This window comes from Brachionichthys hirsutus, chromosome 10 (genome assembly GCF_040956055.1).
Source record: "Brachionichthys hirsutus isolate HB-005 chromosome 10, CSIRO-AGI_Bhir_v1, whole genome shotgun sequence".
NCBI lineage: Eukaryota > Metazoa > Chordata > Actinopteri > Lophiiformes > Brachionichthyidae > Brachionichthys > Brachionichthys hirsutus.
Window position 1 is genome coordinate 11,148,379 of NC_090906.1, and position 69,187 is coordinate 11,217,565.

General features: G+C 43.4%; 9 protein-coding genes across 9 annotated transcripts in view; 1 reads left to right on the plus strand and 8 right to left on the minus strand.

Moving 5' to 3' along the window:
• The window catches only part of cnih2 (cornichon family AMPA receptor auxiliary protein 2), a 5,141-nt gene extending 2,037 nt beyond the window's left edge, over nt 1-3,104 (plus strand). Inside the window, exons 3-6 of the mRNA XM_068744715.1 lie at nt 1,835-1,882; nt 2,650-2,762; nt 2,842-2,985; nt 3,077-3,104. Of these exons, the coding sequence (XP_068600816.1) occupies nt 1,835-1,882; nt 2,650-2,762; nt 2,842-2,985; nt 3,077-3,104 (333 nt within the window). The remainder of the gene's footprint in view (nt 1-1,834; nt 1,883-2,649; nt 2,763-2,841; nt 2,986-3,076) is intronic.
• A 7,459-nt stretch (nt 3,105-10,563) lies between these two features.
• tm7sf2 (transmembrane 7 superfamily member 2) lies at nt 10,564-15,554 on the minus strand. The gene is made up of 10 exons (XM_068744870.1): nt 15,482-15,554; nt 15,192-15,388; nt 14,514-14,568; nt 13,992-14,186; nt 12,663-12,766; nt 11,636-11,755; nt 11,372-11,540; nt 11,212-11,292; nt 10,987-11,109; nt 10,564-10,791 (listed from the first exon to the last, which is right to left on the minus strand). The coding sequence occupies exons 1-10, from the start codon at nt 15,552-15,554 to the stop codon at nt 10,631-10,633; spliced, it is 1,278 nt and encodes a 425-aa protein (XP_068600971.1). The 3' UTR covers nt 10,564-10,630.
• A 911-nt stretch (nt 15,555-16,465) lies between these two features.
• vps51 (VPS51 subunit of GARP complex) lies at nt 16,466-21,240 on the minus strand. The gene is made up of 11 exons (XM_068744829.1): nt 21,049-21,240; nt 20,448-20,577; nt 20,202-20,348; nt 19,889-20,108; nt 18,774-19,629; nt 18,468-18,683; nt 18,271-18,354; nt 18,011-18,145; nt 17,780-17,901; nt 17,472-17,559; nt 16,466-17,402 (listed from the first exon to the last, which is right to left on the minus strand). Exons 1-11 carry the CDS (start codon nt 21,238-21,240, stop codon nt 17,142-17,144), a joined length of 2,451 nt encoding a protein of 816 aa, XP_068600930.1. The 3' UTR covers nt 16,466-17,141.
• Nucleotides 21,241-21,991: 751 nt separating this feature from the next.
• On the minus strand, nt 21,992-28,257 carry frmd8 (FERM domain containing 8). The gene is made up of 11 exons (XM_068744534.1): nt 28,173-28,257; nt 27,695-27,789; nt 27,249-27,416; nt 27,013-27,114; nt 26,151-26,209; nt 25,879-26,045; nt 24,900-25,103; nt 24,676-24,799; nt 24,404-24,553; nt 23,719-23,947; nt 21,992-23,574 (listed from the first exon to the last, which is right to left on the minus strand). The coding sequence occupies exons 2-11, from the start codon at nt 27,780-27,782 to the stop codon at nt 23,462-23,464; spliced, it is 1,404 nt and encodes a 467-aa protein (XP_068600635.1). The 5' UTR covers nt 27,783-27,789; nt 28,173-28,257; the 3' UTR covers nt 21,992-23,461.
• Nucleotides 28,258-29,699: 1,442 nt separating this feature from the next.
• Nucleotides 29,700-32,087, minus strand: rom1a (retinal outer segment membrane protein 1a). The gene is made up of 4 exons (XM_068744659.1): nt 31,938-32,087; nt 30,723-31,153; nt 30,237-30,483; nt 29,700-29,915 (listed from the first exon to the last, which is right to left on the minus strand). The coding sequence occupies exons 1-4, from the start codon at nt 32,085-32,087 to the stop codon at nt 29,700-29,702; spliced, it is 1,044 nt and encodes a 347-aa protein (XP_068600760.1).
• Nucleotides 32,088-33,859: 1,772 nt separating this feature from the next.
• On the minus strand, nt 33,860-36,290 carry si:dkey-273o13.3 (uncharacterized). The gene is made up of 5 exons (XM_068744383.1): nt 36,199-36,290; nt 35,326-35,490; nt 35,085-35,136; nt 34,855-34,959; nt 33,860-34,627 (listed from the first exon to the last, which is right to left on the minus strand). The coding sequence occupies exons 1-5, from the start codon at nt 36,288-36,290 to the stop codon at nt 33,860-33,862; spliced, it is 1,182 nt and encodes a 393-aa protein (XP_068600484.1).
• A 912-nt stretch (nt 36,291-37,202) lies between these two features.
• On the minus strand, nt 37,203-38,523 carry LOC137900320 (uncharacterized G-patch domain protein DDB_G0278987-like). Its single transcript, XM_068744384.1, has 3 exons — nt 38,505-38,523; nt 37,431-38,306; nt 37,203-37,336 (listed from the first exon to the last, which is right to left on the minus strand). Exons 1-3 carry the CDS (start codon nt 38,521-38,523, stop codon nt 37,203-37,205), a joined length of 1,029 nt encoding a protein of 342 aa, XP_068600485.1.
• Nucleotides 38,524-41,646: 3,123 nt separating this feature from the next.
• Nucleotides 41,647-44,499, minus strand: zfpl1 (zinc finger protein-like 1). The gene is made up of 8 exons (XM_068744817.1): nt 44,362-44,499; nt 43,778-43,895; nt 43,578-43,689; nt 43,291-43,484; nt 43,119-43,197; nt 42,861-43,037; nt 42,621-42,744; nt 41,647-42,513 (listed from the first exon to the last, which is right to left on the minus strand). Exons 2-8 carry the CDS (start codon nt 43,877-43,879, stop codon nt 42,327-42,329), a joined length of 975 nt encoding a protein of 324 aa, XP_068600918.1. The 5' UTR covers nt 43,880-43,895; nt 44,362-44,499; the 3' UTR covers nt 41,647-42,326.
• Nucleotides 44,500-55,161: 10,662 nt separating this feature from the next.
• flrt1a (fibronectin leucine rich transmembrane protein 1a) lies at nt 55,162-57,219 on the minus strand. Its single transcript, XM_068744720.1, has one exon. The coding sequence runs from the start codon at nt 57,217-57,219 to the stop codon at nt 55,162-55,164; it is 2,058 nt and encodes a 685-aa protein (XP_068600821.1).
• Nucleotides 57,220-69,187: the final 11,968 nt, after the last annotated feature.

Here is a 69,187-nt window from a genome sequence, read left to right on the forward strand (position 1 = left end):
TCAAGGACACAAAAACGACCCCATCTGATCATGTTCAGTCTCGCTGTCATCAGATAAGAGTTTCTATTACAGACGGCTTATGAATCTCATGACCCGTTTACCCGGGGGGGGGGGGGGGGGGGCTACCTGTCCCTGACCCAGTTCAAAGTCCTAGACCTTCAGAATCAGTCATCTTGAGGGTTTAGGTACAAATTACCCAAACTTGATCATCACTGTTTTAAATGTCCAAAATAATATTCAGTGTTTCACAAAGGGCTTTTCAAATATAAGGAACCCGCAGCACGTTGACGTTTAACATCAGTCCTGATGAAAAGCAAACATCCTTTCATCTCAATGACTCTTTCAAGCTACATTTTATGAATCGAATATTTGCTGTGCTTTGACAACAGCTCCTGCCAATCCAAGCTTCCAGGCGGTAACATTTTGTTCGAGGCCGCCTTGAACGCTCATCTGCATGCAGATTGAAGCAATCAAGCCTCCCGAAAGACGGCGGCTCGTCGGTCGAATTAGTTAAAGTGATGGATGCAAATGAAGCTGCTGTTTGAACGCGCTGTCGACACGATGAATTTGAAAGTTTGCTGCCAAGTAAAAAAAAAAAAATGCAATACTTTACCTTCCACCATGCAGTGTTGTTGGTGACTTAATATTTTGCAACGCTGAAAAGAAAAAGATTAATAAACACCGTTATTCATTTAGCGACTCAGCAGTGGCTGTGAATAGCCTTTTCACAACTGAGCTAATGTTCTAGCAATCAAGTGAACCTGCATCTGAACTGCAAAGTGATGCGGAGTGGGAAAGGAAACTGTGAAAGCCGACTGTGGGAGTGAGGAGCGCTTGCCAGCAAGAGAGAGGGGGGGGGGGGGGGGGCTGCAGAAAATATCTGCAACACCTGTAAAATGTAATGCAACCCAATTCAGCAGCTCTGCAGGAAACTCTGTCGCGTTCAGCCCAAAGAGGACGTGTTGTCTCGCCCTCTCGGTTACATAGAGACGCCGCTTCCAAATGTTTAGCATGACGGTTTATATCCGAGCTGATGTGCTGGATCTGCAGGTTTTTGTTTTTCTTCCCACAAATGCGTCACATTAACTGATTTCAAAGATGCATTCCGAGAGAAAATGATCAGCCAAGGGTGCGATTGCTCACCAAATCCACAAACTAACAAAAACCAAACAAAAACATGACAACAGCCTCGGAGAATAAATGGCCGTCTTTTCCGAGAGACGGCGTGTGATAGCTCATCTGATCCGTCTGCCAAGAAAGAGACGAGACGAGACGCCTCTCTGTCGGGGAGAGAAACTGCAAAAGGACATCACAGGGGACGTTTGTGTGCTCAGATATTAGTCACAATTACAGTCTGGAGCGGAGACACATTGGCGTCGCAGAAATCCTCGTCATCGTTAGCGGCTGTGGGAACGCTCCCAGATTACTGAGCCGCAGATTTGACAACCCCTCTTCGCTTTGCCCACTTTACGTGCTACGTCTCCTGCAATGCGTCTCCGCTGCCGCCGATGAATGTCTTTAGTCGGGTTCCCTTCAAAGGGAAAGCTTTGACCTCGGTGACCCCAGGCTGTAAAATCCAAGCAGATCAATTTATAGGTAAAATTTCAAATTCAATATATCAAATCAGGTTTGGATTGAATCAGGCTTGGATTGGTGGAGGCAGAGGTTGGTACAGGAATCTCATTGCGCATCATGGTGTATACTTTTTTTTTGGGGGGGGGGGGGGGGGGGGGGGTCAAACTACATTGCTCTTTCAGCAAAATAAAGGGCCATAAAAAACGTCACTAGGAATGTGCAGACTGATAATCAAACTGTCTTTATTTGCGTTCCACAGAGGGAACGGATTCTCAACATCGAAAGAATCTGCAACTTGCTCCGCAGAGTGAGTATTAACAGTTTCCCCGCCTGCTGCTAGTGGAGAAGCAGGTTCTTGTAGCCCCACCGCTGCTCTGCAGACACAAACGGAGGGTGCGGCTGATGTAGGTTCGGTCTGGGCCGTGACCTTATTTATCACATCTCAGGGAAAGAAAGCGACTCGAGTCTCATTGAAATGTTGTGGCTGGTTTGAACAAGTGAGTTCAAAGTAATTGGTAGAATTTCTTTTTTTTCTTTTTCAGCACAGGCCAAGTTTTAATGTCAGGAAACACACACAATACATCAGCAGCTTTAATACGCTGCAGGGAAGGTAGCAACCTGAATCGGTCTCCCAGAGGGAGAGCGCATCATCTGCTGTTTTTCTGAATTTGGCATTTTTTGTAATGCAAATGGTAATTTGTAATGTAAATGGTTCTTTCTGTGAAGACTTTCTGAACTAAAGCTAATTAGATGCTGGAAACCCATTGGATACGATTTTGCCCCCCCAATGATGAAACTATTGCCCAAAACCACCTCAGACTCAGTCAGAAATGTGTCTTGTTAGAATTATGGTAAAAAAAAAAATATGGCATGAAAAAAATATCTCTTCTAATCACATCCAGATGTGAACCAAATCAACGTGCAATTTTGTCTTCCTGTCATTATTCAATCTGCCATCAGACTCACATCACCGCAGACCAATCAATAATGTTTACTGTCAACAGAGAACCTGTAAGCATTTCTAGGAGCTGCATCCTGACCCCCCCCCCCCCCCCCCTGTTCCATGCGTTCTAGCTGGTGGTACCGGAGTACTCCATCCACGGGCTCTTCTGCCTGATGTTCATGTGTGCCGGAGAGTGGGTCACACTTGGCCTGAATATCCCGCTGCTCTTCTACCACCTGTGGAGGTACGGTCCCCGGAGCGCACGTCTTGATGAGCTGCCGTCCTTGCGTCGCGAGTTAAAAGTCAAACCTCTGCATCGTCAGGTTTCTCCACCGGCCGGCTGACGGGTCAGAGGCCATGTACGACCCGGTCAGCGTGATGAACGCCGACATTCTCAATTACTGCCAGAAGGAGTCCTGGTGTAAACTGGGCTTCTATCTGATCTCCTTCTTCTATTATCTCTACAGGTGAGTGTGGATTTAGGTCTTCTCGATACGCCGTCAGGTTGAAATAATGACATTTTGTTTTGTAAAATCTGCTTTCTCTTTCCTGCTGAAGTATGGTTTATGCCTTGGTGAGCTTTTAACGGATTTGGAGGAATAAAAAAGGAAGACGCCATAAGAACGACAGAACAAGTTGTCCTCTCTCCGTGTTATCCTTCCCATCACTGGCTTGGGTTTCCAGAAGTCTGACTTTGGACCGAACAAGAAGACCAGTCTATGTGATAATGTGAATGTAGGCGTCGCCTCCACTCGATTATTGCCGCTCTATCCCAAGATACTGCTGCCGGAAGAACGGACTTGCTTTTGAAGAGCTGAGAGGAAAGAGAAAGACGTCACCGCAAGTGTGTGCGCGCCTGTGTGTGTGTGTGTGTGTTGCCTTTGAAATAATATCCTTCTGAAGGGCTGGAGTTTTATGATCCACTTTCTCAACTCACTGTGAATCTAAAAACACTTAGGGCCTGGAAAACGAAATAATACGCGTGTAAAGTCAGGCTCTGAACAAGCTGGAATCATTCCATGTGATCGAAACCCCTGCTTTGATCGTGCTGCACAAATCTGTCAGAAACGGGTCCTGTTGTACATGAGAAAGGAAGACGGAGGCCTTATAGGGACAGAGCAGACTATGTGTGCACAGACATGGATGGAAAAACCTACAAACACATCCCCTCCATCCCAGCAGCCTCTGCCAAATGTCTCACTCTATCCGAGACGGCAAGGAATGAGCCGTAACCCCGACTCCACTCAGCGCTTGTAACGCTGATCAGTTTACCTGCAGCTGGAAGGACACGTCAGAAAAAGCTTCATGTTCAGGTGTCTGTTTAACACCCAAAGTGACGTCCAGCAAAGAGTCGGTTACAGGTAAAAAGTTAGAACGTCTCACATTTTGAGATGGAAATGAAAACACATTCCTGTATTCAGTGACGGTTCCACATCTGCGTCCGTCAGTTTTACCAGAGTCTGAGCTGAGGTAGAATATAGAAACCTTACGTAACAAAAAAGCCATTCAGGGCGGACGGGCGCATGGCGAGGATGGGGTTCCGCTCCGAGTGGCTGAGATGCCCGCCACGTCTCAGCGCCGCGTGTGGAACAAGGTGGCGGCGACGCATCTGGTATTCAGACGTGGCGCTCAAAAACATCAAAAGCAACTCAAATGTGCTCCTTAACATGAAATCACATGAACAATGCTTGTGATATTCTTTATTTTCATTATTACAATAAATACAGAACAGAATATTATAAGTATTATACTAGTGCTACATACATTATTGCTGTACATTTTGTATAGTTAGGCGAGGTACAATGGTCAATTGGACCCATATATATATATATATAGATATAAGCATTACACATGGATTACATAGCAATACCATAGGATAAGGCTGGTCTTGTTCTGTGTTGTCAGTGAATACCATGAAAAGACAAAAAAAAGCAACGATCTCCACTAAAGATTTACTCCACATGACTCCGATAATCCTCGAAGCAAGTCCCCAGCCTCTCTGACTTTATGGGACAAAATCAAAATTTAACACCCACCGTAGAATATTGTATATAAAAAGGTATACAAAGGTGAAATAACATAGTTAATAAAAATAAAAAAATCTGTGCCACAAGCTGGAGTGAATATCCAGATTCTTTGGCCGTGGATTAATAAACGCTGCCACGCTGGTGACTGTTTGCATTGGCAGGATGGCGAGTGTGGGAACGATCCGGGACAAACTGCAGCTCCCAAACTGATCATAGAATCCTAAAGGAGGAACTCGCCTCCTGCTGCAGCACGAAGCGTTTCTATTCGCTCTGCAGCTGCACGGACGCTTGTTTGCTTTGGTCATTTCATGGTATTTAGTGAAAATGGAAAAGCTGCTGAATTTCACAAATCTCATAAATAAGTTGCCATAAACAAATAATATGCTGTAAAAGATTAATTTCATTCCTGATCCAAAAGGGGGATTGACAGAAGTCATGTCTTACAGCTCAAAGTGCATTTCTGTCCTGTTGCTCTGCAATAAGACGAATACGTGGGAGAATATTCTGCGTGGCAACGGATACGAAAAGCCACCAATTAAGAAATCTCTGTGGTGCAGCATCCACACACACACACACACACACACACACACACAATCACATTTTGTGTAGGGATTCAGAAGGAGCAGCTCAAACCATTTGTGTATTTAAATTGAAAGCAAATGGTGAAGTTCTACTAGACTAAAGTGACTTTAACAGCCGACAGCACGTTGTTCCAAATGTTTCCTTTAATATATCCAGACCTCAAAACTCTGTGGACGACGTGTCGAGTTTGGACAATCACTTCTAAAGCACAGCAACACGAGGAGAGGAGGAGCGCAGGTCGGCTGAATGTCATAACCGAAGCTGTATTTAAGTACATCTATTTGTATCTGTCTTTTTTTTTTTTTTTTACATCTATCTTCAATGTATGCTACAGTGAAGGTGGTGGATAATTTATATTTATTAGGCTACACTATGATGTACAGTTAAACAGCAATTCTCATGCCATATTCTAATAAAACAGGAAAAAAAAAAGATCCTCTCCAGGTTTCTTGTTTCCGGCGAGACGCTCGGCCAACATCAGAGATGCTTAAGAGGTGGGAAATACGACTGAGGGTGGTGATGAGGAAGAGGACTTCATCGGCCAGGAAACGGAGTCGATGCCTCTCAGAAGCATCTCTCCTCCCTCCAATTTCAGAACTCTCATCTTTGAACTGGTTCCGGAACTCATTTGTCGGTTCTTTGAAAAGGGCTCGTCTAAATAATGATTCAGACAAAAAACAGATAAACGAGCTGGCATTTTCCCTCTGTTTGAAAAGAACCAATTGTTCCCCCGCTGTCACCATGGAAACTAAATTGTATTTGAGATTCCAGTCGACTCGCTCTGAGGCGCTCACTCAAAACAGAGCGATCCAAATATTCCAGTTTGTTGTCGCACCGCTGCTTTTCTTTCTGCACGTCACATTTTTAATGCACAGGCACAAAAAAAGGTTTTATAGTGCATTAGTGAGCGCCACCGCTCTTCAGTGCGTGACACTAGTGACATGTACATCTGTTTCATTGCGTCTCCCACGGTTCACTGTTCACACTCATCACCCCCCCCCCCTCGTCTCTGTGCTCTCAGTGAGGTGTTACCATGGAAACTGGCTACAACTGATGTGCTTGAAACGTTACGATTGGCAGACACACACTCACATTTTCCTCATTCATTATTATGCAAGGCACTCAGGGTATGTTGCATGCTAATGCAGCTGCAGGAACACGAATGCTTATGAAAGAGACGTGTTGCTGCTCTGCTCAGTGGATGAAGGGAACCAAGTATGAGGACATATTAAAGATATTTTAAGCTTTCACTTAATTGCATTTATTTCATTATTTCTTTTGCAGATCCAGATCTTTAGTCCAGCTAAATATTTGGATCTTATCTTATTCTTTTACCGTTTCTATTATATATTGCTATTATTTGGTTTGCCCGACATTTCCCAAACCTTTATTGCTCCATTTCTCACAGTGACAATTTCCATCATTTTCCCACATTAAAACACGCTTCGACGAGACACGTGGTTTCAATTCAATCAGGAGTCACGCGTGATCATTCTGGGATGCTCAGCATGGCTGACTTTACGTTTCTGTGGGGGCAGATTGGTTATTATCTCCGGTGAGGAGGTTGTTTGTGCCTGCGTTGGTTTGTTTGTCTTTTAGCAAGATAACGCAAATTGTTCTGGACGGATTTACATTTATACTGACAATCCACAAGAGATCCTGGATTCTGGATCAGTTTGAAAATGTTGGTAACATTGCAGTCAATGGAGCCTCAAAATGTGTTCCTCAATATCTCGGTTGATTATTGACCGATGTTTATGGAATTTGACACATTCATGTAGAGTGGGGGCTTCTATCTCACCGCCGAATTTCATTCGGATCAGATCCGGATTGCAGACATTGTCGCGAGCCGCATTTTCACATTTACTTATAAATGGGCTTTTTTCAAAAAATCATATCTTGTAAAATATGCATTAAATTCACTCACCAAGAACCAGAGTCATAAATGGGTCCGATATGCACTATCACGCAGAATGTCTTTGCTGCAGGCTGATTTCTGCCCCTGCACAGCTGCGGAGGCATCGTTGAACTGAACGAGACACACCTGTTACACGTCTCACCTGATCAGCTGCTGCCTCTCTGGACCCGCCTCTCTGGACCCGCCTCTCTGGACAGTTCTCTGCCAGATCATCCTCCCTGTTTCCTCAGTGTTTCTCAAGCCCTCCCGTATTGTCCCATATTCCCTAGTTGTATCTTTAATCCCTGAGGAAACAGATCCACTTGAAATTGGGATACATTTTCACACATTTTTGTTTTGTTTTTGGATATAATATCTCCACAAACACGGTTCTGTTTTTGCTTGCCTTTACCAAGACACTGTGGAATTAGTAGTGGGCAAACAGATTTGTTGCATCTTCAAAAGCTCTGGATCTAGACGAACCCGCCATTACAGAAAGTGTGCTTTTTGTGAATAACTTCTAAACTAATAATGATATCAATGTGAATCCAGTTGCTAAAGATTTGATTTCATGGATAGGAAATCTGACAATATAGATAAAATAAATTTTACCGGGAGCTGAAACGACTCTGGCGGCTCAGAATGCTCGGCTGACCTTTTTCTCTGCAGGCATATTGACATGTCATAGCAGGAGCCAGAACTCAGAATACCAGCAGCCTGGAAATAGCTCACCGGCATCGGATGCAGTCGTCAGCCCAGAACACGACCACCTGGGACGACTTGTTCAGGCCCGTTCTTAAAACAGACCCAACAAACCTGATAACACCGATCCTCTGCAGAGGTTTCAGTCTGAAAGGAATACATCCATGGCTTCAATGTAGGAAGATCCAGGATCCAGGATTAGATGAAAACCAGTTGGCTATTAGCTCGAATATGATATAAAATTACTTTATTTTTAAGTTATTTAAGATTATTTCCTTTTGAGAAAAGAACCTCCTCATTTAATCTAACTTTTTGTTCCCTTCTTTTATTTTAATGCAATCAGTTAAAACTGGATCTAATCAACTCTTCGTCGGTCCCGGACCGCCACCCCTCAAAGGAACTTCACGCCATTCTATTAATAATGTTGAAATATCCCGGGTGCTCAAACCCACCGGCAGAGGTAACTGTAGGTCTGATTAGAAATGATGGTTTATAAAGGAAATGGGCCAATCAGCCAATCAGCAGAAGGAGCACTTGTGCTGATTGGCCCATTTCATAATTATGACGCACCGTCTTCTAACAAAACTAGAATGACAAGAAGATTCCAAAGACCGAGAAGCGAATTTAACTCAAACATCAATTATTTCATCAAAAAGAAGAATTTAATGAATCTGAATCTGTTCATTTCTGATTCGCCATTGTAAAGCTGTTTGATCCCCCCCCCCCCACTTCGAGCTGCTGTGATGTCCTCACAGAGACGGTTTGTGTCCAACAACGTGTCAAAGCTGTTCACACTTGCATTTTAATTTGGACTGTGGATCCTGCCAGAGTTGAGCATGACTCACTCCATCGCCCCCCGTCTCCTTTACACAAATATCCGTCGCTCTCATCTGTAACTGCAGACTGAGATATCCTCGATTAACCGCCTTATTTATAGCCAGTTGTTCCATTTGGTTTGTCACTTATGTGCAAATCACTCTGAAAAACAAATTACATATGGCCTTCAAAACCCGATCAGTGATCTTGTTTAGGATTTTTTTTTTTGTTTGACAATGGCCGTTCTGGAGTTTCCCTTTAAAAAAAATAAAATACATTTGTAATATTCAGAACAGGCACGACGTGGAGATCCGATTCTTGAGGACTTTTTATAGCTAATTCAAGAAGATCTGCGATGGCCTTTTCACTCAGACAGGCAGATATAACCTTCGGATTAGATTTCAAGATCAAATCACGGAGTCTGTTTTATGAATGAGGCCCTGAGGCTTCTACAGCCGAGGAGGCAGACGCCATGCACGTGATCTGATGCCGATGACAGGCTGCTAAAATATTGATCAGAACGGAGGCTAAGCACCGGAAAGATTGTGGAATATCTTTCTATGAATAGGAAAGGCAATAAAAACGTTATCGTTAAACTGACTTTTGGGGAAAATCCGACTGTTTACGATGACTTTTGGTGGCGGTTCTGGGCTTTGATAGGTCGAGATCTGAGGACTTTCTTGGTTTTGAATGTTGCCCCAGTCTGTTTCCATGGTAATTATATTGTCTATGGCAAACAGTCTGTGATGCACAGCCATGGAATTTTTGCTCCAGTTTTTTCTCTAAAGAGGAGCAACTGGGCGTTTGCATCATGTACCGAAATCTTTTTTTAAAGCTACAGCAAAAGAATAAACAAAAAGTACAATTCAAAACTTGACTCAAATAAAAGTATATCAGAAGCTGGAAAATGTCATTATAAAAGCAGGCTTCAGTTTTCATGTCCACTGACTGATCAAATCAAATATCGCTCTGCATCCTTACATTATTGAACAAGAGGTTAATAGATTATTGATCCATTTTCTCTCAGAGCCAACTTCTGTACAGACTTATAAACACAGACTCACAGTAAATAGAAATACTGACGTCAGGTACAAGTACCTCAGAAGAACTAATGTTGGACCTCATTTAAACTTTGGTAGTTTAGCATTAAGATGGATGTAAGATCAGTAAAATGATGAAGCCATTCATCTTATGGAGCGGCAGCGTCCATCCAGCCACGCTGCAGACACCTCCAGTGTTACACAAGCACATTTCACAGCAGCACTTAGCATCTGAAACACAAAATATAGCTCTGTGTGGGTGTGCTGTACTGTAAATGGGTTTAAAAGGTGAAAAACGATGGCGCAGCGGCACAGCGCTCGCCTCACTGAGAGGAACAATATTTGCGGAGGGGGTTCTTCATAATTGAAAAGGGCGAAATTGATTATAGTTCGTTTCAGGTATACAGTACTTGACTGACATTCGGAAAATAATTTGTAAAAATGGCTTTGAGGAGGATTGCTGCTTTTACTTATTAATACGACTTTTGCTCCTTCAAAAGGAATTTGGAGCAGAGAAAACTCAAAGCTCACGGATGTCCAGGAAGCCCACAGACCCGCAGGCAAGAGGAGAGGGGGGAAATCCATTTAGATGAGGATAACAGGTTGGCTGAGGAAATAGCTCTCCATCACATGTCCAGAGTTTAGCTTCAAATCGTTTTACCTATATGACATGAGGGCCCCATCATTTTAACATTTTCCACATTGCCCTGAAAGATTCGAGTTAATTCCTGTCAAATAGAGCGAAAATGCTGCTTCATTCGTGGGTTTGTATTTATTTATTAACACTGAAAAAGTACAAATATTGTAAAAGCACTGATTTTTGTACTGAAGTTTGCATAAGTTGTCCTTTAAATGTTTTAATCTTATTTTTTTAGGAGAAAAGACTCCAATTATCAGTGTTTGATGCTGCTTCGCTTTAGAGCACGATGAATCCAGGCTGGGCTTCCTGGAGATTTCAAGTCTCGCCACCGTATCACGCAGAACATTTGGAATATCAAGGTGTAATGGGTGTGATCGATCCTCTTTGGCCAACCTGCCCGCCTTGCTTTCAGTAGATGTAAGGGAAGATCCTGTATGGGACGCGCCGGCAGTAGGCGTCCCACGCTAGTCCATATTTGGCTCTGCATTGCCTCTCATCGCGGTCCTCTCGGTGAATCAGCAAGACGGTGAAATATAGGACATAGAAGTAAGGCAGAAGATGCGAGAACCCTGAAGAAGAGAGGCATAAGTCAAGTCAAATGTGACTTATAAAGCACATCTGAAAGGGGTCTGGTCATTAAAGCCCCCCCAACAGCAACTTCCTGCTCATGATAAATGTGATTGGACACAGTGAATACCCCGTATCTATGATTTCATCCAGATTTTCTAGGTCTCTGTGTCCTGCATGGCTTCACGCATTCTTACCACATGGCAGAGACCAGGCCAGGGCCATCAGGAGGTCCCCCAGGTAATTGGGGTGACGAACAAAACCCCACCAGCCTGACACGAGCAGCCTCTTCCCTGTTGCTGTGGCAATGGTTTCCAGTTCTGCAAATGACGTCTCTGAGTATCTGCATCTTCCACTTCAAGGTAGCACGAAGTACATCGGTTTGATCTACAGAATGACCTGAAAGAAATGCAAATACTGACTTGCGACGCTCGGGTGCGAAGGATCTCTTCTGAACTGGTTCTTCTGCGAGTTGGATTTTCTGAAAACGTAATACCCCAAACCTGATGACAGAGAGAATAATAAAAATCACCATCTTTACCTTGGACTTGTAACTCGTGATGGAAACAGACTCTCGGTTACCATTCAGGGCGATTATAGCCGCTGCTCTGAGGGAGCTCAGGGTGTGTGGATGCGCCACCAGGAAGGCGGCCTGCAGGCTGTACGTGAAGGGAACCCAGGCCAGGTCCCCGAAGGCCAGCATGAAGCCAAAACCATCATGCACAATGTCCATAGTTGTCAGAACAGCCTCCTGTTGCAACAGTATGTGGGGGGGGTCACGTAATGCAGGTCTCTTCTTTGGATTCACATCACAGTCTTCATCTCTTTCCGACGTCGCCCTCTCACCTCGTTCCACAAGGCATCCGCCACATACAGCATCTGGAAGCTGTTCACCAGCATCATGGCGAGGGATGGCGAACCCCGAAGCTCCGCCTCTTTCATCAGCATGCCAAGGTTTATGACCACCTGAAAAGAAAGCCGGTCGAACATTAAATAAAATATTTCGAAAAGGAAAAGTATTATGCAACACATACCTTGTAATGCATCCGTGATTTATAGTTTGACACCACTGACAATAGCTAACAAATAACAACAATACTATCTGTTTACCCGACTTTATTATCCCTGAAAGCATTCAGAAGGAAGCAGAAAGTCTCCCACACACTGTCTGTAGCCAGCAGGTGGGAGATTTCTCTTTCTTCTCCTACGCACCTGGCTTTGAAACACTCAGACGCGCAAATATTTTACTGTTTATTCTGCAAATACAGAGGCAAAAATGAAATGCTGGACAAAGAGCATCAATGTTTTCAAGGATCACTCTATTGCTTTTCTGTTTGTATGACTTTTTTGTGTGTAAATAATGAATAGAAAAAGAAAGATTAATAATCTTATAAGAGTCTATTCAATTTATCATTGGACATTTTGTCTTATTGGACTCAGAGACTCAGAAACTGTCCCTCAAACAAATGTCTCTCTGGGTCAGGTCGTCAGGGACAAACGTTTCTGATTCCTGATTCTGACTGACTGTAAATTATTAAGAACAGTCACGGAGGGCAACATCGCCACCTGTCGGCTTACGTGTGTATTTACTGTGTTCTCCAATGAAGATCATCAGTGAGTAACTTATAAAACTGTCTGTTCATTATATTTATTCTTTAGACCTTAAGCTAAAGACCGCAAATATAATTCTTATTTTTATACATTTTACACTATACATGCCACAACAGATCAGAAAGGTCAGTTTATGTTTAAATTAACACGTAAATTATGTTGCATTGTTGTTCTCATGAGTTCTTTGCTTTTAGGGATGACATTAGTTCATACAGGACAGATTGATGGTGAACGGATTGTTCACGTCTGCAGATGAACTCACCCAGCCAATCAGACCCGGTCTGAGCTCGCAGAAATATTTAAGGTCAAAGCTCCCGACCCGTGGGTTCAGCTCCCGTCCGATGAAGAAGTCATACAGAGGATTCCCTGGACGGGACAGAGGGATGAAATCATTTAAAACAAGTCATCTGGAGGTGATAAATCTCCCAGGTGCATCGGTATGTGATAAGGTGAGCCCAGAGTAGTGACTCATCATCATATACAGTACCGGTATATATATATATATATATGTATATATAGCCTTGTAGCAACGACAAATTGAAGCGGTAGCCAACATGGGAAAATCAGGACACCTTCAAAGGTGGTCGAGAACAATCCAGACTTTCAGATCCAGACGGACAAACTGGTGAGCCTGACATGGTGGTGGTGGTGGATAAACATCAGAAGAAAGGGTTAGCGATGGATGTAGCAATCCCGAGCGATAGCAACATCAGGAAGAAAGAACAAGAAATGCCAAGAGCTGGAGAACATGTGGGGGGGGGGGGGGGGGGTGAAGAAGGCAACAGTGGTGCCAGTAGTGATCAGTCCTACATACATATACACACTATGGGCAGGATGAACAACCTTCAGAGTCACCTTCAATCATCATTCCAGTGGAACTAAAAAAAGATCAGATTTAAATAACTTGCTAGCAATTAAATTATTTAGCAATTCCCAAAAATCAATGTGTTTAAAAACAGCTTATATCTATTCACTTTTACATTCCGGTAATCAAATCCGCTCACTGAGATACAAAAGGGCTTCTTTACATGCTGACCTGTCACGGTAGCAATAGCACAGCCGTGAACGACATTAATTACTGGCTGCATCCCAGTGGGCTTCAAGGTCCAGGCCTAACTGGTTTTAACACGTCGCAGTACCGTTTACATGCTAAATAGTTCCACGTTTACTTTTCCTCTTTCTAATTTAGTGCTTCAGCTTCATTTAGCTAATCAAACATGCATGTGAAACGCTTTACTGTCATACTGTTTTCCCCTTTTAAAAAGCTGCATTGCGCTCATGGAGTCTTCTCCTCATTTCATCCCGGCATGAACAGCAGCATCAGCCAGCAGGAGCTGAATCATCCCACCGGCCGCGCTCTGGTTTCTTCCTTCGGAGGCAGCCGAGCAGAGCGAAGCTGCTGAAGCAGGGTCAGCTCACATGAAAAGCGTGTTCCCGACGCCTGCAGGCTCCTGGAGCGCTCGGCTGTTAGATAATTACCCAGAGGAATACCAAAGTCAGGCCCACAGATGCACAGCGTTCCAGCAGTAACCGCTTACAGGCAGTGTTTTTACAGTGAAGCCTTCCTTTCATGACGAACCCACACTCTCACCTGTGTTGCCCCCCAAAGCGAGAGCAGGAGCAGGAGCCCAGAAGGAGCGGATGTAAAGGTACACGGAGAACAGGAATGACGCCGCTATTGCACACACCGCCAGAGGTAACAGCAGCTCAAACACCTCACCCAGAGGGGCGCCTAGCCCCATGAGCAACAGCAGCAACACGCCAGTGATGCACAGGGCATGAAAACCTGGGGGGGGGGGAGAGAAAAGGAGCGATGAGCCGACCGACACGGGCTGGTTTAGAACAGATAAACGTAGGATGGGGTGAGAGTTTAGATTGTGTAACTGTGGTAAAGTTAAGGTTAAGAAGTAGAGAGGTTGAACTAAAAATAAAACCACGGCCGATGCTTTTTTTACTACAGTGAAGCAGTAGGAATATGAGCAAAAGTAAACATAGCTGTAAAATATTATTGTCATCATAATAAATACCTTCATAATTTTACAGTATCAGAGACAACAATACTCAGTGAAAAACAAAAATCATCTTATACCATTTTAAATAAACCCAACAGTACCATTAATGGGATACTTGAGCCGCGTTCCATCCCGCAGAACTATTCCTTCAGACACCTGCAGGTAGACACACAGAAACAGAGACTATCATGCATAGCCCCAGTTCACACCTATGATATGTTTAATTATGGCAACTAATTAAGTTGTATAATATTTCCATGGACAGCTTCATGTTTATATGCATATCAGTTGTCAGCAATTCATTCCATGCTCATCTTGTTAGCATGAACCGCTACGACTTGGCTTTCTGCGGATTCAGCCTGTGTCGGGTGTATCTCACGTAAAGCTTAAATAGATGCTACCAAATTTAATTTAATGAGTATTTTAATGGGGGGCATCACTTCTGTTAGGAGTGACCCGGGGTCACGGACAAAGCGGTTCGGAAAGTGAATGAATGAATGAGTACTTTAATGACTCGTTTGTTTCAGCCAGGTGTCCATAAGGCTCTGCTGACAACGGCAATTTAAATTACAATTACATTTTAATCGCCAAATTACTGTGGGAACAGAAGCCACTACTGAGCAGAAAGTGTGTTTAAACAGCTTGATTTTGTTTTTTAAAATGCAACATGATTGGAATATTTCATTTAAGCATCGATTATATATTCAGAGAAACATTATCACAAGTCCCCCGATAGATGATTATTATTGAGATACATATTCCCCATTAGCATGACCTACCTTTCCTAAAGGCAGCAAATAGAGGAGGGCGTGCAGAGCAACCCAGGCCAGCAGCAGCACCGGGGCCAGAGGATCCCACAGCTGCTCGGCGACGGGGACTGGAGGGGGCCAGAGGAACACGCTGGCCTCAGGTGATCGCCTCACACAGATCAGGTAGAGCACCGTCAGTGGAAGAAAGAGGGGAACGCCTACAGCACCTGAGTGAGGATTACACAGAGAACAGCTCGGTTGGTACGACTGAGCGGCAGCAAGCATCACGTAAACGTGAGCTGTTTTCTGACGCCACTCACCCAGAGTTCCTCCAAATTCCCTCTCCGTGTCATGAGAGGATTTTTGTTTGACTGTTTGGCTGTGCGGCCTCATTACTGGTCTCCTGAGACGACACAGAGGTTAACGCATTGAATCCGAATAAGGACAACAGAAAACACACAGTCGTCATGCAGAGAGTCTGTTCTAATGAGGGTGAATGTTACTGTTGAATTATAAATCACAATAATGTATTAATCGACAGCGATTGATGCAAATTAACGACTGAATATTTTACACAAATCATAAAGCTATTTTTAAACAGATCGTACACTTTCAGTGTAGCATTTTTACGCAAAGTCATCAAAATCTACTGATGAAATCGGGCCATGGACAGAACAGCAATAAGTCTAACGGTATATGACTTTTATTTGGAGCCCTGATACGTAAGTACATAATATTTTTGTAATTCATGACTCAATAGAAAATGCTACATAAATGATGAAAATGGGAATGGGTGAAGTCTGCTTAAATTTTTCAGTTTTAACACAATCATCTGTTTTAAAACATAAACGTATATTGACCTCAGCGCGAGTGAAAGAAAATATACGTATAAACATAAAAACATAGTTTTTGTTTTTAAATAAATACTGCGTCTTACCTGCAGAGAATGGGGGTGAAGGTGGGATTGCCATACCTTTGTACATCCACCCAGCAGCCGGCAGATGGAAACGCCCTCGTCAGACGCTTAACAATCTCTCAGCCAATAGGATCCTTCCGAGGTAATCAGAAGAGGGTGGAGAGAAAAGGCCTCAACCAATCAAAGGAGTTCTTCTGGTGGCGCGTCACACTCGCGCTACAATGAGGATTGAGCAGTAGATGCTGATAAAATACACCTGATTATCTTTATTAAGTAAAGATCAATGTCAATATATTAATAGTATTATTCTTTTAAATTTGTCTATTTCAACTGTCAGTTTTGGAAAACCAAGACAACACATTTCACATCTTTGCAATTCACTTTTATTGGAGATATATATTAAAATTCTGACAAACATTAAACTTTTCTGTGGAAGGCATGCACAGAAAACGGAATCAGCTGAAAGGAACACAAAAATTACATAATTAATCTGTAGCCTGAATGATAGTTAACAAAGGACTTCTAAAAGCATTTATTAATTCATGACATTTCCACAGGAGACAACAGTCCTTTTTAATCATTCAGAGTTTTTCCCAGAAACACATTTTCTTCTCGAGGAACGCATCCTAAAACTTTTAGCATCATTCCTTTCAGGCAGATGAGATGCCTGAGGGCATCTCTTCATACTTAATAATAAAAAAAACAAGTTATTAATATGCATTTTGCAATGGCGGTGTCAATAAACTTGACACCCAGACACCATGGCAGTCAAGTGTTGTTTTTTTTCTCTTTAGTGTATTGGAAAATGTATTCATTAATGTTTTACAGTGTTAGAAGTGTTATCGCTGCACCTTAAACACTAGACACTAGTAAGACTTTCATCAGCGCGGTTTAGCAGACTAATGGTACTGATAGCAACACAAGCATTTCAGTAAATCAGGTTTACAGTATAATTTGAGTCTTCGTTAATTCATTCCACATTTGACAGCACCTAGACTAGAGCATTTAAATTTGAATGCCGAATTCCAGCCTGCCTTCCTGCAGTTTGTGCCCCACGTGTAGTTTTAGCCTCTCTCGCAGATCACTTCGATGACACTCTGCTCCATCGGCACAGGATCCAAGCAGCGGTGGGCAGAACTCCCCACTATCTCGTCCAGCAGGAAGTGCACGAGGTTCTCGTCGGACACAAACCTCCACAGGTACATCTGCAGGTAGTGGCAGTCCACCTGGATCTGCTGGAGTCCGTAACGGCCAAACGTGCGCAGGCGGACGCACTCCAGGAATGTCTTCAAACTGATTTTGATAATTCCCGTCAACACAGAGACCTGGGACAGACCAAGGCTGTGAGAGGCGATGTCCAAAGAAGACTACACACAAGACCATCAGAGGCTTACCTTGTTGAACTCCACAGAGCTGAAGATGTCGATCCTCTCAGAAAAAAGCTTGTGTATGTTGCTCAGTAGATTAGTGTCCATGGGGGCGCTGCCAGCAGGTAAAGGGCGAATGACGCAATCAATGCACAATCACAGCACAAGAACCAAAATCAACAATAACATTCCTGCAGAGGACGTACAGATTAGCTGCATGTGTTTGCATGCATGTCACACAGTGTCATAAACTATGTGTTATCACTACATTTCTCTGGCACTGAATGTCATTCACTGAGGTGAGGACGCCTGAAAACGTGAGGCCGCCGACTCACCTCGGAGTGTAGCTGGCGGCGTAGCGCGCTTGTTGCCTGGAGCTGCTGTAGACAGAGAAAGTCCTTTTGCTGGAGTCGCTGCTGTGCGCTTTCCTTACGCCTTCCTCATACAGAAGGCCAACCTGCAGAGGAGCACAGAGGAAGTGGTTCATCAGCTTGCTCGGACACGGCAGTAAAAGCCGAAAGAATTACTTGGGAGGCGCCACGACACGTTGGTGGGACCTGCCCGACCTGCACATCGATCGAGGTGGTGTCCTCGACCACCCTCTTCATCACGGCGCGGACATTCCGTGGTTCGATGGTGTTAACCCAGTCTCGCGTTTCCACGCTCTTTCTTAGCATTTGGGAGATAATCAGGCCCTGAACCTGCAACATCAAACACGTTTGTATTTTGCTGCATTGGCATCTCTATCCCCCCCCCCCCCCCCCCCCCGCCCCCGCCCCCATGAACTAAAAGCATCTTCCTGAATATCTGGAAGTGTGAATCCTACCTTTACGTAATGGTTCAGCAGTTTCTGTGCAGCCTCCCTGGCTTCTGCACATAAAGTTGTGACGGGCGTGACTGGACTGTGGTGCTGAAAGTACAAAAAAAAGAAGCATTTAGATGCCAGTGAAACAGGTTGCCACGAAAATGTGTTTATTTCAAACGGCATGAGCAAAAAAGCTTTCAGATCCCCAAGTCCTTTACCTGCACAAGGAACTGCTCGTCTGTGAGCGTCAGTATGTAGGAGATAGTGGACGTTTCATAGTCCAAGCAGAGATGGGAGAGGAGCAGCAGGAGCGCCGGAGGCGTCGAGCCTCCCTTGTCTCCGGCGCTCTCACAAAACTGCCGAGAAGACTGGCAGACAAACTTTATAAAGCTCACCACGAGGCTCTCGCGTACACCCTGGCTGCAGAACTCGCCCTATAAAAGGAATGGTAACAACATGAAATCAATAGTTGGCCTGTATGAGTCAGACTTTTGGACAACATTGAAAAGGGGAAAACTATTCACCTTGAAATAGGGCTTGTTGGAGAATGTGATGTCCTTGGCTGTGAAGAGATGAACTGATGCCAGCACCGACTTAATCTGATTGAGAATGGAGGCCGACAGGGAGGAGAGCAGGTCGGGCAGGGTGGTCGGCGCATCTCTGCCAGAGGCCGCCCCCCCGAGAAGAGCTCCGCTTCCGGCCACGGAAAGCCGCGGCGTCGCCAAGGCCTGCCTTACATCTGTCAGGCTGTCCATGTAGAAGCTCTGCAGGGCGGAAAGGTACTGCCTGACTCGCTCCGTTGCTGCCCGGGTAACAATCTCCGTGCCCCGACTCGGCACGGCAGAGCCCGGCAGAAGCTTGGACACGGCCTGAAGTCTGCGATGGAAGCGGTCGAGTGCGCGGACCAGGAGGGAATTATCTGCGACCCCCTTTTCCTGTTGTATTCTCCGCTCCACAAGCGCAAAATACCGATCAGCTAGGTCATCCACGAAGGCATGCAGCTTCCCGTTGGCCATCTGAGGAATATTTCTGGAGGCCAGCTCACCCTTCTGAGCATGGTTGATAAAAAGCTCTTGATAAGATGTAATTACTAAACATAAGCTGCTGACGAATTCATTGCAGCCGCGGTCAATGAATTCCAGGATGTCTGTGTTTGAAGCGGCGTAAAGTATAATGCTCAATTGAGGAGACTTATCAGCGTCTCTGGTTGCCGAGGGAGACAGGTTTGGACGTATCTCTGCTTCTAGACTCCGGAGGTCCGACTCAAGTCGAGAGCGTGCATGGCTCAGGAATTTGTCGCAGAGGTCTTCGGCCGGCTCATCCAACTGCAGCAGCAGCTCCACACACTCCGATAAATCATTGGCACTTGACCCACCATGTCTAGAAAGATAAAAAGGTAGAAATAAAACGAAAAAAAGACTTCAGCAGCATGATTATCTAAAATACTGAAAATTGTCAATACCAGATTGAGGGAAATCTCAGTAAAATAAAAAGCAAGTGTATTTTGAGGCTGATCCAAATCAAAAAGCAGAACTTATTTCTACTGTTTGTAAAACCTTTGGTTCACTTGCACGCCACGATTCTTCGAGGCGACCCTCAACCGTACAGCGGTGTCTCTGATCTGTCCCCCCCCCCCCACCTGAACTTCTGCCGAAGCTCCTGCGCCAGCTTGTCCATGATGGCATGGCAGTCGTCCTGGATTCCCTTGAAGGAGGGAAGGTGGCTGTACTGCTGCAGCACACAGCGCGCACGGCGGTGGGACTTCACTGCAGGAGAATAGGCCTGCAACTCCAAACACTTGTTCAGTCTCGCAGGCAGTTCAAACAGAAACTGCAGCTTCCTCAACAGAGTGTGAACGCCTGAAACGGAACGGGACAAATGCATCACCGACGATATGATTAGACACTCACTGTGAATCAAAAAAAAAAAAAAAAACTGGGTTCAGGACTCACCTGACAGTTTAGTAATCTGTGCGTGCTGGTCTTGCAGAGTGCCACTAATACTCGCGCTGAACTCAGTGATAGCCGCCATGTTAGCAGACAGGCAGTCCATTTCATCCTCCATCTTTTTGAAATCATTCTTCATCTTCCTTATGGTGTCTGGAAAACAAGGAACGACAGATAAACTATCCAGACGCGCCCCGATCGGACTGAATATTTCACAAGAGTAACTAAACAACGAGCAAGATTTGCCCTTACCTGTAGCAGATATGAACTTGTTGTAGTTTTCGTACACCAGCGTCTGCATGTCGCTGTCCAAGGAGCGGATCTGCTTCACCATGCAGGTCTCCTGGTCCATCAACTCTGTGAGAGAGCACTCCCGCCTGAGCTGCATGTCGACGCAAAACACACAGCGGTCACAGACAGACGTGCACCCGCCGCGTGTAGAACACAAATGACACACTACTGGCTTATTTTACGCAGGGCGTCTTGAGTGTTTAACTCTGACACCACTGCAATCCTTAAAATAACTTTCTTACCATTAAATTGCTAGAATTCTGCTGGGAATCAGGATGCAATGCGTTTTATCGGATTAAACATGCTGTACGTTTACCAGTCATTTGTTTCTGTACTGTGGCAATATTATTAATGCATTAAAAGATAATGAAACCTCAAGTGTATTTACACAGTTAGTATTTTAGCACATATTTTATTGGACGACCTCATTTTAAATCTCGCAGTTCGCATCCATCCATCACCACTGCGGATGGTGACTGTCAGCGAAGCTCCAGGCAAAGCTCCAGGCAACACTTAAAATATAGGATTTATATCGCTGTGGGAACAAGCAGTGATCCCGTACCCTGTTGAGGAAAAGCTCGGGGTCAAAATGCGGCCCGTTGATGTCGCAGGGATCCAGGGACGTAGCATCATCCTCGGCCTTTCCTTCCTCGTTCAGCCCGTAGTAGAGCTGCAGCATCCCGTGCACCCGACGCCTCCTGTCGGACCCGGAATCCGTGGACATCCCCGCCGTACCCCCCGCCTCGTCGTCCATCCTGTACAGCGGCGAGCGAAGCGGCGCACTATTATAAATGTCAATAAATAAAGACGCCGAGCTTCCAGCTGTTTAGGGGGAAACGCAGCCGCTGCTACTGGAACCGGTGACGGCTCGCTCCAAAGCGGCTGGAACTTGAGCAGCTCAGCTGTCTCGCCTCAATAAGAAAGACTTCCAAACTAATTAATAATGAAATATCATATTTAGCCTACAACTCGAGACGCTAGCTTGTATCTTCATGTTGAAAACGTTTGCTTCCGGGTTTGTAGCCTATCCGCTGTTACGTCCTCAAAGAGCGCGTGTGATGTCATTCGGCTGCGACACAGCAGAAGTCATCGTACAATAGATTTGGATTACAGTACTGTATTTGTATTAGTGATATTATATTACTCTGTTAGATTTCCTTCTATTTTCGATGTATATCACAAATGATGACACCATTGGAATATCGATAGTATATTATTACGGTATTCTTGTTTTTGTATTTGCTTATATTCCTTCTCATTCTTTCCTTCCTTTTGCAAGTAAATGTGTATCACTTGTGTTAATAAAGTAAAAATAAAAAAAATAGATTTGGATTCAGCTACTAAATAAGTGTATTGATTAATTTAAACAGCGTGAACTGACACAGCTTCAATAGAAAGAGGATGGAATGTTCTGCCAATGTTTCCGCAGAAGTAAATGATCTACATCCAAAGGAATGTTCACTTGGTGAATGGATTTTAAAAATAAATCAATCATGAATCCCCGACCCACAAAACATTAATTTATTTAAAATGAAAAAAGGGCATATCAAACATTTTAAAGAAACACAATACACTGTTCAACAGCAGTCCAGTGTAATTATTCAGTATATTAATATGCTCACATGAACTAGGAAAACGAAATCAAATGTGTGGTCTGGTTGAAATTGTGAAAACTTACAATACAAAGTTATGCAAAAAGAAAAAAAAATATATCAATAAAACAAAGTAAATTCTTGGTTCAAATTACCATAATAGCACAAACAAAAGGCACTTAATGCTTCTGCAAAGTGATTGCTTGAGAATAACCTTTCAAACTTCACTCTTGTGTACAAACAATCATATAGTACATGTAAATGAAGAGTCTAAATATTCTCTCATAGAACCCATAAAACAATACGAAAACATCTGCAGTGTTTTAGTGCATTATCACGTGTTTTCCGTTGGAATGGCTATTCTACGATGTGATATGCATAGATTGTTAGGAACAATACATCGTGGTGCTGCAGTTAGGATACACACCGCTGCTGACGCAACCATTCAAAGCATAGAAAAGTAACAACATTCTGCAGTTTGCATGCTCAGGAGAGCCAAGGAAAATACATAACGTTCGTGGAAGGCAGGATTATATAGACATAATCATCTTTCATGTACGTTGGCGAGGTGAGCTAGTTTGTTAAGCGTACAGCAGAGATAGAACCTGTCCGCATCGGTTTAGGGTAACATTCAGACACACCTGGAGGACACGGCCAGACAAGGTCTCTCACTGTGCTGCAGCATCTCAGGTAGGTTTAGTTTGGTGTTCAGGCAGGACAGAGTCACTATGCAGTATAAACCATTTATCTGACTATGTAGAGCTCTTTGAACACATTAATTTTAGTTTTACAAATTAACTAGGCCTTTCTTCATCAAAAACAACGTGAAATGAAAATATCAGTGAATACTCTGGAGAAAAAAAAAGAAACCCATTTGCTACATCGAAAGAACAAACTTTTTGCAAAGTTTCTGCCACTACTTTGTCTTCACCCTCACTGAGAACAAGACACTGGCCGTGAAGGTTATGTGGGGATATAGTGACATCTCAATGATGTCCAACAATGTGCTTATACTCAAATCAGTGTCAATATTTTGAAGGGACAGCGCTATACACGGGTCCAAAGCACAGCAGGAAGAGCTGGAAAAGGTAACAAGCTAACGGAGCGCAGGATCACGTAGTGAGGACTCCTCTAATGCCTCTCAGACTTACGAGTCAACGTCACTTCAGTTCAATCTCAGAACCATCAATGTTATGGGATGCATTTGTTCTTCGTGATACTGCACACGCAACATAAAAAGATAAATATTACCACTCGCACGTCCCTCACTTGGTCCTTTGCTTGTTCATATATTTATTTAGCAGTTAAAATGTCTTTGAGTGTTTAAATCTCAGTGTAAATGTTTGGTCTTTGCGAGGCCCCCCGAGCGGAGCTGCTCGGAGTTCAGCCCTGCTCCAGACTCTCCGAGACCTGCACAGCAGAGTACGTGGGCGCAGACGCCTGCCGGGTGAAAAACGAGGCGGCTCTCTTCGGCTTCAAGCGTTTGATTTCTTTCCCTGAAGGAACAGACGGATAGATAGATATATTTTTTTATTAAAACAACACTCAGATTGAAGTTACAACAGGGTGACAGTCCTCTGGATCCAAACATACTTTGCCGTTTGTAGGCAAGGACAAGTTAAAGCAACCATTCCGCTCACCGTTATCCACATAGCTGATGGTGTTAAGCGTATGGACTCGACTGCACACGACGCTGTTTTGCCTGTGCAGCATCCCACGGCGCCCGCCACGCCCGTTCTTCTTGCTGCCTTCCTGATCTGCCGGCTGCTGGGAAAGACTCACCTCACCATCCATCTCAGATGCAGCCCCTCCTTCAGACGTGGCCTTCAGCTCCACACAGAACTCAATGAACCCACTCATCAGCTCGGCCTGCGCCACAGAAAATATACACTAATGATTAAGCGTCGTCCTTCGACGCATACATAATAATCAGCAGTACTTTATTTTCTAATAGTCCATTAGCTTTGGATTAGGGCCGGGAGTGATTACGCTTTACTGCCTTTGCCATTATGTAACCCCCCCCCTCCATCTGGTGGCTAACACCACCCTTTCTGACCCTTTAGTCATTGGAAAAACAATAATCATAGAATATGAAAAGTTATTTTAAATCCATTCATTTTTAATTCCAACATCAAATGCAAGTATGACGAAAAATAAATAAATGGCACAGCATCCAACAAAGATACTGTAAAAACACGAGATGGTCCAAAACGACGTTAAGACTACAAAGACCAGCAATGGCAGGTGTTACAAAAAAAACAGAACGCCCCGCTCAACATTTAAGGATACCGAGGTGGCTCACCTTCACTTCAAACATTTTCTTACTTGTTTTGAGTAGATCTTCAGCAGCTTGTTGACAGGCGTCCCGTCCTCCTCGCCATCGAACTCCAGCCACAGAATGTGAGAGTCGCCCTGGTCCTCGGGGTAGCTGTGGTCCCAGGAGAGCTCATTGAAGCGCAGGCCAAGCAGCACATGCTGCAAAGACGATGTGTGGAACAGGAGAAACCCAGAGAAGTGTCAGGAAAAGAAATCAAGACAAGAAAGCAACATGAAAAGTGGCCTTGTGTGTGTGTGTGTGTGGGGGGGGGGGGGGTCACCTTCTCTTTGATGTCCATCACGTAGACTCCCTCCAAGCAGATCCCAATGCTGACAGCTTTGCGTTTTGCCCTTTGCAGGATCCCTTGTGCAGGTTTGTCGATCTCCCCCAGGAAGAAAGCGCAGCTGTTTGTGCAGTTATGATAAAAGACATAATAACTATAGTGATCTGAGGTTACCGTTTGTGAACAGAACATATAAAAAGGACACAGCAAAACACTCTTACCCATAATAAGGCAGAGCGTGGCATGTGTTGAGGTACTGGTGAAGGAGCTCCGTGGGCTCAGCAGACGTGCTGATTTTTCTGTACGCCTCCGAGAGCTTCTGCTCCAGCGCCGCTTGGCGGCTCGCCTTGCCTCTCAGAGTGGAGAGCAACCCTCCACCCCCCAGGGCAACGTGAGCCGGCACAAAAGAAGACAGCTTCTTCTCTCTGTGGAAGCAGACGCGAATTCATGTTCTCAAAATCTCATATTCTGCATTCCTGCCATAACAAAAAGCAATCTGAAAATAAACACAGTTGTTGCTCAATGAGTGCTACAAGCACCAAAAAGCAAACCTCATCTAATGAAAGAAGCACTACTGAAATTGTCAACAGCATCCAAAGCGCTTCAAGCGGCTCGGTCCGCCGGCTGCCTTTTAGAATATGAGGATTGACAGCTGTGAACCTGGTTGTGCTTTTTCCCCTTTGATCCAGTGCATTAAGCTGAAGTGAGGTGCCCTCTCAACACAGCATTTAATACTTGATATTCTAACGAGGCCACCTAGAAACAACCGTGATCTTCAAAAAAATATTCATTTAGACAAGTGCTCGGAGCCTTGGAACAAAACAGTCAAGTATTTATATTTTTTTACCCACTTTAAAGTTCACATCTGTTTATGGCTGTTTTGTGTCTGTTTCAGAAACAGATTTGAGTCTTTTGAGGAATTTTAAGTGCTGCCTTTGGCCATCGGCCTACGGTTACCAACGCCAGATAGTTGCTTCTACATTTCAGCTGTGCTATGGATGAAATAAACATGACAACCCTTACATAAGATGTCTCATATCTCAGACTTTAGCGTCGCTCCTGGACCCGGTCTTTGAGCTTTTTGAAGCTAACATCCCCTACCCTTACGCTTTACACAGCATAGGGTCAGAATTCACATTTTAAACAAAATAAATGCGTTGGACAAATGCTCCATTGTTCCTTCAACGCTTGCTGACTCACCTTATAGTGCTGCTAAACTGTGAGCCATCAAGGCCGGTACCCTCATCGAGAGCAATAGACAAGGCTCCGAGACTCATCCAGTGTTCGGGATCACAGGGGTATCGACCCGCGAGGACGTTGCTCCTGGCCTCCTCATACAGAAGCCGCAGCACAACCTCGTCGTCCATCTGTTCGGGAGTCAGACCACGGCAAGAAGCATGAGCCCAGACAAGCCGAAATAAAAACCCAATTAACACGCTTTAACAGAGAAGTACCGGGAAGGTTAATAGTACCTGCAGCTCTTTGGATTTAGAATAAAACACATTCCGTCGGAACTGGAGAAATGGTTCATCTGAGGAAAAAGCAGCGGCACATTAGGGTCATACAACAATGGATGAGATCATAAAATATGATCACAAATATACTTCTGATGCTTCTTGTAAAGCATGATGATTGTTATAAAGCACTATGACATCGCAAAAGCAATTAAAATCCAAGTCATGCATTATGCATGCCTTTGAATGGATCATATCCCTAATGCCCCGGAAATAGGAGATTCCTATAAAACACATTTAAAAAGGATTGGTGCACATTAGCGGAAAAATGGATTGCGGTTGAGCTATGGTGGAGAGATTGTAACACAAAGAAGGAAAACTAAATGTATTGTGTTAAAGATTTAAAAGGTAAACATGAGGAAAAAATATGTACTCTGTCCAGAAAATATATCTTATGTTGTCTCATCTAATGTTAGTGTTTAATCCCATTAAATGTTCGCTGTAGTTCTCTTTCTCTGAGAGGTTTGGTCTTCAGGTTATCAGATTTACCCTGATTAAACCACTAAGCACCTAGACTTTATGAGTAATCTATACAAGCGCACAGGGAACAGCTGCAGAGAACTGGCTGTTCTTGGCATACAGACAAACTTCCCATTTAGAAACCAGTTTTGCGAGTCTGAAAAGTTCAAGGCATAAACTCAGAGAACACATTTACCGTATTGACACAGTGAAAACGTACCGTGAACATTTAACACAGCTTGTATGTAATTACATTTCTCCTCACCACAAAACCCAATTCTGAACAAAATCATAGCGTGTCATCCAGTCTAGTCTCTTGTTTTGGGAAAAAAAGTTTAAACGTAACAGACCGAACTCTGACCTTGGGAAATGTCTTCCTCTGAGGCCTCAGTAAAGCGATACAGCAGGTCCTGCCACTGGCGACACAGTTTGTACGGCTGATGCCTTTGTTTTAACTGCAAATCTGAGGAAGAATGAGAACAGTGCGATAATTCTTGTGGTTTTGGAATTTTCTGGTAAGAGGCTATTTTTACTTTTTAGCATGTTGCTCAAGGCACAGCATTGATGAATCTGAGGTGTTTGGAAGGGCGCTCTTACCAAGCAGCGGAGAGCAAAGCCAGAAGGTAAAAACATCCTGCGCAGACTCAGGAATATGAAGGGCGACCCGAACGCTGCGGCCCAGCTCCTGCACATTGACACTACCGAGCCCCTCCACACCTAAAAGTACCGCACTCTCCCCAAAAAGGTATATTATTACCTCTTGAGCTGTAAGAACACACACACACACACACACAAACAAAATAAAGAAAGATTAAAAAAAAAAAAAAAAAGCACACATTGTAAGCCTTTGTGTAAAAACCTCAGTTGCAAATCAAATCAAACTTTCGTTTAAATTCATTTGACTCAAATGAAATTATTTACATTAGAAAACACAGAAGGATGTTATTATGCACTGATCATTTAACTGGCTCTACACATATTCCATATTTATTTTTATGTATTTAAATGTCTTATAATTATTATTTAAATTTGCTGCACTGTACCACGTGAAAGAGTTGCAGAAGAAGCAACACTTCCTCTATTCGACTGATCATCGGATGAATCTGGGGGGAAATGGTCATCTGCGTCCATCTCGAACCTGAAACACAAAATCAGTCAGAATCCTCCAGACAGCCTGACAATACGCGCATCCCCTCCGCGCCTGCACAGATTAATAACTTTTAAGTACTTTTTCTTAAACTACAAATGAGTCACACCCCACGACCAGCCTGTTAGCAAGCTACCAAGGTTTCACTCGGTTGCTCTATTACACACAAAAAATGGTGGAACTATCCCAGGAAAACATTTCAACGCAGCTGAAATGACAAATGTTAGCTCAGAGGTAAAGTTAGCTAAAGCACTAGCGCTGGACAACGTCAAATAACTAAAGCGGAGAGTTAAATCTGACTCAAGACTCTCTCACCATGTTTATTAGAAAAGAAAGAAAGAGAGGAAACAAAACGTGCCTGCCGTCCACTTTACCTGCCCGCCTGCTTGCAGCTAATGCGCCAGATAGCTATTTTATAAATGACGATAGCCCTGTTGTGGCTACCGGCAAACACACAAGCTAACGATATAAACAAGCCGTTGCTATTTCCCTGGCTACGGCTACTACGGCTAGCCGCCAGTCCGGCTAGTTTTCCGGGCAGCTGCTGCTGTGCGAGTCGGCGACGAGGGAACGAATCGGTCGTTTTGAGCCCATCTTTACTGGGCGTGACGACCGGATTACTTCATCGATGAAGCTGCGAGGAAACGGTCAAAGTGTTCGTTTTAAAATAATCCAAGAGTGAATTAATTATATTTCTTAAAATAACGTCCACATTTTAATGTATTTTTTTTTATATATACTGTACACATAAAAAGTGGTTCGAAAATATCGGATCCTGAAAATTACTCGGACACACGCCCCCCTGACGTCATCGCGTCTGCAACTACTAGTGACGTACTTAACAGCTCAGGCGTCAGATTACATTCTCTTATCTGTCCCAGGAGAAATAATAAAACAGGTACAAATGAAAACGAGACAATGGCTGCACTGAAATTCAGGCCAGATTAGATGCAGTAATTGCATATTATTAGTCCTCTGTCTCACCATGGAGCAACAAAATACTCACCAGATTACAGCAGCGTAAAGTCGTTTAGTCGGCTGTGAAGTTACAGTTACGATTCAGAGCATTACAGATATTAATATCGCATTATTGGGATATACAGTTTGGGGGATTTTCAGCAAATGTAAATGAGAAATCGCTATGGTCTTTATCTATTTTATCCAAATATGTTTGATTCTAGGTATTCAATGCAACAAGATTCAAGTAAAAAAGAAAAACGTTTTTTTTTTTTTTTTCTACCAAACCCAAGAAAAGCACTCCAGACTCAGTCATGTTTTAAAAGGACCTTTACTAAAGCTATTCACATCAGATTAAATCACAAATAGATGCATTAGGTTACCCAATTTGTTTTTGTTTCTGGCAACAAAGAATGAGTAGAAAGAATAATTGTCTTTGATATTTAATGAATTAGCCAGAGCATGGTGGAAAACGCACTTCACATAGCATTTCAAAAGTTGTATTTTATTATCCTAATTCTGTCAGTGTTTTGATTTTTATGTGTAAACAAAGCCTCTGTATCCGTCCCTCTGTATCTGGTGTTCAGATGTGTCTACCTGCAAGGACAGCAGATTGAGCATGAACAAATGAGATTAAAAGCTTTAACGCAGATGTCAGTACAGAGGGCACACTTGATGGCTTTCACTGCATTACTGACATCGATTAATCAGTCGCCATAATCTCATTTCTTTCACTGAGAGCAGAAAGGTGGAATTTGAATTGGAACATATTGTAATATACATTTACATATTATGGTCATCTGACAATAAATCAAAAATATTTCTAAATCTTTGGAATCCATATCAATTTGCGGTATGTTCTGTGTTCAAATTGACATAATGCCGAATTCGTTGCTCTATCTGTGTAAAGGTTATTTACATGTGACTGTGTACATTGTCTGGGTTCAGGTGGTCGGTGGGGCAGCAGCTGGGGCAGCACTGCCCTCTTCCACCTGGTTCTTAAATAGAAGGAACTTCAGCACGGGGTCGAGGTATTCCTTAACGGTCTCTTTCACTCCTTTCTCGAGCAAGTACCCCTCCGTCTCAATCTCTGTGTTTTCCTTGCCAGCCACTGCTTCCATTGACGTCTGCAGGAACCTCAGACTCACCAACACAGAGGCCTAGGAAAGTGGAAGAGAGCGAGGTGGGAAATTCATCAAGAGTGCATCCGCACAGAAGACAAAACGGAAGTGGCTTATGAGGAATATTCTAAAACCTACCAATCAGAACCTAAATCTGACAGATGAGAAACTGACATTCACTCTCAATCCAATCCACTTTATTTATAAAGCACATTTCACAAGCTTGCTGTACAAGCCCAAAAATGAAATAACAATAAATTAAGTTAGGATTCTCATCAAATAGGTGATTATACCATACAAATACAAGCAATTAAAATGTTAACTTTAACTGCCTTTAGTCTTCGTTGTCTCATAGCATACCTGTAAGAGGAAGACTGAGAGCACGCCGGCACCAATGGTGTTCATCAGGCTCATGTAGTAGTTGACCAGGGCCTCTCTGCAGCCTCGGCTGTAGATGTTGAGCTCCTCGCTTTGGTATTCATAGTTGTAATGAGCCGAGTTGTTGGTGAGCTGATACTGGATGCATGGCCGCGGAGAGCTGGGGTTACAGCAACTGAACGGGACGCCATCGAGCAAGTAACGGCCGTCCACGTTGCTCTTGATGCGGCTAAGGAAACAAGTGAAATGCATGTCTCAGAATATTAACATGAAGTGCTCAGATTTTTAGCAGTAACATTTCTACTGTTAAAAACTTACATGCATACTTTTAAATAAGTCATTTTAAGTATGTTCTTCAAGTATGAGCATCATCAGATTTTTTTTAATTAATGGATTAGCTACATTCCACCACTGATAATGTGTTTCTTCGTGATTGTTTGCCGGCACTACAAGCACAGATGAACTCACTCTTTCACTTCCTTAGAGCTGAAATCCAGGTAGCGGTTGCTGATCCACTGGACCTCGAACCAGTCCCTGAAGTCGTTGTTTCCGCAGCACTGAAACTCCATCTGCAGGCGATCAATGTTTTGTTTCTGGAAGCACCGGCCCGGGGTGTCGGTGTCCCTGTAGAAGCGGATTCCGTTCCTCAAGCCACCCTTCAGAGAAGATTCCAGGCTGCCCTTCATTACATAGCTCATGATAACCCCTAGTAGCATGAGGACAGTAAAGAAACAAGAAACCGCAAAGTAGGGCTTCAAGAAATTCTTCCAGCGCGGAAATCGCCCGGCATCCAGAGCATCCTGACAGATCTTTGAGGCAAAGTAGTTGATGCCCAAGGAGGCCAGACCAACAATCATGAGGGTGTTGGGCACAATATGAATGTCTGAGTTATCCATTACCTGCAAGAAAATCACACATTAGAAACTATAATGTGACAGAAAGTTTACTTTTGTAAATAAACTTACACAACCTTTGTAGAAAGCCTGTTTAAATAAGGGGGTGAACCAAATTTTTTTGCTATTAACTACAATTTAATGATGAATGACAGTGAAATGGTAATGCTGGAAGCCTCACTGTCTGCAATTTATACATGTATTTATTTTATTCCACATCTGTCATTGTCTTTTTATTATTATTTTAGTCCTCATAGTATATGCGTTATCTTTTTTTTTTTTACACTTATTTTACATGCATAAATCAGGTACGAGCTGTAACATGCTTCTACAATGAAGACGTTTGTTCTTTGTAGTGCTGCAAATAGTTAAATTGGGAAAGGCTTTTAATTGCTAATGCAAAATGAGCTCAGAATATACTGTTTTCTTAACGGAGTATCTTAATCCACTCAGATAAATGGATTAAGATGGACAGATCCTGGTTTATTAAGTGATGAATCAGGTTTGACAGCAGGTCATAGATATGTTGGTCCAAATGTAACTTTTCTTTAATAGAATCAGATCAAATTGATTATTTCAAGGCACTTCATCATATCTTATACCACAACTCTAGTGCACTAGTGTTTAATCAAAACAAAAGCAACTGGGTGAATCAGAAAGTTCCAGTTGGACACTGTGCAGTTAAACTTAGAAAAAAAACCCAAATATTATTACATTTTCAAGTTGTAAATAATGAAAGCCTTAAAATCATGAAGCCTCAGTGTCTTTGCATGTAAATCTTGAACAGCACCTCTGCCCTCCTGTGCAGCTCCGTCTTGAGGATGCACCCCAGGCTGAAGGTCATGGCTCCGGCCACCGTAGCGCTCAATGAGAGGAGCCACAGTCCCTGGGCCAGCTTCACCCTCTTTTGAAAGGGAAACTTCATCTTCATCACCACCATGGTTGCAGCAATTGGAACCGAGTCTCACCGGGAAGGGGAGGGAGTAGGGGAAGGAGAACGAAGAGGCCGCGAGGAACGGCGCTGCGCTTTGTCTGCAAGCAAAGGAGGATAGTTAATAAGCATGAATGAAGACAATTTGAGTTCTATGAATGTGGAAAAATAAGACAGCAACAACAAAGGAAGTCCAATTACAAGCGCAACTTGTACTAGCTTCAGCAATAGAAAAAGAATCATAACAGAAAAAACCTTTTTGAGGTCTGCATCTAAAATTGTGCATCGAGTTTCACCTGATTTGTTTCCTTAAAAACGTCTGAGAAAAGTCCGTCCCCTATCTACCATCCAGCGTGCCACGCAGTGGATTTGGCACACTGGATACTGGAAGCGTCTTACCACTAATGCTCAAGTATCCTATTAAAGCGGTCTGTGAATCCAGGCCATTGTCTGCTCAGCACCCGTCACTCATAAAGATATGTATGACAACACAAATTGAATCTGACAGTAATGTCAGCTTCAATCAGAACAGACCACAATCCCCCACAATCACAGTCAGAGCAGACTAAAAGTATTTTATGAACTTTGTTGGTAGAATTAAACTTGTAGCCAAAATATGTAATACGCCTGCATTAAATATGTAATACACCTGTAATTACATATGTAATGAATAGGACATGCAGACATGCTCGTAGGCATATTTTGTGGCCAGGATTACACACAAATACCTGTACAGATTTTCATGAATCTTGGTAGGGTAGTTTAGGAGGGAAATAATCCCTACAATGTTGTAGGGTATCCAGATAAATGAGGGGTTTAGATAATTAACTTTCTCTCCTTTTTGTCAGTAACAAATAACCAACTGGATGGATTGCTACAAAACTGGAAGAAATGGAGGACAGCACTTAATGTCTCTGGTCGAACGTCCATCATTTGAACGCCCCAGAACGTCTCTCACAAAGTTCGAGTTGAAACAAACTCCTCCCGAGAGATATCGAAGCCATCCCTTACAAGAAACAGATGAAATTATGTCTTAGTTTGTTTTATTAGATTGTACATGAGTATAGATACACGAAGGACATTGCAACTCCATCAAGAATGTGTTCAAATACAAGTAATTATTTATACAGGTAAGCCGTTTAAACAAATATTTACCCATATTTAAAGCAACATCATGAATGCATGCATGTGTGAATTTTACATGACTTAAAACACGCTTACTAAGAGTACTCAACAAGAAAACACTGATGATTATAGACCATGCTTTACACAGATTTTACAATTCTGACACAAGAAGTACAGTACATAAATATATATATATTATATATTGTTTCATGCAACAAAGCAAACAGATAAACAAAACAGGAAAGGACATCTTTAAACTGCATTTACCCAAGAAAAATAAATTAAGCTATATATTCACCAAATCTAACCCCAGGAGCGGAAGGTACAGGAATTATAGTATACGTTTAAATACAACCAGATTATAGTTTAATCTAATTCGGTTTATTCTGAAATACATATATAACATATTCTGCTTGTACTAAATCATCTCAAGGTTTGGATAGAGCTGTGATTTTGTGTTAAATGGTTACACGACGCAATTACTGATTGTAAATATTAAGAAACAAATGAAGGATCAAGTATGGTTTCTGAAATAAAGAAGTTAAATGGAGCGCTGGTAGAGCTAATCCTGAAGTCAGCGCTCATCAAGCCACACCCGTGGCTGAGCTGACCTGAAATCAGACTTTTTGAACAGAGCCCCCCCCCCCGTGTCGCTGTCACAGCTTTGTTCGCTCGCCTTTCAACACATCATCAGGGATCCCTCCAGTCCAGCCGAGCGCCTCAGGCCTCCCCTGATCTTTAGCTCCATCGGGCTGCGGCTCACATATGAAGTGATTGAGCATCCGCTCAGCTGACTGCAGGCTGACCAGGCTGCCCTCCGCTTCTGACGCGCCGCTATCCATCACCCGGCCAATAGCTGCATCCCTGTCACTGCTCGCTCTCCAGTGATGAATGACCTCGTTGTCTAAATTCTCAATGGCATTGAACCCTTGATGGTGGAGGTCCATCATGGCCGCCGTGCCTCTTAGTTCTTTCTGCGTGTGACGGCGTGCCAGAGAGATTTCTTCCAGGCTAGCCGACCGGATCAGGAAGGCAGAGCCAAGAGTTGGACTGGAGGTGATCCTGTAAGCGCCCTCGCTTGACATGCCATCCCATAGATTCTCGCTGTGGAGAGTGAACTGGAGATGAGGTACAGGCAGTGGGCATGGGGAGTGAGGTCTGATAACATCCTGGTGCCTCCTTGTCCGACCGCTGACCGAGCCTGTCAGTATAAACCGAGGGATCTCATCGCCCAGCTCGGACCAGTCGGATTCCTCCTCCTCTGGAACTGAACCCAGACCCTGCTCCTGCCCGCCGGCCTTGGCTGCTCCATAGTCGCTGCTGTCCATGAACTCAGTGGGAGGGGGGGCGTTTGGGAAGACCACCTGGCTATTGCCATCGTCTGACTGAAAACGGAGATCCCTTGTGTGCAGTAGCGGAGTTACCTACAGTAAGCATAGGTAACAATCTGATCAGGTTATTGATTAATGGAGGGGGAGAATGAAGCGAAAGGCTTTGTATGTATAAAAATCATATTAACACATATATTACCACAGCGGCTAACAGAAAGGCTAACAGAATACCTATCACCCTATTCCAGCTTTCCTTCCCTTGATTCTGTTTCTAAGCATCGGTCTACACTTGCAATTGAAGGAGGAGGTAAACATCTCACATTCATCGATTCCATAATGTTGTCAAATGTTGCGTCGGCGAGTTCGCCCCTCGCTGCTGAAACGCTCTGGTTCAAACGTTCACGCTGTGCTTCCATTCCTTGAGCCTGACGCAGAGAAACACGGTGGGGGGGCCGTCATAGTGGGACGAGTTATCTCTCACAGCTCAGGCATCCTTAATAATTCAGTAGAAAACATTCCCATTCACTGCGAAACAAAAGAGAGATCTCACCTCCGAGTTTTTTTTCTCGAGAAGATTATTCTGTGAATTGTTGTCTTTAGGTCTAAAACAATGGAGGCGAGAGAGAGAGAGAGACCGCAATTACTATTTATAGATTAAAATTTGCACAACATAAATGGTAAAAATTCTACCGATAATTGTTGTGATTTAGAATGACATCACAACAAATCGGTTATTGATCATCGATATGATTCCGTTGACTCTTTATGTATTTTGTGGGTGTGTTTCTCACCTCTCTGTGAGGTTGCTCAGCTCCATACGAGTTTGCTGATGCTCCGCCTCCAAAACGTTTTGACTACTCACAAGCTCCTCCCCTAAACACCCCAACCTCGCTGTCTTCGGGACATTTTCACGCAGTCCTACGTTCTGCTGCTGTGCCACCCCCTCGGGGTGGATACTTGAGGAGGACAAAGACGAGTTTCACAAAAAAACAAGTACAACTACAAAGATAAGTATCTCATATGTATACCAAAACATATTAACATATTAATCTATGTATAATACCATGATCACTTCTTAGGCTATGACCTCTACCAGCTAAAGTCCCTGAATACAAAAACACTTACACGATTCTACTCAGCTCATGTGCTTCTTCCTGTATTTGAGAAATCAAAATTATTTTCAGAAGGCAAATGAATACAAAACACCATTGACGACGCACCATCAAATAAAACAACAAGAACAAATGAACAATCGATTTGGGACTGTCAAAGTTTTGTGCAAGATAATTATCAACTGTTCGGTAACCGTCTCACACATTTCACATATCGACATGAACTCTGGTGCCAAAATCAATGAGTGGAACATTATGATATAATCTGCAAATCAAGCGTTTATAGCATTTCCCGAAAATGACTTTATGTTTTAACAAGAGTCCTGATCATACAATACAATTTAAACCCAAATAAAGTTGGCATACTTTATATAATGATGAAGCCGTGAAGCTGCTATGCCCCGCTTCCTGACTGGAGAGGCTGCTAGCATTCCTGAGTGAATCCAGCTTACTGGACTCTTCATGTCCATAATGATGACTTGGACTGTGGTGGTCTTCATTTTCACGATGGTGGCCCAGACTATGGTGGTCTCCGTGCTCTAGATGGTGGACTAGACTGAGGTGATCTTCATATCCATGATGATGACTTGGAATGTGGTGGTCATCATAGTGATGATGGTGGCCTGTATTATGGTGGTCTCCATGTTCTAGATGGGGTCCTGGACTGTAATGGTCTTCATGTCCATGATCACTGGTTGGACTATGGTGATATCCATGCTCCAGGTGGTGGACGGGATTGCGGTGGTCTTCACCGACATGATGGTGGACCGGACTGTGACCAGACTCATGTCTATGATGATAGCCTGGACACTGGGGGCTTCCATGTTCATTATGGTGGCTTGGACTGTGGTGGCTTGGACTGTGGTGGCCTTTATGCACCTCATGATGACCTGGACTGCGGTGCTGATGGTGTCCTGGGCTGTGATGGTCTTCATATTCTTGATGATAGCCTGGAATATGGTGGTCTTCAAGTTGGCCTGAACTGTGGTAACAATGATGGCCTGGACTGAGATGATCCTTATGGTGCTGAAGAACCGAACTTTGGTGGTCTTCATGGTGATGCTGATGACCCGGAGTGTGGTGGTCTCCTTGCCCATAATTGTGGCCTGGTTTTTGACGGTCTTCATGCCGATGCCGATGACTTGGACTGTGGTGGCCTCCATGTCCATGTTGATGCGCTGTAACATGGTGGTCGTCCTGGTGATGGTTATGGCCTGGATTTTGGCAGTCTTCATGGCAATCCTTATTGTGTGGACTATGGCGGTCCTCAAGGTGATGATGACGATGGCTTGCTTTGTGGAGGTCTTCATGAGGGTCATATCCTGGACTGTGTTGATGACTGTGGTTACCACGATGGCCTGGATTGTGGCGGTTTCGATGGTTATGACGATGGCCTTGATTGCTATGGTCTCCGTGGTGATGGTGATGATGGCCTGGACTCTGGTGGTCTCCTTGTCCATGACGATGATCTAGACTGTGATGGTCTCCATGTTCATGATGACTACTTGGAGTATGATGATTTCCATGGTGATGGTCATGGCCTGGACCGTGGCTTTCTACATGGGGGTGATGAGTTGCACTGCAGTGGTCTCCATGACGACAGACAGGACTGCGGTATTGTCTGTGATGGTGCAGACTTGCTTTGCGTTGTTGGCGATGATGATGATGGTGACGAAAGGAGCGTTGTTCTCTTTGTTGATGGAGTGGGTTGTGCTTGCGAGAAGGTGAATGACAGCGACGGTGAGGAGTTTGTGACCATGAGGGACATCTTTTCAGGCAGCTACCATCAGTGCTGTTTCTACGTTCGTGACACTTGTGATGGGTTGAGTCTGGGGAGCGGTGACCTTGATGGTGGCGCAGGGACCTGCTGGAATGCTTGCTGGAGCTGGATGAGTTTACGTTGGCCGGAGCCCTCTGCTGCTGTCCTAGTTTCTCTCTGCTGCTGTTTTCCTTACTGGATCTAACAGAGGCCTGCCCCGGGCTGCAAGGTCTCTGAGCTTCAGTAACCCCAAGAGTGCTGAGTCTCATTGGGCTGAGCACCTGCCGAGTTATCTCATTAAGGAAGGCGGAGAACTTTGTTTTTTCCTTCATTAAATTCTTCATGGCTTCTCCCTTTCTTCTCTCTTGTTCTTTTTCATCTTCTTTTCCATGCAGTTTTCTCTCTTTTGGTCCTGTGAGAGCCTCCATTGATTTGGCTTTACGGACACGTCCATTATTTCCTGAGCCTCTCCTCTCCCTCTTTGTGTTCTTCATGGTGCCCCGAGTCGTGCAACTGAGAGCGGACATGCATTTACCACATTCCTTTTTTGTGCAACAGCTTTTATCTATCAAGGGGGCAGCTTCATCTCCTTCTTCAAAGTACCTGTGTTTGGAAATGTCAGTACAGGACCGCGAATGCTGATGCTTCTTGGGAGGATATCTATCTGAACAGTCGCTGCTACTCTCAGAGGACAGGCTGGAGGATGACACAGAGGAGGAGGAGGAAGAAAAGGAGGAGGAAGAAGTGGAGGATGAGGATCCTGATGAAGAGGAGGAAGAAGATGCAGACGAAACCACCGAGGAACTCAAGGGGGTTTCTGAAAGAGAAGCACGGCGATGGCTTTGCTTTTGATGGTAATGGTGGTGATTGGAGCAATGATAAGTGACAACGCTGTCATCGGCTGTTGAGTGGGTGCTAATTTAGAAAAAAGCAAAACTGGGTGTTAAAAACCAGCAATTTCTTTTTTTCTTTAACAGAAAATGTGTTTGTCAAAGTTCAGCAGTAAAGTCTATACATCATTTGATCTGTTATATGAAATAAAATAATACAAATAAATACAAATGCCATGATGATGGTTGAAGAAAATGTCCAAACTTACTCGTCTGTGTCGTTGTCATGTTGCTGCTTTTTGTGATGATGATGATGATGATGATGATGGCATTGATTTTTCTGAAAGTGTTTTATTTGTTGCATTTTTGAGTCAGCAGTCTTTCCTTGCTTGTGGTCCTTTTCTCGGTCACACATTTCAGGCTTCCAAGCTCTGACTCCTCTTGCGCGTCAGGAATTTATCTTCAACTGGTGCCACAACTGAGACTCATCAGTCGCAGTGATGCTGAGCTCTGTGGGAAATATTGTGCTTCTTTAAATATACGAAAACAATTCTGTATAATATTCACGAGAACAATTTTTCTTTACTACTTCAGAAGATTTCCACAAAAATAGAAACATTGTCACACCTGCAATTTAAAGTAGTATAGTGGTAAATTAGGGAAGAAAAAAAACTATAGGACTACAACATAATCAAAATCTACTAAGTTAGTGTAAACCAATATAGGTTAATAAAAATCAATGTGATTTATAAAAATTGTTCAATTGGATGAAAAGGGTGTACATACTACCATCAATGCATTGCAACATGCAGGAAAAGGCTAATAAAAAAACTGTTCCATGCAGGTCATTATTTATTTATTTATATTTATCAAATTCATCTTTTAAAGTTACAAGCAATGCTTCAAGCATTTAGTTAGAACCATTCTCAGTATCGACTACAGAGAGTGATATGCAATCTACTATAAAATTAACTTCGGTACTTACATCCTCGTAGAAGCCACAGGAATGTCAGTCAGTGGCGTTCACTGAACCTTTCTGTGTGATGCTCCGTCTAAATGAACAGTAAAACACGAGAAACTGACGCATGCATCGATATATACTCCTGGCTGGGTCATCCAATGACAGGCAGGCCAGTTGTGAAACACATTAGGCCCTATTGCGCTGCATGCTGGGAGAGGGAAGCAGGTATGAACCGAGATATTCCGTAGAAAGAATGCAAAATAATAAGCGAATCATCACAAGGAGTCACTAAAAAAAGCATCCGAGCAGGATATCTATTGTCTTTCAAGAAATCTTTATAAATGTTAAATTAACATAGAGTCTAAACATGCATGCAGACAGATGATTAATCTATGTAGTGTGTCTATTTGCATAAAAGACAGAAACCTTCATCAATGTTAGAAAGAAAGTCAAAGTCAGCACATCTTGTGCATGTTCTTCTATTTTGTGCCTGGTGATGCATTAATGTCTGTGATTCACTGCGCTGACCAGAAACACATCATCTTCCAACAACTCATTAGTCAACCTCCACTGATGACACCTACTATCCTCTTTTGTTATTTAAGCCTTCAGAATGAGAACGAAAATAATATCTGATGAACCGGAATCTCAAAAAATCACCCTTTGTGTCTGCAGCGCATCACAAAGGGTCATTTTCCACCTGTAATTCCATCCTAAGAGCAGAAGTAGAAGCGCACGGAGACTGTGCTGGTCACAACGCACGTTAATTACAATGTGATATTGATTAGAGTTTCCTCATTATGCCAGTGTGCTGGTCAATCGAACAACTCACAATTACTGAGGAACACATTGAACTCCAATAGAGCAACAAAAGCAATCGTACATCACGAAACATTGTGAGAATACCGTATATATAATCACCCATCATGACTTCATTCCATTTTCCCTACAGAATTACACAAAACAATACAAACAAGTCTCGTGGTGTGATGCTAGTCCCTGATCCGCCATACCCGTTGTGATATTGGAGCATGTGTCATTATTGCCACCGGCAGGTTTCCCTGAATCAATGCAATATGGTCCAGATCCGGTGGCAATCGATGACAAGCCGACGCTGCCGTGACAGCTTAGAAAACGCAATGGAAAGTTAGGAGAGGCAGCCCAACCACATGTATGACTGTGACGTTTGGAGGACTATTTATAACATCGCTCTCATTCATGAGATCGATTCATGAAGTGGGATGTTACCACAAATTCCAAGGATGGCATGTGATGAAGTCAAGTCATACAGGATGTCATCACAGACTCGATAAAGAACAGCGCGCTTTAAAAGAATGAATGGGCCGAAGAGCTATTCTGAACTGATGATAACGAACACAGAAAATCTGGAGCTGGTTTTTCTGGAGAACTTGTGGATGCAGAGCAAGAAGCCATTTGTATGAGAATGTTTCACCAATATTCAATGAAAAATGTATTTTTAATTGGTTACATTTACTGCATTCATTAAATAATTGTGTTGAATAAAGAAGTTAAATGTGACAATAAACCACCGGCCAATCACAAGGCCGAGCTCCATTCATCAGGTTTACCTCAGACGTTGAGTCGACTGCCTCAGTCAGCAAAAGGTACAAGATGTTCAGGTACAGGATGGAGGATTATAGCCAGGATTTTATTTTACCTGCACCAAGGAGGCTACTTTCCTGAAGGCGTTTGCCTGTTTATTAGAAGGATTATGGAAAAACTGCTGGATGGATCTTGATGAAAAAAGAAATTGAAGATGGGGCTTGGTCTAACTTAGATCCCATTAAACTTTGAGCGATCCAGATACCCATCTGGATGCAAAAAAAAAAAGGATATCTGGATTTCCCCACTTGGAGACTTTTTCATGGATGGTGTAAATCCAGTTACGAGGAGAATGAGATGCTGCGGACGTTTCTAGTTTTGTCATGGTCAAAATGACAAGCGAAGCTACCTAGTGACAAAACCATGAATGAGATACAAGACGATAATGAGGTGATAATCAAGTACATCCACGACCTTTACGAGCCAACACTTGAAATAAGATAAAAAAACGCCATCTTTGAGAGTCAAGTACGTTAACGTCAGAGACCGTTGTGTTTTCCACCATGGTGGGAGACTAAAAGTGAATCAATGATTTTTTATGTACCGTCATTACTCAGAAATGATTTTAGCACAGCTGTTATTTCGAACAATGTGTGTAGCACAGAGAGTGAGTCACTGAATCTATCACACTCTACCACCGGCCTGTGCTAGCAGCAACATGCTGCTGTATAGCCAGTAGCTGCTTCACACACCAGTCAGTGATAATATAATATCTTCACAAGGACATTTATACTCTCAGTTATTCATTCATTCTAAGGACATAACACAATGTTCCTCAGGAATTCTTTGTACCGAGATATAAGAATTCAAAAACTGAAATTCCATCATATTCTGATTTAATAGACATCAGGAAAATGTACACCCAGCACAGCAGATCTAAAAGCAATGCACTCGATTTCAAACGTCAAGCAGAGACCCATAAACAGCTTTCCGTTAACGTGTAGGATATATTAAAGGTCTGGTTCTGGCTACGTCTTCTCTAAAGAAGAAACAACCAAGGCCACTCAAATCAAAGCAGCAAGAAGGTTCGGCTTATAAACATATTAACGTCACAAAACAGTTTGTTGCTGGATTTATACACATTCTGACTTTTCTGCCAGCAAAAGGAAAAAAAGCTATTTTAACATCAGTAGTGTTTGATTTAATTTCAACTGATCTTATGAACAAATTAAATCACTGCTATGTGGGCTGGAAGCGGAAATAGAAAGTCTACTCCAGGATTACAGGAGACTTCGTCTATACGCACCATTCATTGGGCGCCTTTGGGGTTTTGGGGTTGTTTTCCTTGGATCACAACTGAACGTTGTGAATTTGTTCTGGTCCGTGGCCCTGTCTCTACTTCCTGATGTGGATGTGAACAAGTCTCTTTGTCATTTCAAGTTGGACAAGCAGCTCCCTCTGTTGGGCGAACCATGTCGAGGACAGTCCCATTTCATACACAGCTTTCAGGTAAAATGCGTAACAGAGGCAGAGGAGGAGAAAAAAAAAAAGAAGGCAGGCTTGCAAATCAGTTTTTCCCAACATGGATGTTGGGGTTCAGAAGAGGATCTAAATTAGGATCTGATCCTGCAGTGGCACGTCCAAGTTTGGCCATGATGATTATCAGCGTAAAGAATCCGAGGACTCCGACCAGAAGAAGCATGAAGATCCGTTGTTTCAAGGAGAAAGACGTTCGCTTTCCACCTGTGCGATTTCTGAAATGAGAAAATAATTCATGGGTGAATAAATAAAGAGAAATCAGAGATCATAACAATGAACAGAGATTTATTCATAGCGCATGAACAACAGTATTGTTACTAACTTCAGAACTTGAGCAAACCAACTCAACGCCGGTCGTCGTCTGTATTTGTCATCGTCAAAGTCAATCTGCGTGGTGGAGCTGTGACCGATGTCCCGAGTGTCGTAGATCTTTCTTGGTGACGATGCTTGAAAAGCAAAACCAAATGCAGAATAATAAATGTTTGGGTGTGCGTGCGCAAAACCGTTTTGAATGTTTCAGAGTACATAAAGAACCCGCCCCCGGGCTGTAGAATTGATTTACCTGTGTGCATAGTAATCGTGTCACTAGCGGCAGCAGCAAAGTTCACCACAGAGTGCTCATGGTTTCCATTCTTGTGAGGACCTCCAAGGTCTTCCTGTGCTGGCGGTGAGGCTGAATGTGGTGGAGGGGTGTGGCCGGTGTTGTGTGAGTGGCTGTGGTAAATGTTTTTATCTTGTGCTAAGGAGAAAAAAAAAATTTAGCGATCATACCAATCAATAATATAGTCTAAAAAGCAACAATCAGTCTCTTAAAGCTCACCGTCAAACGCTGACCAGTCAGTGTAATCAGAGACATCATTGGCTGAAGTCTCCTCAAAGACTACAATTGGCTCCTCAATCTGGCAAAACAAAAGATTACATTTGAGTTTTATATGTGCATCTACTGGCTTTGAGGTCAGTAAATGAGCGATTTTACAATAATCGTCCCTCACCAGTGGAAGCCCCAAACCAGCTCTCGCCCAGTTAACAGAGGCCAGCTGTTCTTTCAGCACATCTGCAATAGGGCTGGCCAAGTTGGCAGGTGGAAACACTGGACCCTGACAGACCGGACACTGGTACCCTGCTGGAGCCGTATGGAGGGGCAGCCGCGATGCCGAGTCGTTGAGACAGGACCAGTGAAACACATCTGCCAAAGGAAAGACGAGGTTCAAATTAACAATCATCACAAACATTTTCATTAACATCATATGGTGATGAAAAATAAACCGGATGATCTCACCATAGCAGACCAGCCTGACGGTGTCTTGAGCCGTCAATGGGGTATTACATAAAGTGCAATTGGGGTTGTAATCGCTGTCCTGAAGCCATTGCAAATACGACTGGACAATACACTAAAGGGTAACAAATGGGGGGGGGGGGGGGTTAATGTATCAATTCTAGTTTTGCACTAAATTATCTTACAATTGTTCAGCTACTGACCTTGTTGTGGTTCAATACGAGGCAGTGCTCACACACATTTACACGGTGTTCAAAGCAGAACAAATTGGTCACCTTTCGCTTTGGACACTTGCAGAGACCCATAGCTACCTAGGCAACACTGCAAAACAAAAAAACAACACTCCTTTGAACCACAAGAGAATAACAGAAGTACTTTGTTTGTAGAAAAATCTTGTGCCAAAAACATTTGTTTAAGTATTAACCCTAAGGTTATTTGTTTTGGTTTATTTTATCGATTTATAAATATGGTATGATATATAGGTCACGTTAGGATCAACGCTTGTGATCGTGACTGGGGATTTTGTTCATCATATGCTATCTTTTCCTGAACTTACCAGCTCGTTGCATTGTAGCAACGTAAATGCGGACAGTCTTACGTCAGTTTTGTATACTAAATACGTGTTTTATTACAGAATAACACGTACCGCAGCTTAACTTTCATCTGAGATAATATGAGCTGCTACATTAGCTTAAAGTTACCAGGTGAGGTATCGTCAGCGAGCTTATCTAGCTAGCTGCTGGAGTTGAGGTAGCTCAAACGTAAATTGAAAATAATATAAAGTTACCTGCCACACAGACTTCACTCAAGTCCCGTCGATTTCTGGTTACGTTGTTCAATATTCATTTGAACTCCACTGTCAGATTCACGTTGAGGTTAGCTTCGCGAACTGTCAAAACATTCCTACTTAAACGGCTACTTCCTCTCTACGTGCCACGTCTCTTCCGGTTTTGCGTCTTCTTCGTGAATCTTTAGAAGAACCAACTCGGCCATTCTGACATCTACGGTGTCGGAGTACAAATTCATTTAGATTACTTTTAAACCGTGTTTTCATCCTATAAAAAATGCATACTGGTATACTGTCCATATATAAATACCAGCTCTAAAATATCTCACCCATGGCGCACAGTTTAACAAGTCGCTATTCGTTTATCATCGTAAATACCGCCATTTTGTTTTCTTCTTCACTTGCAACCTTATATCCTAAATCGTCGTGAAAATGCACATCAGCTCAGACTACAGGGGAGGAGGCTTATCTACATTTTACACTAATCTGCCGACGAACACGTCACTGTAAATGTAATAAATACATAAAAACACTATTTACCTAATTCCTCAATAAATCACAGCTTTTTATTTGTTTGACTTTGGCTCTGAGGAAAAGACAGGAGGCGGAGAAAAATAATAGAACAATAGAATAGCAAAATATAGAACAACTGGGCCCTTGGTATTGTAAAAGTCTGACTCTATAATGCTTCTTTGTGCATCTGACATTTCTGCCTTTTCCTGTGTGCAACTTGTGCAAAGGTGCTTTACATCAAGGTTCCTTACTGCCTCTATTATTTTATCCACGTATAAAGAAACAAAGAAAGGTTTGATCAGATTAACTTGGGCGCAAAATGAACTGGAAAAACCGAGGCACAGCAATTAATCTTAAATAGTGCGCTAAAGCTGGAGCAAAAAGAAGCAGGCATCAAAGTGCTGAAACTGTCATGCTTCAGTTATTCATGAACGTACCTCATTTTTCCGTGCAGGGCTGCAGCAAAGAGGGCTCCTCGTATTTCATAATTTATTATACATGGCAGGTTTTGTGTCAGATTGCAGTTAGATTTTTTAGTCAGCAGATGGTGTGCAAACTGGTTATTGGCAATTAACAAAAGCACAAAACAAGCTGGGGTTCAATTATCCACCGGCTCGCCCTGCCTCTGTATATACAGATATTACAAAGTGGAGCTATTACAGATACAGATTCTTCATCCTCTGTGTGTGTGTGTGGGTCTTTTAAATGTGAAGTGATTGCTGGGTCTATGACTGTATAGGTTTGTCAATTGCTGCAATAACATAATTAGAGAACAGATGTTATGAAGGACTACTGTTGTCGCGCTTGCATTTGTAATCAGCAACTCGCTGGGTTGATTTGGTTGCATGGAAATAGGCGTCATCATTTGGATTTGGTGGGGCTTTCTTAATGAGCAATATTCTGATACACTCTGGTGGGGCATATTGGGGATAGTGTCATAATTGCTCACATAAATAGATGCTAAGACGTGGCAAGCGCCAGTAAATATCAAAAAACAGCCGCAAAATCCTTCATCATCCCCGGCAAATACGAGCAGAGTTAAGATTCAACAGCTAGCAATAATAGCGCTCAATCCAGCCGCGACCAAACGAAATAAATAAATGAATAGTAATGACACTGGCATGGGTTTGGCACAGCCTTGTTCATGCATAGTAATAACTTTTTGTCTTTACAATATGCATGCGCGCTTGTGTGTGTAAATGAGCGTGCACAGATCTGAAAATGAGGGCACCATTTTTCTCTTTCACAGTTCACTGAACATGAGAATTGCCCTGTAGACGGAAGCGGCGAGTCAAACGAGAAGAAGGGAAAACGTTCCACGGCCGAAGGCCTGGAAAGGAAGGACGCAGAGATGTTCTACAGGCTGAAGCGCTGAAATGCTGAATGAACCTAAAGTACAATGTTCACGGCTGTCAAATTAAAGGCACTGTGGAAAAATCAATTTGCACGCTTTAATCATTTTAATGAAAGGTAAACACACCACCAAAGAATGCTGTCTGTGTCAGGGGGGCAAGATTGAAAGCAAAACTCTGGGTACAGGTTAATCACCTCACCGCAAGTGCGATGATTAATATGTTAAATTTAGAGTCTGAAAATTAGCCCCAACGTGCAGCGTCCTCAGTGAGAGCAGGGACACTTGTAAATCACTGACAGGGGCAAGGGCATCTGAAAAGCACCCGGGCTATCAGATGGAAATGGCATTCAAAGACACCCGAGGACAAATCAGCTGAGGCAGCCGTGGGTGTGATGTGACCAAAAATGTTGGGGTTGCATTGATTTGAGTCTGGCAACTATTGATCGGCTATAAGTTCCGTCTGTGAGAGAAAGCGTTATGGATTGAGTCACTTTGAATGAATCGGCTCCCTGACGTTACTGTAAGGAGAATGGCCTGAAATCAAAAGGGCGCTGAAGGCCACATAAATCCGTGGTGGTAACTGCTGATGCGAGTTATGATGCTTTAAAAAGGCTTATGTTGCGTTTACGGACGTGAAAAAAGTCAGGAAAAATGAATACCTGCAACCTGCACTTCGTCACGATTACTGACTTGGAAAAATAATGAAATTATTTATTTTACATAAATCATACTATTTTTTTGCACATCCATCCCAAACAGACATTACACTTCACAAAAAGCAGGACTGACTCTAATTGCTTTAAAATCATGCACATATAAAAGCTCTTTGACGCATGACATGTTAATTCCATCTCACTACAACACATTCTTACACTCAGTATTTTCATTACTGCTGTCTACATTACATTTGGGATTTTAATTTCATGTAAAACACCCTACTTTAAATGTCAGTGATGATTGATGACATCAGTATGACTTGGGGGTTTTTCTTGATGAAAAAATTTCTCCAGTCAAAAATAATATTATAATACCTGAAAGAACAACAATGCTGCATGTAGCAAACAACGATGACTTTAAAAAGATTTCACTTTTTTTGGAGATTGTAATTAAATTAAAATGCACGCATTAATAAGTAAACATATTAGTCTGAATTCAGTGAATTCAAGAGGAAAAAAAAAATCCCGTTCAGGTGATCCCAGCTCCAGCGTCAGTTCTTAAGTGAAATGCCTCTTTGTATGATCGTATTTGTTTATCTGTCTTTTGTTGTTCTTCTATTGCTTTTCTGTGCGATGACTGTAAATGAAGCAAAAATGAAATCCATGCTCATAAACACATCAACAAATGCGTGAGGTAATTATTACACGCTGACTTTATCAGGATGCTGCCTCAGAAGGAAGTCCTCTGAACGAAATACCACTGGCTGATTGATTTATGGATGTCAAGTGAAGGGCAAAGAGACGGTCAAAAGGAAACCACGCAGTCTGAGAGCTGCTGCTTTTTTCTTTGGGGGGGGGGGGGGGGGGGGGGGTGTTGATGCTGGGGGGTTGTAGCAGATATATGGATGAAGCACAGGCCGCTGATGGGGAAAGGAGAGTATTGAATCAGACAGAGATAAATGAAGTGTGAGAGACAGAGAGAAAGAGATTCAGACATATGCCTGCTGACCTCAACCCTTTTCCCAAAATAATCAATATGGGGAAATGCACACGCCTGTTTTTGTGTGTGTCTGTGCTTGTCTAGAGGGAGGGGGTGCTCTGTCTGTGTCGCCCCCAATAAAGCTCAGAAACACAGTGACATTACCTCAGCCCCGTTTGACTCGCCTCTGGCCTTCCGACCCTTGCACATGTCTCGATTTAATTTTAGAGGCCGTAATCCAATAACGGCCTAGAAGGTCTGGAGCACTTAGACGGCCCTGGTCACCGAGCTCAGTGAGGATATCTGGAGATAAAACACAAATCATCACTGCTGTACGGAGGAAAGGAGACAGTCGGTGTACATGCAGCGTATTTGTGTACATACGAAACACATCAGGTGGCAGGAAGCAGTAATTATTTCTTCTTCTTCTTCACTTGCCTGCTGTTTACCATATGTCGCTCTTTGTAGCTTTCTATTAATCATCTAAAATGTGTTATATTCCACACAGGACACCCCCCTCCCCCTCCCCACCAATCTTATTAGGCCCACCAGTTCTTCCTGCCGTTTAACACTGAAAACATATTCACATACATCTTGGGCTAATGAGGAAGAAGCCCCCGTGTGGCTTCCCTTGAATCCAAAGTGCGTAATGACCCGACTGATGCAGCATCAAATGATCCAAACCGGTCTAAATGGCAGGGCGGTCAGAGGAGATGCCTGGTTTGAAGGTTAAAAAATATCCTTTTGTTGCTGTCTGATTCTTTTGGTGAAATCAACACAAGGCACTCGGCAATAGCAGCCAAAACAGTGCCAGGTGATTACAGGTGAGCTTCCGCCATAAAGACAGACAGCATGCAGGCATGGACCAAGTGCAGGGACTGAGAGGGAGTGCAGCTGTGAGGATGAAGATACCCCCCCCCAATCCCAGCACTCAACTGTTATTGGTTCTCTGGATGCAATCACCATTAAAATCTCAGAGGACTCTGCTTTACGAGACAGTAAATTAAATTGACACTTAATGCGAGTGTACATGATGAAGCTCAAGATCTCATGATGGACCAAGGATTACTAAAGACCTTGTCACGGAGTGGGCTCCACCCGGAGCGGGATGGATCGCAGACGGCACAGAGCATGAGAACAGTCGACAGCCTGGAATCAGCATTCTCAGCCCGGCGCTGTCTATTCCTGCCTCTGACACGCCGCTGGCTAACAGAGCGCCGTCCGGCAGATTGCTCACCGATTGTTTCTCATGAGTGAAGATGAAGTCCGGCGATGAAACGTATTGATCGATGGCGTGCGCTCCGGCTGACTGGAGCTGCTGGCTCTGATAACTGTGGTGTGACCAACGCGAGCCATCAGTGACCCAACGAGCCTGTTCAACCCGCACAGTCAACGACACCAAAGGCCCCTGCAGCGATGCAACGCTGGCTCCTTCGTTAATATAACGTGTCTCCGACACGGCGTTCTGTCCTTCATGTGTCAAGAGACAGACGAGGATTAGAACCGAGCTGTTTAGTGCAGGGAGGGAGACGAGCCATTGATGTGTGCCGCAGGTACGGCCTACCTTTGAGACCCTTGATCCGATCGGCTTTGTAGGCACGATCAACACGCCGCTCAAGTGTGAAGCAATTAAACGCCGGCTTGTTGTGGAGAGGAAATGACTCTTGATGTTGAGATGAGCAGCATCTGTGAATTTGTCACAACAATCTCTCTGACTCCGTGGCCTGGTGTACAGCTCCATCCACCGAAGATAAAACTGTTCAGAGACAAATGATGGCAGAGGAGACAGATCAGATTTGGCGGGACAGTTTTAGAAGTTGGCCTGCGGCCCAGAGTCGGAGTGAATGAGCTAACTCAAACAAATGGCAAAGGACCGGAGCTTAAATCGCAGAAAGTGGCGTCCTCTCCGAGATGTCCAGCAGCATCGCTCTCTTTGGAGACAGACGTTGCTTCCTCCAGGACCAAATATGGACAAGTCACACACACAGCTTCACTTTGCGAGACATTACTGTCTCTTCTGCCTCAATCAGCCTCTCCTATCGTTAAATTTGATTCAAGCTTTTCAGATTTTTGTGTTTAAGTGAGACAATCTGTTATGAATTGTGGTTTAGAATTTCTATGAATGCAACGAGCGAAGGGGGGGGGGGGGGGTGTACTTATCAGCGATTTCCCCAGAAATGTTTCACAGCGACGACGCTTGCGTGCCGATGGCGAGCATGTCGACAAGGATCGCAAAACAGTTTCATTTGGCTGGTATTGGAACAAATATATCGACCCAAATCAATCAAGATTTTTGTCCTGAAACGTGAAGGATAAAATTGTAAGAAGTGCTCATCAGTCATTCAGAGACGGAAACAAAGGACGACGCCAACGCAACGGAGCTGGCGGAAGGCAGACCGACGCTGCTGCACGCAGCTTTAAAGAACGCGTGAACGCAAGCTGGTTTTAGAGGAAGGCTGTTAAACAAAGTGAAACAGATCAAAGAGCCATTTAAAGCCCCCCCCCCATGTTGAAATCTTTTTTCTTTTCTTTCAGACTGTGCTGAATTTCAAGTAACCTTGGCTTAACTTAGAAAAGCACCAGCTCCCACATGCCTCCTATAATCACATAGCAACGACACATCCTTTGTGCAAAAATATTTATTCCCCCCCCACACACACTCACTCACCATTAGGAAGATCATCCAGAAGCAGCCACTTGGAAAAAAAACACCAAGTGAATAATGTCAAAAATAGACAGAATAAATCTTGGCCACGTGTGACTGCAACTGTTTGGCTTAAATTGTAAGAAAAACAGCAACATATTTATGAAAAATAAACAATCAGATGGGGGGGGGGGGGGGCTGATTGTATGCGATTGTAGTGCTTCCTAACCCAAGCCCAGACAGACGCCATCACCACCACCTGTTGACAGACAATGTGCACTAACCCAGTTAGCACGCACACAAACTCGTTCTCAATTCTATTAGTATTATTAAATGACTCGGGCAGAATGCATTCGCTATCCCAAGCACCATCCAGAACAACCACATGAGCGATACACCCTTGATCTAATTGTGAAACAGCTTTAGCCAAATTGGTTTACAGAATGTAATTGTATTCCAATCGGGAGCAGCACCTCAGTAATTTGAGCCACACCACAGTGATTACTAGCTCTTCAGAATAAATAGCACATTTCATACAGATGTCGGGGGGGGGCTACAGTAGATTTGTGCTGCAACATATTTTTCTTAGGTAATAATCAAACCCCCCTGGTGGAGAAAGATTCTCACACTCCAGCATTTCTCTATCCCATAAAAGAAAAGCCGAACACAGGCTTAATAGTTATGAAGCTGACACGGAGAGTCTGCAGGTTGCAGCTCGACATACACGAGACAGGCCACGTGCGAGACCTGGCGACACGTTATAATGGAAGGGAGAGGCTTTCATAATGTTCGTTTAGATAACTATGTCATAATAAATGTCTGAAAGTGAGGAGCACCGAATAATAACATAAATACCTCAAGGACAGTCATCGACTGAAAGACGCTGGACAGTTAGGTCTCTTCCATTTGGTTTTCTGGATTTAAAACCTTCGATTCTGGAAACGGCAGATTGGTTTTATTCCCAGATTGAACCAATAAACAAAACTGACCTCAAATTCAACATTTATTTTCTTTTTTTCTTATCGTATTTTACCCGCTCTTCATTGCAGTGTAGCAATTAGAGCCCAGCTGAAGCTAAGGCAGGTCCAAAAACAAACAGCACAAAGTACTGTTGCACCAACACGCAGCATCCAGTTGAACTCGAGGCCGCCGTCGCGCCGTGAGGTCCAACTAACAAGCACAGCTACGTCTCTCGGGGACGGGGGCTTATGTCTGGCTCCCAATCTGCAGCTCCGTGTTTCGGTCGGCACGAAGAGCGACGTGGGAGTCAAAAGGCAGCGACATCTTCCTGTGACATCGCCTGATCAGCTCTCAAGATACAGGCACTATTTACGACTTGATTCATTTAAGCAGGACTCTGACTTTTGCGAGTAACAAAATAATAACCTGATATTGAATTAAAGCTTTTGAGTGCCAGGATTTCTCTTTTATGGTTTCTAAAATAAAGCGGAACGATTAATACAGTTTATTACCTGAAGAGCACCGGATGGGGCCTTCCTTAATCCAAGCAGCACTGAATACAGTTCATCCAAGATCATGAGACTGACAGCTCATACTTCAAATCGTTAACTGTTGAGATCTTGGGGAAAGCGTTATTACACCATCTGCTGTGAGACCCCACAGGAACTCCTATTGCCAACATCTCTGCGATCTCTTCCTCCGTAATATACCCACTTTGGATTCATTTCCAATATCATATTTCTCATAATTCGTCCCCCTCTCCTACTTTTAACAGCGTGATGTGATTTACAGAGGGTGGCATTAAATTGTTCAGCATCGAGGCAAGAACAGGTTTTAACCTTGAAGCCTTACTTATCCGCGCTGAGATCCAGCTGGCAATAGGATATTCTTTCATCCCCACGAGCATTAAAGGTGCTTGACAGAGTGAGTGCCGTCTCCAGGGCCATCAGGAACGCATGTACTGCTGGCAATCATATCTTCCTCGGTGACCATTTAGCCAGAGAGACGTCTTTCTTCTCTGAGATAGTGCTGTTTCACAAAAAGCCTCTATTTTTTCACATGTAAAGTTCCACAATAAAAGCATCTCTTTTCAGCACCTCAAGTTTTTCACAGTCACAAATGTTCACAAAGGTCAGCGAGTTTTGTAATTTTGTCCCATCATGCATCTTATCTGACGATTTGACCAATCGTAGCAGCGCCGCATCGAGCCGCAGCGCATCACCAGGGTGTGTCTGATTGAGAACATAGAGACGCAAAGGTCTCACAAAAAAAGAAATACTTAACTTAGATCAACTTTAAACTCAGAAGATATCAAATTCTTAATTATAGTATTTTTGCTGATTTGGAGCGGCCGTTCTTCAGCCCTGTGGAGCTCTTGGCTGCGTGTTATCGTGCAGACACCGAGGGCAGCAGCCTGGTGACTTCGAGCGTCTGGCCTCAGGCTGTCCTTTGACCTGTTTTATGCAAGCGCTTCTCAGCATCTCTGTCAAACGAAAACTATTTGTGGGTGTGACTTTTCTAAGGCCAGTTTCATGGGAGAAACAATTTTACCATCTATACCAACACCGTTTGAAATAAAAAATATTCTCCGCGTAAAATGACAAGTTACCGTAATAACAAGATTATAAAACATTTTATTGATCCCCCTCTGAAGATGAATTTATAAAGCAATATCCACATATATTTCAGGTTCACATTTCTTTCTTTTTTTTTAACGCAAAGTTATGGCACTAGTACTTTCCATAATTTCACCAGAAAAAAATATTTATGTGGTTTTATACAAATGACGAGGAAATATGCGTGTTGAATTGACCCACTGTAAAACAGTAATTACACTATATCAACCTTCCTCAATGCAAAATTGTCCAGACCAATAAAACGCTATTAGTTTAAGCTAGTCATTTTGGGTGCGTGATTAAAATGTACATTCCACTGACATTTTGTCTGAAGCCATTGGAATATTTTAGCGGACAGAAAAGTCAAGGAAGCACAATTGGTTTCCCCTTTGAAGCAACACAGTGATAAACAACTGATGAACAACATTAAACCCAAGGGGGAGAAGCAAAATATGACAAACAGATTTATGCGTGAATGAACTCCACTGCGCCAGAGCCATCAATTCTGCATCTTCGTCAGTGCCTGGTGATGTTTCTGTACCCGCCGCCTGCCACTACATTTATCCCCGTTCTCTGTGAGGGCTAATACATTTACATTTTTAGTGCTGCTCAGTAATAAAAAGAGGTGGAATGAGTGGAGGCCTCGAATCGTAGCTAAAACAAACATCGATGAACTCATCTCACTGACGAGTCCCCTCGCACGTCCACCTGACCAAAGCTTGGCTGCCGCTCCACAGTGCAGGTCCACAGTGTAGCGGTTTGAGTTTCCTCAGTCTCTCTCACAGTCCCGGGGCCTCGTTTAGAGGTTCGTTAGCAAGCGTCTGCCACAGGCAGGAGGTTCCATGTTGGTATTATGTCCAGTCTGGATTCTCTGTGGACGGCGTCATCACTCTCAGATGGTGGCGGACACATTTTATCATCAAGTGTCTGCAAATGAAGACAAGTGCTAAGCAGAGGTTGTTCTCTTCTGTCTCATTGGACTGACATGATAGTCTTTTGGGGTGGGATCTAATTTTCAAATTGCAAAAGAAAAAAAGAAAAGTTTCATTTGAAAAATTGTTTCAGGAAATGTGAACGTTAGGATGGCCATCCGGATACTTTGGAACTGTGATAAAGATAAATGAAATCCGTCATCAAAGTTGAGTTTCATCAGAAATAGTAAAGCAAGAGGGTGAAAATAATAATAATAATAATAATAACAATAATAATAAAAAAGACAAACTGTCTCAGCAGGAGACAAAAGCCATGAACAAACTAAATAAATAAAGAGACCTGTGCAGGACTTCATTTCTAAACGAACCACTGATAAAAACAGCAAAGTATTTTTCAAACACAGCCATTTGTACCAGAAGTAAATTATCTACAAGCTTGTGGTGCGCTTCATTGGATGCAACACACTACTGGCCTCAGGTGAAAGGAATCGAGAGGCATAAGCGAGGTCCCGCCAGCCATGATGAGATCTTCTCCCTCCCAACTATTGAATAAGGTAATAACAAGCTATTTTAAGACACGTGGTTATTGGGTTGTTTGAAATAAAACAGTTCACAGCTTTACAAAGCCCTTTCCTTGGGTCGTTGGCAGGGCAACCTCAATATAGTTGAGGCATTTGGAACACTGAGTTGATGATATTACAAACTATGTATGTAACAGTGAGCAGCAAAGAGTACTGTAAATGTCAGAGTATTATTTCCAAATCCATTTCAAATCAGTTGCTGTGGTTCCCGTGTGTGGAAAAAGGAACTCTACCTACACCACGGTAAGTTTGACCTTTCCACAGTGTATACATTCTTTGCTTACATGTCAAAGGGGAAGAAAAGCATAAAAGGAAACATACACAGGCTATTACTAAGATGGTGAAGAAACAGTCAACTGTGCATTTACACCTGGGGCACTGGCTGCCGAGTTCAGGTTCACTGAATCACATACAGCACTGTCAGTGCAGTGAACGACAGGTATTTTGGAATGGGAGACCAGAAAAAGAAGGCACAGAGGGGTGCTCCAGAAGTGTCCATGCGAAGGGAAATTGTGCATCTATACAGTTTATCAATAGCAGTGTGGACAGGATCTGGTACAGTACATCATGTGTAACAGTAGTCTATATCTGGGATTCCCCCTTCTCTATATCCACGGTTGGTGCCATGTCCGGCATTGGAAATGTGGTTGGCACCTTTGTACAGGCCAGTGCCATTGGAGGGGAATATGGTATGAATGATGTAATCCTCTCGTAGAGGTTTAGGCTGCATTGGCTGGCAAGCCGCCATTGGCGTCATCTGGAAACCCGGATCACGGATTTCTAAGATGGTATTGTCCTTCTTGGTGCCTGACTCGATGTAATCATCATAGGTTTTACTTTTTCGAGAGCTGCTCCGAGTGTAGTGATCACGGGGACAAAAATGGCCAGTCCTATGCCCATACCAACAGAAGATGCCAAAAATAAGCGCTAAAGACACAATGGCCGTCGCTCCACCAATTATCCCTGCCAGGGGCAGGGTGGTCAGCTGATGTGAACTTTCATCCTCCTCTTCCTCCAGTGGACTGATGTCTGATGTTTCAGCTTTCGCGCACACTAGAGCTTCATCCGAATCGGCATCTCCAGAAATTGCACCTTTGTTTTCTGTACTGGCCGGGAGGGGCACCATGCAGATGATGTAGCTGGAGCTGGGTTGCAAGGAGCTAAGTAGGTACTCTCGGCGGTCACCCCGGACGAGAGTCTCCGTGATAGATCCCATGGCATTCCCAGTGCCCAGTCGAAGCCAGCTCAACCGGAAGGAGGAGCTGGGCTGGGCCACACTCCAGGTAACACGGATGCTGTTGTGAGAAAGGGGCTTCACATTGAGGGCAAGGCTCTTCCCCACACCGCTGCTGCTAAGTGTGTAGTCCAAGCCAGAGTCAGGAAACCCCAGCCCAGGTCGCTTTGAACGCAAGGTGAAAAGAGAGCCCTGTGGGGGAGTTTGAGTGGTAGAGCTATCGCCCACACCTCCTCCCGCTCTGTCTCTGGCCCCCGCTGTCCTCACCACTTCACATTCCTCCATCTCGTTGCTGAGGTCTGTCAAAGCCATATCTCTCACCCTTTCAGGTCCGTGGCAGGTCAGACCCCTCACAGTGATGGAGTTCCCACGGGCTTGCAGCCAGTCATAGAGCCAGCGCAGATTACAGCCGCAGTGCCAGGGATTACCCCTCACCAGCAGCTGACCGAGGTTGTCCAGGTCTTTGAATAATCCCCTAGGGAGGGTGGTCAGGTTGTTTCCTGACAAGTCCAGCCTCTGTAACCTGTGCATACCTTCCAAGGAACCACGTGGCATATGAGTCAGGGCATTGTCCTGTAGGGACAGGCGTTGGAGGTGGGCAGTAGGCAGGTTTACAGGGGGTGTCAAGAGTGAGTTACGGACTAGGGACAACTCGGACAAGTTAGAAAGGCGAGAGAATGTATCATCCGCAATGCGCTGGTTTGCCAAAAGGTTTCCATCCAGAACAAGACATCTAAGAGAGGCGAGGCCTCGGAAAGCATGTGTTGGGATAGTGGAAATTCGGTTGTCATCCAAACGCAGTTCTTCCAGACAGGCAGGCAGTCCTGAGGGAATACTCGACAGGTGATTGCGTGACAGGAAAAGTAGCCGTAATCGTGGATTGTCAGCAAAGGCCTGGTCTTCAATGCTAACAGTGGAAATAGAATTATCATCCAGATGAAGCTTTTCTAGCAAGGGCATTCTAGCCAGCGCACTACGAGGAATAGTGCGTATATTGTTGTCCTGTAAATGTAGTTCACGGATGGATGGTGGTAGATGCACAGGGAATTCATCAAGTTCATTATCATAAAGGTAAACCACACGGACATCAAGATGGTGCTCCAAGGAAGTGGGCAACCCCGGGTTGTTTATGTGGTTGTTCTGCAGGTAGAGAATGGATGCGGAAGGAGGCAGTGATGGGATAGAGCTCAGGCCACGATCATTACAGTAGATAAAGTCTTCGTCACACCTGCACACAGATGGGCATAACATGTCTGTGTCTCCAATGTATCCCTGTATCGTGGCTGCAGCAAACCGAATCATGCCGGCACGCAATGTCAAACAAAGCAACAGCAAAAGGAGCCGAGCCTGCAGTTTAGCCACACCTACAGGTGCCATTATGGTTAGCATAAGCACAGTCTCTGTTCTCGAGGTCTGTGGTTGGGCCTCAAAGTGTTGGTGACAGCTGAAATCCTTTGACCTCCACCCTGACAGAGAAAGAGAGATTGCAGTCAGCACTTATGCACAAATGTTAATGTTAACAGTCGACAACACAATGATATTCAAGAGTAAGCATGCAAAAAATGTTATCATCATCTATTTCTATCTATAATGCAATATTATTTGAAGTAAGAACACAACACAATAATCCTCTACACTGGAGCTTCAGAGACAGCTTGCACAGATCCTACATTTAGAATTCAGCATTGTGCAAAATTATGAACCCTTGAGTATATTCCCCACTTGTAAATTATTCAAGAGATATTAAGATGTTCCATAACTCCGTTAGGCCGCAGGAGCCAGACAGAGCCAAGGAGACTTTTCATTATGAAGAGGGAACATTGTTTACACAACGGCATGTTTTTATCTCAGAGCCATCCTCCTCAAGAATCTAATTTTCATCAGGCGTTCCAGACGGGTCAGGGAGCTATTAAAGTTCAACAAATACTTGCACACATTTTGCGGCTCCTTAAATGAGTCACGACGAATGAAGTAAAATGAAATAAAAATGGAAAGATACATTCTGCGACACAATGCAGATGATGTGACAACTAATAATTAGGATTGTGTGTGAATATTGCAGTAATGAGCTGTCTGAGAACAGACTTTACATTCCTTATGTGGTTGTCTGGTAGTCATGTTTTTTTTTTTACTATGAACAAAAAGCTATTGAGTAAAATAAATGACAAGAAATGTGCTTCAACGTTAAGTGTTTTCCACTCGCAATTAAATATGATCGATCACAGCCCTATTATTATGATTAACACAATTACAGTTTTTGATTGATTGGCACCACTTCTTCTTTGTAAGTCGCATGCGAGTCCACGTTAGCTGGCATGATTAACGATCCAATTCATTTTTGTTACTCACCAGACACCATATCTGTATATAAATAAATAAATAAAAGCATAAACTGATGGCTGTCTCATGATTATCATTTCAGGTCTTATTGATTGATGTGTGACGGTAAAAACAACAACTTTTGTCGTGTTTCCAGTGAAAATCAAACTCAGAAAATGTATTTTCTTTAGAACCATTAACATATTTAAAGTTTCTTATCCATTATACGGCTCCGACTGTATGCCCGCATGCCAAACCAAAATGAAGTAGAGTGCACACCAACAAAAACCTGTATCCAAATCCCAACAACACGTGAGCCACGGTAATCTATCAAGTAGATTATGCGTATCTGACAGAAAGCCCTGCCTGCTATTGTGAAAAAAAAGTCACGATAAATCCTGATACTGCGACACCCGTCTATAGCCCTCAGACCGTCAAGAAGAATCCTTTATTAGCTGGTTTCATTCTTTTTTTTTTCCCCCACTCTGATTAAGAGATAAACAGTGAAAGAAAAAAAATAATGATCTGGTTTTAAATCTATTTTACTTATCAGGAGTCCAAAATGAGTGTTTGACACTGATTAGAAGAGACGTGACACTTCTCCGAAGCCTCAATCAAAAATCTGACAAAGTGTGATTAACTGACTGCACTGGTAGATAAATTCATTCAAGAGCTATACTTTATTTCCTCGCAGGCTTTCCCAGGTTACTTCCATCATTGCTCTGTTCTCCCGCCGCTGCTCTCTGTCTGAGGTGTGCAGACAATCAATCATCATGTCGGGCAGGGAGTCGACCCTTTAGTGCCCGTGCAAAATCCTGCAGGCTACATCTGCCACGGACGTATAGGTCTGGATATTCAAATAAACCACGGTGGGGGGGGGGGGGGCACACAAAATAAATACAAACAGCTCGTTGTCCGCTACACCCCCCGTCTATGACACGATCCTGACAAGAGAGATTTTGAAATTGGTAAACAGCAGCACAGTGACAACCTGATCTCGTTGCTGTCTGCAGTGAACGGAGCCACGAGTCAAGCCCAAGGGGCCCAGACAGCAGCAAATATAGCCCTGGCTGTAATCTATTGATTTTCTCACAAATCTGAGGTGATCTGCCAGAGTCAGTGAGCCCTCAGGCCAATTACAGGACTCCCAAGAGTGTAACTGAGACAGTATAAAATAATTAAGCACACGAATGACGACTGTGCTGTGAGTTAGCCTCGCAGAATATGAATCTGCTTTGGCTGCTATTAATGAAATTCTTGTTAATAAAGGTTCGATTTTTCTGTAGCCTGCACCAGTCTCTATAAAAACAAATATATATATATATATATTTAGCGTGGAAAGTGTTTATTTATTTGGTTTATTCATGGTAAAAATCGATGCCTGACGCTGAGGATGGGGGATTAACTTTTTTTTTTCACCCATTCTCTGCTCAACACTGGATGACATCATGGAGGAAAAGACATTTTATTTGAGCATGTTCAATCATCTATAAAAGCAGTAAGTTTAAGGATTTAAGAAACAGCTTCCATAAAAACTAATGATTTATGTCTGTCCTATTCTATATTTGTTTCTGTCTATCAGCATTAAAAAAAAATAAAACATCTCCCAAGTCAGAGCTCACTGATCGTGAAACTCCATTTTATATCTATTTCTGCCTCCCACATCTTGACACTCTGAAATCATGTCAGCGATCCTCAAGTGGAACATGAAACTTTCTGAAGTGTGAAAAGCTCACGTTGTTCATACACTTTGTCGGTTTGACAAGATTCATTCCATGAGTAAGAAGGACTGACATCGTATTCTGCTGTAAATGATCACAAGGCTTTGATGTGTATGTGTGTGTGTGTGTGTGTGTGTGTGTGTGGCACCCAAATGGTGCGAAACAATGGACGACTTTTGAATCCCAGGCTGTCAGCAGCGAGTCCGAACACTCGGGTATTTAGGTCAGTCCTCATAAAACAAGATGGACGTGGTGTGAGACTGAAGCACTCAAGAGCCGGAGGGATTAATGGAGCATATTGAGATGTGATACTCTGGATTAACTACTGAAGTATTGTGATGAAGAATGGCGGCCTGTCATTTCAGGATTTTGGCCTCGCGGTTGCTCATTTCCTTCTTTTAGAGAATGATCCTAAAGCTTAAAGAGCACCCGCCTGCTCTTTGTGTTCCTGTGTGTGGATGTTTCCGCTTCAGATGTACGTGTGTGTTTGTCCATTCATGCACAGTCAAATGGCCAACTTTAACCCATATAGGAACAATCCATACGGCTGCAGTGCACATTTCAGCTCCCGAGGAGGGCAGAAAGAAGGGATGTGGGGTAATGTGTTAGCCAGACAGCCAGCCGCCTCAAGCAGGGTACTGTACACACAGCAACCCCCAATCTAATGCGGGACACGAGACTGAATCGATTTACATAAAAGCAGAGCGAGCAAGAGTGACAGAAAGCAGCCTCCAGCAAGACCTCGCCAAATCCCATCCCCCACGGAGGAATAGCACAGGGAATTGTGGAAAACGGGATTCGGATTGACCAAAGAAGTATCAGCAAATCCACTTTCCTGATGGTAGGGAAACGATAATAGTGACCCACAGCTTATCTTACATGGATTGTGTTTTAGATTTAAAGATTGGACATGCGGAAAGGATAAAGGATGAAGCAAAACATGATGGCTGGAATGTTGACACAAATAAATTGAGGGATTTGAGATCTGAGCCAGAAAAGCATGGCCGGTGAATTCTGGTGTGTGTACCGGTAGATGTTTTGAGGTTTATTTGAATATGTATACATAATATTAATGTAAAACAAAGAAAAATGAAATAAAATCATGATCAGCGTCACATTTATGTAAAACAAATCATTATTAATGAGCTGTTTCAAATAAAAGCATCTTTATTCATCGTCTCAAGACAAATTATGGCTTATAATAAAATATTTTAATAAATCAATGCATTATTATCTCTTCTTGATACTACACAGGCAGAATAAATGGCATATTAAATGTTCCATGAAACCATTTTGTTTTTTCCAGAGACGGTGATATCTTTGTTTGCAAATACCATAAATGATGAAAGAGAAGTGATAAAACAAATAAACAAATACTGGACCTAGAAATGCCTGTACTTGACTGAGTATTGCTTTGAAAGCAGGCTGTTATAGAGATAGTACAGCCGCCGCAGTATGCTTGACATAGTAGTAATTGCAACACTAATAATATCCGAGGATACACCTTTATCTTCTGGTAATTTATTTGCTGGTTGGTATGCAGCCCGACTTGATATATAACAACAACACTGTGTCATGCTTTATTTTTACGACACTATAATGTCTCGCGTCGTGCCGCCGGTCCAATTCCCCCCGTCCGCTCCACTGCTGCCACTGAATGCTTTAAGGCTTCTGTGTGTTTTTTCCCGCAGACAGCGGGATTACAGGTAAATCCTTTCTGCCTTAACGAAAGAGCCGCAGCTCCTTGGAGTGATATGCTTCCATATTGTGTTGAGAAGTAAGGACAAATCTTTAAAGGATGCTGACTGGAGTTTGAGCGGCAAAAGGTTGAAAATGTCCCCCTCCTGCATGTTAACCTCTGTCAGTAGGGTAAGCTCGCTAGTGATGCTATGGCAGTCCAGTAATGTTCAACTTGATGAAGCTGAACTGTTTTATTTTCTCATTATCCCATTCTGTTTCAAAGATAAATTACTTATGGATTCAAATGGGGATTTTTTTTTCATGCTAACAGCAGAATGTCAACAACAACCAGGTTAAAACTAACATTTCAAATATGCGATGATATGAATGATTCACAGCAGACTCAGCGCTATTTAGCTTTTAGCTCATGCCTGGCATCATCCCACTCGGCAGTAAATGCCTTTGTTTGCTAATTGTTTTCTTTTTTTAAAGCAATGTCTGCGCTCCGTGTCTCTGGATTTGATCTATGAGGCCGTTTACAATAAAGGTTTGGACGAGTCACTCAGCAATAATCAGAAATAATCTTTAATATCAAAAAAAAGAGAGAGAGGAAGGAGAACCCTTCCTGTCACACTTTTTTTTTTAGTACTGTCAGATTACATCTGGCAACCGTACAGGAGTTCCGACTGCTGTGGAAGTGAACTCCGTCCGTCTCGCCACCACTATCATGATTTGAAGATACAGCAATACCTCGACGTGCGAGCGCTTTGACATACGAGCGTTCCGATGATGGCGATGGAGATGAAGCATGGAATTATTGATAAACGTGGCCCTGGTGTCCGCGTAAGTGATTTGGCGCGCCAGTTCGAGCGGAGCACATCGACGACATGTGCAACCCTCAAACAGAAGGACGCTATTAAGAACACACACAGCGTGTAAGGTACAGTTATGCTTTAATTAATGCATTAAATAAACTGCTTTCTAACTTTCTTCAGTAATAAAACCCCAACAAAGCACCACAAATTGACTGATGCCCAAGATTACTGCTTTACAGAACCAAATAAATATGTTCTGCTGACTGCACAGCAGTAGTCTGCATTCAGTAAGGAAAATCATTTGTGAAAGTATTAACTGTTGGAAAGAAATAGCAAGAGCAAAATACTGCCTCGCCGTGGGGAATGGATTGGTATTCATGCATCCTATTAAGTAGTCAAAACTTACACAAGCGTCAAATTAAAGTGTAAATTCAGTTTAACCTCTTACGTTTATCTTTTATCATAATTTTCCAGCCTAATATAGTTTTTCCAATCAAAATATTCATTGCTATGGCTCTGTTTGTCCCTGACCACAACAGCATGTCAACCCTGAATTCAAATCTGGACAAAACTCCCCCCAAAATATAGGAAGTACCTGTAAGCATTAAATCTAATCAAATCTGTGTTTGGTTGGACTGATCATTGATTAGTCTCTATCACATGTTGATTTCATGATGTCAGCTACTCGGAGCTTCAGAATTTCATCAACACCCTCGACACGCGAATAAACAAACCGCGCCGCGCGTCATTAAACTGGAACGTGTCTCTGCGTGTCTGAGGCCTCGCCCGTTTAATCAAAGCAGTTCTGTTCTTTCCATTAGAAAAGATTTCAGCTGCCCGCGCTCCTCGTCATAGTTTCTCTCTTCACCTAAGCAGCTCTAGTCGGGATGCTGAGTCAGCGTTTTATTTGCTGCATCATCACATAGGCCTCAGCATGTGGAGGTTACGCTGTGACCATCGCACTCTGAGCGAAGAGACTATCGGTGCACACACACTCAACGTGGCCTGTGATTTGTTTATACATTTATAAATATCCTGGATCAAAAAGTCCTGGAAATAGTGAAGATATATTTCAGTGCTTGATGATTTTCGGGATAGTTTATGGACGCATAAACTGTGTGTGCGCGCATGTGTTTGTTAATAGTGCACAATCCTATAGCTTCACGAGTCCTCACTTTTACCCCAGAAGTTGGTCTGGGTTCAGAACGTGCACAGAGCATATTGCATTTTTTTTTTTGCCACATTTAGAAAGTAAATCTCAGTCATTTTTAAAGGTAAATGTTATAAAATGCAGCCTTGCCTTTCAAATGGAAACTATCAGCAGGGAGACATAAGATGAGACACTGTCCTTGTGGACCAACATACGCCCCTAGAGAATCTGAAAGCAAATTGAGGCAGTCATGACATCATAGACTACAGCCTACTTGAAAGGCCTGACTGATAGCCGCGAGTTAGTATATTTCATTAATGGACGCTTGCATGGCTTTTAGTGTAACCTTTACTGATTGCTTTGTTTGGCCTCCTGCCCAAAAGGAGAAAAATAGGGGGGATAATCAAGCTTTAGTGCCTACTGTTTAATAAGTGTTAGTTTGTTTAATGGCTTCATTTATCTCTTATTTAATTACTGCCACAATTTGAGAAAGACGTACAGTCAAGGTGGTCTTCTGTCTCGGCCTCTGTTTGTCTTAACTTGAAAGTCTCGTGACTTTGCTTGGTGAAATAGCCTCCTTGTTTGTTTTCATTTAAATGCTGAAAGGGCAGAGGAAATTTACAGCCGAGCTGAAAGTCGTATTACACTTTGATAGAAGTGAGACTGCTGTGGGCGAAGGCATCCCACTTTTTTATCTTCGTGCAACATTTCTTTTGGATTAAGTTTTTTTTTCAGGTTAAAATAGTCCTTGCCCTTAATGTCAGTCACGGTGCTTCTATTTCTCTTATAAATAATTACTGTGATCCATGAAAATCACAGACGGCGGTTAGATGACTAGTAATAATGCTAGCCTGCAAGATGAAGAAGAAAAAAGAGAAAAATGTATTTTTAGAAACCCTGTGCCTTTCTAACTGTTCATAACTTTCTGAATTTCGGTCCATGAACGGATTTACGTCATGCCTTTCTTGGTTTGGATTAGCAGAGAGAAGAGGCACAGCCTGGGTAAGGCGTGATAAATCCTTTGTTGGTCATAGAATTAAAGATCATTGCTGTTGAGCAACTCCCTGACTTTTATTTTATTCAAAAGATGCTCAAAAATGTTCCTCAGATCAATGGCAGTGCATGAAGCTCCAGGTTGTCAGTGGCGTGACGGGACATATGCCGTGATGTTGTCATTAACCACAGATTGAATTGAAATGCATGGGGACTTGCATGCTTACTTTTTGAAGTGGGGTTTCCAGGGAAGACGGTGCTGCAGCACCATTTGATCACTTCTCCCAAAACACGGTTCCTTCAAAGCACGCAAACCGTATTTTCTTCGTCTTCTATCGGCACGTGGCCCGTAAACACGGTGAAGCTGATGCAGGAGGGCGGCGTCCTCATGCGTTTTCAGCAACAGCTCTCTGGTCGGTGTTTTTAAAAATTCAGCTTCAACGTCGGGTAGATGTCACCGCCGGCTTCAGATCAATTCTCTGTGGAGAAACGGAGTGACAGAAAAATCAGAAGGGATCGCGGGTGACCATCGATGCCACTCAAATGTCACATCGTTGATGGAACTGGAATGGCATTGCAGATGTCCCTGAAAGTCTGTCATGTGCGCTTTTACTGTGGTGCCATTCTGCAAAGTGTATTTCTGCTTCTGTTTTTTTTTAATTGCGTTCTTTAATCTGCTCTTGGTTAGAGGCTCAAAATGATTTATCGATGATTTACTATACTTGCTATTGCATTCATTCCCAATGAATCAGATATGCATTTCCAATGGCAGTAAAGTCCATGTGAGAGTAAATAAAACAAAGTGACTGAACATGTGCTTTAAGTGGTTTTAATACCAATTATAAAAGTATAAAGTCAGCAAACTCCAAAAACGAATTACTTGATTTTCCATTCGATTTAAAGCCGTCCTCGTTCCTGGCTGCGTCCCCGTGATGTTCATTCGGGATTTTTTAATCAAAGCTGATTGAATCGTATTAATGCCAGTGAAAAAATGTGCTGATACGAATGATTCCCACTGAAGCTGCAGCATAATGCCATAATACTGTTGTCAACGTCTCTATTGGAGCTCCCTTACAATCTTATCACATTGCTGGAAAGGAAAAGCGTTGCACCCAGCAGGATCTCTGCTCGAAGCCCCCCCCCCCCATCCTCATCCTACTGTCGTTCCTCGACATTGATGCTGAGCTTGTGTCTCGACGCAACGCAGCACGCCATCAAGTCAGCGCCTCTCTCTCCTCCCATCACAAAGGCCAACCTCATCCGACCAGTCGTGCACAAAGAGTCCCATTAAATCTCTTAAGTGATACCTCCTCTATAAAACACCTTTTCAGAACAATCCCCCCCAAAAAAGGCAGCTTGGTTCAAATCATGATTTTAGTCGGTTAGTTTTTGGTTAATTAACCAATGCATCGACAAAAGATTTCATGTAGACTGCTGGTTTTAAAACTGACGCTTACCCCATTCAGACAGCCGGGCCTGGTGCGCCTTTATTCCATCCCGATGTTCTGTTTGAACACAACAAAAGCGTAATGAGGCAACGAGACCAAACCCTGCAGCTTTAAATACACGGTAGCAGCAGGAAGTCCATTATACTGGAAGAAGATGACCACGAAACTGTGTATATCACTACAAATGTCAACTTGTTGTGTTGAAAGTGTCGCCTCGTCATTTTACAGAACACACACATCTCGGTGGCATTGTGGGTTAGCCCACTTCTATAAAACAAACCCAAGACAACTGGTCCTGCAGTTTAGCTGGACTAAAGGTACACTGATAGTATCCTGCAGCGTCAAAATGAACCATCACTGATTTGTCAAGTATATGACATGGAAGTCACATAAATGAAGACATCAGAAAGCCAAAGCCAGGATGAATCTAAAAATACATTCATATTCGATGCATGGCGTTCTTGGCCGTTTGGTCTCGCAGCCTCTGCTGCCGCTTTGGGCTCTGATTGGGTCGGTATTTGGGCTGAAAACCAACTTCCAACCACCCCCCCCCCACCCAGTTTACACCTGTCACCTTTGGCCCAATCCCAGTTCCTCTTTGTAGCCTCTCCTTTCCAGCGCCCCTCAATTTTTGACCTGTCCCTCTGAGCAAAGTTACACGGGGTAGTGGTAGAAATCTTTACCCACGAAATGGGATGCCGCTCCAATAATGATTTCGATTATGGTATGAGATAATTATGACAGACATTTATACTTTGACAAACAAATCCAGTCATCCCTTGAAAATAGGAAAGTATTATAGTGACCTGCCGTTATCAACTAGTGGCGAATCTAACCTGATTTACAGAACAGAACGAAAGAACAGATGAAGATGATGATGATGATGATGACCACTGCCCCTCCACGCAGGAGAACTGGGACTGGGCCTTTAACTTCATCTCTTCCCAATGTCGCTCCTTCTTCAACTCGTCCATGGCGAGGAGCGTTTGAAAATCGCTTAATGCTCATCAGAGATTCACAGCAGAATCTCAGAGAAATGTAATCTTGCCGTTCGAGCAGAACTGAAACGTGCAACATGTTGCCAGACGTCGACGCGTCGGGGAGACGATGCACCTCGTCAATGATTGGATTCCAGTCTTCCATTGGTTTTATGGATGGGCTATGATGAAACCGCCTCTCCTACCAGATGTCAGGGGCAACATATGGGCCCGGTGCGTGTGTGTACGTGTGTGTGTGTGTGTGTGCGTGTGTGATACGTCAGACAAAAGGACGACATTACACGCCGGAAGACACAGACACGTGCTGCGTTACCCTGAACAGGAGCCGAGGCAATGAGGTGTCAAACAGGTGCTTCACCCAAGGTGGGTGCTGAAACTGGTGCTTTCCGATTAATTCACCAGTCAAGTCAAGTAAACTGGTCAAAATCGATCTATACTGTCGGAGGGGTTGCTGCCAATGGCTGGAGCTTTGAGAGACATATTTACAGACGTTAAAACAGCCCACATATCATTTCACTAAAGGGGTCCCAGAGAGCCAAGCCCTCTCCCGTCTCCACCCCAAACCTGGGTTCCTCCGCTGCGTCACGTGGGCGACCTTTTGATTCCCAGCTCTGACACACATCTCAGACTCTCAAGCTGAAATCTCAGATTGGACTGCTGCCAACCACTTCCTGATTGACCTTGACAAGAGTGAGCCGCTGTTCTCCTCTCTGAAACCCCGCCCTTAACAAGAGCCGTCAATCACAATTACACCCCCCCACTGTCGCTCCTGCCAAGGCTGCCGTTAAGGTTGATCTTAGACAACCAACCGCTGTAGCAGACCCCCCCCATGTGTGCTGGATCTGCTGACTCAGATCCAGCAGCCTGTAAAGAACTGCCTTTGTCTCCAGTTTGGATCGCAGCAGCTCCAAACAGGCGGATCTGGATCTGATTGGTCATGGGGGGGTGATAATCTGGGGGGGGGGGGGGGGGGGGGGGTCATTTTGATTGCATGGGTTAAAAAAAAAAAATGATGATGCTAGCAAAATCTTGAAAACAGCAAAAAAAGAATTCATCCCACAAATTTCTCGCAGAATATTGGAGATCTTCCAGATGAACCAACAAATATGTGAATACTTAACCTCTTCCTTGGCAGAGGAGAAGGGGGGGTCTGATAATAATGTATGCAGGTCTCATCTGAGATACGCTTTAAAGTCATTGGAGAGATTTTTGATGTGAACGCCTCTGATCGCCACATTTTCACTGCATTTATACGAGAGGAGCTCGAGGTCAGCGTCAGTGAAATCAGAAACTCCTCTCGCGCTAACTTGCTAATGGAAAAAACACATGAGGGCAAACTGATGGCTTTCTTAAAGTAAAATAAGAGGACTGCTACAGCTGGAAGACAAATATTGGTATTTATTGTTTTTAGCATTAGAATTCCTTATTTGGGCTTGCTTCCTGTCTCTCTCCACTAGAGCTCTCTAATAACATTATACACAAGATAAATTGTCCTGTCATGGGATTCCTCTGCAATTCTGCCCTCCCCCATATATATATAAAATATTCAAGAGTGTCTGTGTATATATATATATATACACACACACAGACAGTATATATCTTGTTGTTGTTTATGCCTCGCTGTGATTTAGTGGTAGAAAAAAAAGGGTGCAGAACCTGAATCTGAAATGATGCCCCACGTGCGCACGCACGCACACACTTCTCTCACACACCCTGTGATGTGATCAGACTTTCAACACATCTACACATAATGTCTATTCACTGGCAGGAAGGCGGCGGAGGCAGCGGAGCGTGGGACGATGACGATGACGCGTCACGGAGACAAAACACACAAAGCCAGAAGGTTTCACACAAAGTCGAACATTTATCTCGCTCATTGTCCAAAGTTGTTCTCTCTCTTTCTCACTCAGCGATTCTCTGTTTCACTTTTTCCTCCGAGACTCGTCTCAATGACAACCGAGAGTCTTCGCTCTTCCCTCGTTAGCTGAGGACTGCATCAGTCCTAATAAGAAAGCTTTTACACGGTTAATTAAGGGACACAGTAATGCAGCATGTAATGCTCAATTTACTCGTCTCATTCCACCCCCAGCCCTCTTAATTTCATTCAGAATCCATCTATCAGACTCCTTTTTCTGTACTTTTCGTCCTCTTCGGTGAGAATACAACCGTCCAAATTGCTCGGCGCCGGCTCCATTTTGAGCCTTCCCTCTGTGATCGGTGGCTTCTTTTAATT

Coding starts and splice junctions, on each gene's coding strand:
- vps51 (XM_068744829.1), bottom strand. CDS start 21,240: ATGGACGACGAGGCGGGGGGTACGGCGGGGATGTCCACGGATTCCGGG. Junction 18,684..18,773: donor CCAACAAGCCCTATTTCAAG/GTGAATAGTTTT, acceptor TTCCTTTTATAG/GGCGAGTTCTGCAGCCAGGG. Junction 17,560..17,779: donor GCCGCCAGCTACACTCCGAG/GTGAGTCGGCGG, acceptor ACCTGCTGGCAG/CGCCCCCATGGACACTAATC.
- flrt1a (XM_068744720.1), bottom strand. CDS start 57,219: ATGCTAACCATAATGGCACCTGTAGGTGTGGCTAAACTGCAGGCTCGG.
- si:dkey-273o13.3 (XM_068744383.1), bottom strand. CDS start 36,290: ATGGAGACCACCATAATACAGGCCACCATCATCACTATGATGACCACC. Junction 35,491..36,198: donor ATGAAGATCACCTCAGTCTA/GTCCACCATCTA, acceptor GTCCTCCTCAAG/TATCCACCCCGAGGGGGTGG. Junction 35,137..35,325: donor CTGAGCAACCTCACAGAGAG/GTGAGAAACACA, acceptor CCATTGTTTTAG/ACCTAAAGACAACAATTCAC.
- rom1a (XM_068744659.1), bottom strand. CDS start 32,087: ATGGTGGTGATGAAGATGAAGTTTCCCTTTCAAAAGAGGGTGAAGCTG. Junction 31,154..31,937: donor AGCTGCACAGGAGGGCAGAG/GTGCTGTTCAAG, acceptor ATTTTCTTGCAG/GTAATGGATAACTCAGACAT. Junction 29,916..30,236: donor TCTCAGTCTTCCTCTTACAG/GTATGCTATGAG, acceptor CCACTTTCCTAG/GCCTCTGTGTTGGTGAGTCT.
- LOC137900320 (XM_068744384.1), bottom strand. Junction 37,337..37,430: donor ACGTAGAAACAGCACTGATG/GTAGCTGCCTGA, acceptor CCATCAACAAAG/AGAACAACGCTCCTTTCGTC.
- frmd8 (XM_068744534.1), bottom strand. CDS start 27,782: ATGGACGCAGATGACCATTTCCCCCCAGATTCATCCGATGATCAGTCG. Junction 26,210..27,012: donor AGAGGAAGACATTTCCCAAG/GTCAGAGTTCGG, acceptor CTTTTTCCTCAG/ATGAACCATTTCTCCAGTTC. Junction 24,554..24,675: donor TGATGGACATCAAAGAGAAG/GTGACCCCCCCC, acceptor TCGTCTTTGCAG/CATGTGCTGCTTGGCCTGCG.
- tm7sf2 (XM_068744870.1), bottom strand. CDS start 15,554: ATGAGGCCGCACAGCCAAACAGTCAAACAAAAATCCTCTCATGACACG. Junction 11,756..12,662: donor GACCGGGTCTGATTGGCTGG/GTGAGTTCATCT, acceptor CTTTCTTTTCAG/GTGGTCATAAACCTTGGCAT. Junction 11,110..11,211: donor TTCGCACCCGAGCGTCGCAA/GTCAGTATTTGC, acceptor CGTCATTTGCAG/AACTGGAAACCATTGCCACA.
- zfpl1 (XM_068744817.1), bottom strand. CDS start 43,879: ATGGGTCTCTGCAAGTGTCCAAAGCGAAAGGTGACCAATTTGTTCTGC. Junction 43,690..43,777: donor TCGTATTGAACCACAACAAG/GTCAGTAGCTGA, acceptor GTTACCCTTTAG/TGTATTGTCCAGTCGTATTT. Junction 43,038..43,118: donor TGACTGGTCAGCGTTTGACG/GTGAGCTTTAAG, acceptor TTTTCTCCTTAG/CACAAGATAAAAACATTTAC.